Source organism: Molothrus aeneus, chromosome 3 (assembly GCF_037042795.1).
Source record: "Molothrus aeneus isolate 106 chromosome 3, BPBGC_Maene_1.0, whole genome shotgun sequence".
NCBI lineage: Eukaryota > Metazoa > Chordata > Aves > Passeriformes > Icteridae > Molothrus > Molothrus aeneus.
The window spans coordinates 26,497,167-26,569,255 of record NC_089648.1 but is presented as its reverse complement, the minus strand read 5'-3'; the positions used below and the strand labels follow the sequence as shown (position 1 = coordinate 26,569,255).

General features: G+C 40.2%; 1 protein-coding gene across 1 annotated transcript; it reads left to right on the top strand.

Annotated features, from left to right (window-relative positions):
• Positions 1-39,053: 39,053 nt before the first annotated feature.
• On the top strand, positions 39,054-67,929 carry PPP1CB (protein phosphatase 1 catalytic subunit beta). Its single transcript, XM_066546530.1, has 8 exons — positions 39,054-39,301; positions 51,801-51,932; positions 55,218-55,448; positions 55,756-55,860; positions 60,579-60,650; positions 63,730-63,881; positions 65,414-65,548; positions 66,179-67,929. Exons 1-8 carry the CDS (start codon positions 39,250-39,252, stop codon positions 66,281-66,283), a joined length of 984 nt encoding a protein of 327 aa, XP_066402627.1. The 5' UTR covers positions 39,054-39,249; the 3' UTR covers positions 66,284-67,929.
• Positions 67,930-72,089: the final 4,160 nt, after the last annotated feature.

The window sequence follows — 72,089 nt, the reverse complement described above, 5'->3', positions numbered from 1 at the left end:
TTGCTAAGATAAAAAGAGGTGGGCAGAGTACAACTTACATAGTCAGGTTTCAGGGGATGTAGTTGCACTCACCTCTTTGATCTGCTCTCAAAGGTAGGGCTGTTAATAGCAGGACTTTTATTTACCTGCATAAATAAAAGTGTCTGTGAGCTCTACATGCATCACAAAATGGGGATAAATTTAGAATGTGAACCAGGACAGTTGCATCTTGTTCCAGTGCAGCACAAGGCTGCTCTTCCTGTCCCTGTCTTAACGCATTGGCTCATTAAGTACCTACCTGGTATCTATTTAGCTTGGGAAATGGAAGCAAACACAACCTCCAACAAATAGACAAGACTTCAGTGTATTCCATAGCATCTACGCCTCAGACACATTGGGAAAACTTAAGCCTCATGTGTGAGGAAGCTGAGCAAATATCCAAAGGCTACTATCTCCTCTCATCCCTAAATGCTGTTCTTGTGAGTTGTCTTCCCTACTGGGAACTTTGATAGCCACTCATACAACTCTTGGCTTGGGAGGTGAAAAGATAATAGTTCTCTACAGAACCTTTCATCAGCATTAGGTATTTCAAAGGAAACTCAAGAACAGTAGTTCAGTACTGACTTACCTTTCCAGATAATGTGTGCATGCATGGGAGTCCTGGAGCATGAGTTAGAGTTACAAAATGCTGCAGTCTCTCACATCAGGCTTGTCCTGCCTTGAGATGGGTACAAGTGCTTCTTGGGTTTCATGCTTTGCCCCCTGCTAGAACTAAACATCCCCTTTTCTCTCTTAGAAAGCTAAATTTTGTTCTGAGCTTCTAAAACTTAAATTATAAGAAGGGTAGCCCATTGGGAAGTGAGAGGAAAGATGGCTCTTAGCTCATTCACTATCCTGAAGGATTCTAGAGTGGAAATAATTCTTGTGCAGGAGCCTGGGTGATTCTGCTTTTGAATGGTGGACTGCAGTTCCCTGCAGCATTTAGCCTTGCAAGGAATGCTGCCTTTAATGGTGCTTTTGGAAACCAGGAAACCATCAAACTTAAATTATATTAGCTTTGTTCTGCTAATGCAACAGGACACTTCCCCTACTTTCTGTAGCTTTGGTGTATCTTTAATGCACGAATACAGTAGGAGCTGGAACAGGAACTGGCAGGTTTTTATTTAGTCTATGGAAGTATCTTCTGGCATCTTTCTTCTGTAGACTCAAGTATGTGGTGAAATGCACTGGCATAAAAAAAAAAAATCAGGAACCATGCAGTTTGCAGCTGTTCCACAAGCAAAATCATTTCTGTGAAGATGTTACTGCTGAACGTTCCCTCCATGCTTATTAAAGTAACATAGATCTGGAATGAATGACAACCAATTTAGGTCTGGATACTTTGCATTCAGTGTCATGTTAAATCAGGAAGTAATCTTATCTGTCAGTTGTCCATTCCTCCTTTTTTTCTGTAAGGACATGCCCTTGGTTTCAAATGGCCTTATATGCCTCAGCGGATGCTGAATAGACAGATTGCCTACTGAAGCACAAAAGGAGAGACTTAGAAGAAACTTTAAATCTGTATGGAAAAATGGATCAATTGGATGCCATTTTAGCCAAGGATTTTGCTTTGGCCAATGGTGGTCTTGCCCACCACTGAAAAGCACCTCTTCTTTGTGATTTTGTAACACCCTGAGAAAACAGGCTTTATGAATGCTTCCTCTGGAGAAGAGCCACAGCTCAGCCCACATGAGTGGTCACTATCCAAAGGACCTTTGTGGGTACTGGCCAACAGCTCAGGTTGTTGAGAAGGACACTTGGAGTAAATATTACACTGTTCCCTGGTCCTGAGAAATAATCTGTTCTTCAAACAGGGAAGAGATGAAGCCTGACAAGTGTTGGCAAACATTTGCCTGGAGCTTCAGCAGTTCTGGAGTTTAAATTCTGGCCTTCTTTTTTACTGCTGATGGACCTTCCTCTCATCATGGTACAGTGCCTGCATTCTGCTTTGTAAGGTCAAGGGTCAGTTTGCCCCAAAATCCAGTTTAGGTGCTCAGTGAACTTAAGGAAGAGAGGGAAAGTTCAGAAAAAACATCTGCAGAGAATTCTGCACAGCTTTGCAGATTGCTAAATGTTTCCTCCCACCACCTTCTAGGTGGTGAGATGTGCTAATGACAAATTATGTCATTTTAACAGCTAGGCAGTATGTGATAGCCTGGGACAGCTGGGCAAGAGTTTTCTTACTTTCAGGGATATTTTGTTAAAACACTGAGGTGAAACAACTCCACCTAAAGAAAGAAAAAGCTCTGGATTTTTACAGCTCTTCATATTTGCGATTTATGCTTCCTGGAAAATTTAAAGAATTTGCTATTGGAGGATCATGGGTTTGCAATGCTTGCTCTTCTCCCCCCACAAGCACCCCCTTTTGTTTTTAGAAGGAAGGTATCTGGGATTTTGAGGCCAGCAGGACAAAAAAAAAATCTTTCCATAAAGTAGTTTATATATTACTTAAACAAATTTTCTGGGTGTCATAGATCTTTGAGCACAACAGGAAAGGACGCTCTGTGAATTATTGTGTTAAAACTAATTTGTTCAACCAGGAACCTGAGAGGCATCTCTAGCAGGAGTCCAGGAGACTGTATTGAAAAAGGGGGTGGTGGAAGAAGGAGGAAGAAAGACTGGCACATTTTAACTTAGCACATGCTGAGTATCTTCCATTTAAGTGTCCTTGCCACCACTTAACTTTGGTGGATATCAGATGTTTCACCATCTTTCTGAGAATGGTAGATTTCTCATACTTGTTTTGAAAATTGTTAACTTTAGATGCTTTTGATGACCATGCTAGCAGAAACAAAAAAATTTTCTGGTGGTGACCATTGGAGAGAACAGTACCCCAAAGGAAAAGACAGAAAAAACACAGGACTTGAGCAGTTTTAGAAAATAAATTCTATTAAACACGGGTGAGCTTATTTAAAGGGTGGTTGGAACTACTTACTGGCTATAGGAAGTTTCCTTATGTCTTTCCATTTCTATGATCTATGAAACTGTCACTCATGATGAAGTCATAACTGCATTAAGTTCACTAAGAAAACATTGCTTGCTGAACTGTATGGGTTTTCCCTAATTGCAGGGCTTCAGCAGGATCTGTAGAAGTTGGGTATGAAAGTGTGCAAATGTTCTCTGTTGGATGAAGCACGGGATCCATGAATGTTTTTCTGTGGTAGCGTGCTTTTAATTTCCAGGCCTTCTGCTTCCCTACAAGAAGGATTTAATAGTCCCTTTGGACTAGGGGTGCTGCAGGGACATGGTTTTGTGAGAGGCAGTCAGGAATTCTTGCCACTGATCCATGGGCTGACCCTGAAGTGAGTTATTTCAGCTGAAGAAGCCAGCTGCTTCCAGATGACTAAGAGTGCTTTCTCATTGGTATAAAATTATTATGGCTGTGAAGAAAATGAGCATGTTACCTTCAAAGTATCTCTATCTTAACCATAAAAGATTTTATAAAAATTCCTTTTGGTGTTGAAAACTAGCCATGGAGGAAAGCCCTCTAGGGCTTAGGTGTTGTTTAGGTGATGGAAAGCACCACCTGAGGGCTCCAGTGGGCTTAGGTAGTGATAGGAGAGAATCCCAAAGTGAAGCAGCAGCCAGGGTTGCTCAGCTGTGGTTCAGTTCAACAGCAGCAGGGAAGATGGGCCTTGTGTAAGGGCTTCACAGTGGGTGGATGAGGCAGAAGATACGTTCTGTGTTCTTGCGCTGGTTAAAGACACGGGAATTGCCTGGTTCAGCAGCTCTGCTCCACCCACAAGGGATTTACCTGCTCCTGCCAGGCTGCCCACAGGTATCCTCTGAATCAGTTTTCAGATCAAAGAAAAACACAGGAGTTAGGAGTAAGTGGGGAGGACACAACTGGGATAGATTAGACAACAAAGATCAAGGGTGCATCTTTTGAAAGTTTCCAGGATGTCTCTCTCCTTAGCTCTCTCAGCAACCATTGTATGTTACTTCAGCACAGACTTTGGAACCCTCAGAAACCTTGTCTGTCTGCAAGTACAGCCTCTAGGGCCTGGGTTGCAGCAGCTACTAAACATCCCACAGCCAAACTGAGTGACTGCATGAATCATGTCTGTCCCTGAGGATTCATCTCAGACCCTCTGGGGATCAGAGGTGCTGACATACCCAGGCTGTGCTTCCCAGACAGCCTCAGGTGGAGGACAGTCACTGAGATCCTCACTGTAGGCAAGAGAAATGGCACCTGTGGGAAGGTGCAAAAGCAGAACTCCAGGTATCTAAATGCTTCTAAAGTCCAAAACCAGAGTTCAGCATGTACTCTGAAGAAATGACATGGCACTGTGGGGAACATTGATAACAGGATTAGACATACCTATTGCATCACTGTGTCATCTACATAAGCTGCTTGTGCATCTGAGCTGAAAATGCCACAAATGCCACTTGGCCTTTGACATAACATTTATCTATCACGTACTTGTTTTTATGGCTTGAGCTGACCTTTTCCTGCTGCTGCTCCTACTGCAGGAGTCAAACAATCTCTTCACCCTTTCCCCTACCTGAGACATCCTTTTGTCACAGCTGCCAGAAATCTCTGGTACCAGGTAAGTAAATAAGCCAGCCTGACAATTAGGACATTCCCCTCGCTGTTGCTTATTCAACAACAAAAAACTCATTGCCTTTGTCGAAGCATCAGCTGGAGAATTTTACAAATATTCATGAGGGTAATTTGTGTGTCTTAACATTCCTGTGAGAGAGCCTTATTACCCCCCCAACTAAAGGTGATGAAATTTATGTGCAGAGAGGTGAAATGAAATGATGTTCTCCAGGCTACGTGATGAGTCAGTGACTGAGCAGGAGATTAAACCCAGCAGTCCTGGCTCCACAGACACAGCCCAGTTGTGTAACCACTGTTCAACTTATCACTCGATCACTAACACAGAGAGAGACTGTGGCTGTGCCAGCTTAACGCCTATCTTTCACCATAGATTGAATGCAAATATGGCAACATATTGGCAGTTTGTTCCAGCGGGGAGAGAGGGATGGGGAGCAGCCAACTCTGGGGATCGGGTCCGCCCCGATGCTCTCTTTACACACACAGACACTGGGCAGCACTGCAGTGGAACCCGGGGCACTGAGTACCGGGGTGGCGAAGGGAGACACAGGGAAAATTCACTGCCCTCCCTCCCATCGTGCTCCCACTTGCATTCCCACACCCAGTAATTAGCTGCAGGTTCCACCTCCAGCCTGCAAGGTGCACCAAGCTCTGAAGGGATCCTTGCACACTGAGTAGAGTAGGAAGAGTCGGGATTTTTAGGGGTGAGAGATCTGTTTACATGATTGATGGTGTGTCCTCCAGAACAGAAAAAAGTCGATCTTATTGAGAAGAAATTAGATTCATGAAACGACGATTTTTTTTCTTGTGCTGTTGGTCTGTCTTTCATTTTTTACTTGATGAAAGAAAAATGATGGCGAAAACTGGACCTGAAGTGCAAGTTTTCATTTCAGAATGTTATTTCAAAGGCTCTTTAGTTTCAGAATATTCAGCAATGCAGAATATGTCTGCCTTTTGACTTACTTTTCAGCTGAAAAATATGACTGATTTGGAACCTTTTGATTTTTTTATATTGCCATCCTGACTTTTGAATGGGAACCAACACTCATCAGCATGTCTGAGGAGAAAGAAAAGTTGTTTCTTTTGAATAGTTCCAGTAAATGCAAAGCTATTATTTAAAGTGTTTAAGAGGCAGCTTCACTGCTAAGCTACTCTTGTGTTTATCAACATGATCTGTCTGTACCAAGTAATTTTGCTAGCTATGGGAGTGACCACAGACCAAAACCACTGTCGTGCACAGTCATCATCCCTGCTGCCCGACAGTACCAGTGTGTGGCTCTAAAACCAAATTATCAGCAGCCATCTTCAGCAAGAAACCCTGCAGTGTAGTTGTTGGAGCAGTTGCAGCATGTGTGTGACCATAGTGATTGGGTAAGCTTTTCCCACTGACTCCAATAGCAGCTCAGAAATAAAAAAAAAAAGTTATGGAAAGAGGGAATTTGTGGCACTCCCTGTGCTGCTCTATCCTGGGGAAGGAAAATCTGCTTCAATAGGAAACCTAGTACTGGCTATGCTTATTCTGTCTCCCAACCATGGAGTTAAGGAACTGCTCCTGGATGTCTTCCCACTAGACCATATTTAGCAGAAACCTGTAGCTTACTTGTGTAGCTTAATTTTGAGTTTTGAAATTTCATAACTTTATATGAAAGCAGTAGTGAGTTGGGATGAATCTTCTTGATGGGAAACAGGGCTATCCCTGCAAGTTATTAAATCCTAAGAAGATGTTATTTACCTATGTGCTCTCCTTTGGTCTTCCTCTGAGCTGCCCCAGCTGACTGTTTGCTATGACAATCTAATTATGACTTCATTTGGCCCGAGCACCAGCTGCCTTCGATTTCTTTTATCTCACTGAACTGGGCAGGCAGAATCTAGATGTTTCAGAGCCTGCTCCCTGTGTGGAACCAAAGGAATTCAGCAGTGTATTAGAAAGGCATTAGCTTCTCCTTTTCTCTCTGTTTTTTTTTCCACTGGAGCCCATCCAGATGGAGCACAAACAAGGAAAGGATAAATGCGAAGTGCTCTGCCACCCTGAAAACATGCGCTGACGTCAGCTTTCATGAACTGGCACTTTAATCATTGCATGGGGAATGTTTCTCTCTCCCTCTGCAGCCTCCCTTTGGATTTCTCAGTGCACCAACATTAGCATTTATGGCAAGGAAGATTTATTTTCTTTGCTGGTTAAAAGGGTAGTAAATTCAGAACATTTTCACAAGCTGCTAGATGGAGAGCTCTGGAGACCCAAAGTGCTGTAGGCTCGGTCTAGGTGTATCAAGGGCAGCAAAAGGGCAAACTTCTTCCTGAATGTATTTCCACTTGCACTAACAGCTGAGCTGAAAAGCAGGGGGCTAGTCTATCAGCATACACAGAGAAGCTGTCAGCTTATCCAAGCTAAACTGCACAAAATACCTTCATGGAGGAAAAGAGTATGGGGTACCAGATGGAAGGAGCAGATCAGTCAGGGATTTTCAAAGGTCTTTTTGAGGCATATAAGCTAATTTTTTCAGAATTAAGCACTGAAAGTTAGCAGACTCATTTTCTGTACGTGTGTCAGGCCTCAAAGAAGCACCTTGCTCTCTCCTTCTGCCCCAGTCTTCATGAGAGGACAACAGGTCATTGGACTTTGACCCCCTCTCAGAAGAGCCAGGAATGATGAATTCACTGAGGCGTGTGAGGAGCATTTTAAGCTCACTGAGGAAAGGCTCTGTGGAAGTGCCTTGCATTTGTTATCATTCTGCTGGGATTGAGCATAGTCTATTCCTTTGCATCTATCACTGCCTAGTTGTATTTTCTGTATTTGCTCCATGTCCTTCACACACGAGGGAGCACGTGTGAAGCAGGAGTAGGATGCACCCATCCTTTCTTGGCTGTTTGCCATAGGTGAGCCCAGAGATGAAATCCTCCCCCCCACACCCGACATAGTGGCCATCACAACACAGAAATTCAGGGCAGTTCTTAGCAAAGCAATTCACTGAGGATTTTGGTCATTATGGTGTGGGGAGGTTACCTCACTCTATGCACTCACAGATGAGCTGGGGTGGGGGGGGAAACAATGACAGATATTAATGATGCTAGCAGGCTATTGTCAGTACAGATGCAGTCAGCTGGTCTCATCAGCTGCTTTCACTGGGCTGCCTGCTTCACAATAAAGTGGTTTCCTAATTACAGCCTTCACTTCACACTGTCCTGTAGAGTCCTGCACCATCAGGTGCTGCTGCTTCCTTTACATTTGCTGGAGCTCTCTGCAGCACGACGCTGTCTCAGCGTTAATGCCCCACTGGCCCGTGTAATTAAAAGAGGATTAAAGATGGATTTGTGGCAGCTACATTCTTATTTTGGTACCTCTTGCATGTTGTGGCTTTTGCTTCTTACAAGGCCCAAGGTGACTAAAGGGTTGCAGATATTTACAAAACACATATACAGATAAATATGAATATATACACACATGTATATGTGTATATATATCCCAGTTAGTGATCCATTTCCCAGGTGTCCAAAAGCTTCTGTAGTGCTACGTAAGAAATATATGAAAGAGATGGGGAGCAAGTAAAGATTGTCATGAAAACTAGGGTCCACTTTTAGTCTTTCTCCTACCTCCATCTCTAATACAGACAAAAAAAAGCCACACGAAAACGACAGCTATTCCTTCCTACCAACCACACTGCCACTGTATTTTAGCCTCTTATCTTTAAAAACAGATACTCCCTCGTAGTCACCTTCCCTTCAAGAAAATCAAATTTTCTCCAGTTGAGCAGCCAGCACTATCAGCTCGACTCAGACCATCACACAGCATGAGCTGTCTGCTGGAAAACCCTGAGAGTTTGGTGCACTTTAATAATTAGTTTGATGTGGTTTTTTATTTACTTTTTTTTTGGTTTAAAGTGCTTGGTTAATACTTTCTAAACTTTCAAGGCTGGAAACAGTTGCAGGAGCAAGAGCTGTAGGAAACTGCACCAAATATTGTGAAATTCATGACATAATTATCACTGTGTTCCTGACGTCAGTTCACAATTTGACTTGCTAATGCTGGAACCCAGGTTTTGTGTTCCTGGTCTCTCTCAACCTTCTGCTTGCTTGGCAATTTTAAATGCAAAGTTGCTCAAAATGACCACTCTGCCCCTAATCTAATATTTTCATATTGTCTACTATTCCTTAGGAGAGTTTTGATGATACAGCTCTTCCTTCAGTTCTTTTAGCATAGGCTCACCTGGGTCTCACCAGCCTTTTCCAGATCTCTCATACCACCGCCCCTGGAGTAAACTACATTTATCTACCTCATTCTTTTGCCATTACAAATACATTATAAGTACATTTTTGCCCATATGATGTGATATAATTTTTCTGCACGCCTTGTTGGATATTGCTATACTGATTAGAATTGGACAGAAAACCTATACCCAATTACAGCTATTGCAGGCCAGTAAAAAAACACAGTTCTAGAGAAATTAATGTTTTGCAAAGTTTTGATGGTAGTGAAGTGTCTTGTTTTCACTTTTGGAGACTTTTAAAAATAAATTTCTTTCTTCCATATAAAATGTTTGTTTTCATAAACAAAAACTCCACAGGCAGATTCTAAAAAACATTGTTTCTCCATTATGATCAATCCTAAATAATTATTTTCCAGGGGGTTGCAACATTCAGATTTACTACAATATGAAAACAAAATACATTTCCAACTCAGCATTCAAACAAGACAGCTCTTATCCTCCAATAAGCTCTGTTGGTGGCAGATATTCTTGATAAACGGGCAGCATTCTGCTCAGAGGTGGTAGCAGCAGAAGTAGAGGGTACCTTTCTGATGGGGGCAGAATGAATAGCTGATACAATTGAGATCACAGAATATTTGGGCTAGATGGGACCTTTAAAGGTCATCTAGTCCAAACACCCTTGCAATGACCAGAAACATCTTCATCCAGATCAGGCTGGTCAGAGCCCTGTCCAACCCAACCTTGGATGTGTCCAGGGGTGTGGCATCTACCATTTCTCTAGGCAGCCTGCTCCAGTGTTTCATCACCCTCATCATAAAAGAGGCTTTTGCAGTGTTAGGATTCTCCCCCAATATTCAAGCTGGTTAGATCAAAGACTGACAAAATTTGGGTTGCTAGCACCCAAAGCAACTTCTGCTGCAGTGCTGAGCCCTTGCCACTTTCATGGGTTTTGTGGCGCCCTTTGGGACAAAGACCATGTTTATGGAACTCAGGCAGATTCTTGTTCGATTTTTCTGCAGTACTAAGTAACCTCAGAAACACTTGATGACTTCATTGCAGCCAGCTGTTACTGTATAAACAGTTATTTAAAATACTGTGTCCTGAAATACCCAGGTCTCGATGCAGGGAAAAAGTCAAATACTATTGCTGTGCAACACTGTGTAATCAAGGGAACTGCTGGGCAGGTGACAAGCATGGTGCTTCCTGGAGTCATATGGATCTAAACAGTCATCACTAGAAAGCAGTGGAGAAGTGACTGTCAGCACTTCTACCCTTAGTGACTCCTGCTGGGTAGCTGGTCCTCCAGCATTCTCTCATGCAATCAGTTTTAGCTGACCATGTGGACTTTATTGGTGTCTATCTGCTGGAAACTTTTATTTCCAAGAGCAGTCGCAGCTATTCAGCCAGAGCTGCAGACTAGTTGATAGCTCACCCTGTTGAAGCTGGATTCAGATCTCTCCTAACCTGTTCCCAAAAAATGAATGGCTGAAAACATTTGTATTAGTCCTGCCATTTGCCTCATTTGTGTTCCATGCCTTAGGAGAGAAATCGTTGTTCCCTTCTCCTCACTTCGACAGATTTCTGGATGAAAGAACTCCAGGAAGAGTGGGATCAAGCAGAAGTCACTTGTGCTGTACATGCAGCTGTCTGCATACTCCCTGCACCTGTTTGCCCTCCCTATTTCTGGCCCTGAAAAAATCCCAGGAATTCTTCATTAAAGGTTTTTTTCTTTCATCAGCTATCTCCTGACAGCAGCCAAGATGACCATTTGTCTTTCCAGAGGGAGATGAGAGCTGGATATGGTGTTTTTCTTCGTTTTGCTGTTGCCTGATCCATGGGCAGAGCTCTTTGTGAAGGTGTCCCCAATTTCTTCTTTGATCTGGGCCACTGTGTGCAGGCTGCTGCTCAGGTTCTGCTCAGTGTCTTTCCATGTGACACAGTGACCTACATACCTGTCCTTGCGGTAATGGGTCATATTCTGCCTTATCTGACCCTCCCTTTTCAAGGGTGATAAAGAGAGATCTTTAATTATCTGGTGGTTTCCACCCACCAGTCCCCAAGTTAAATGTGGTGCTGCCCTCCATCCTTGTTAGTTTTTGAATAAGAAGTAGCTAACGTAAAGGGTTTCCATCCAGGCATCTCTGTAGAGTCTTAAATCTTAATCCATCCACAATCTTAGCTAATTGGATTTGTTTGTAGAAGAAAGCTAACCAAAAAAAAAAAAAAGGAGGAGCTGAGGAAGGGATAGAAACAAATTACATTAATGAAGAAAAAGCAAACTGCATCACAGCTTACTCTGTTGCATGATAGGTATAGGCATTGCTTAAACTTGCAGTAGAGGTTTTGCATGAATAGGAAAATCAGTGGCCTACATGGTACTTAATATTCCTCCACGCTTGTAGGTTAGTTATGCAGGGAATAAGCAGCATTACTGCAAGGAGACACACTGACTTATGCCTTATTTCTGCTTCTAGTACTAGTGCTGTAGTAAAACTCGGAATGTAAAATGCTTCTTCTCTTGAGAATAGCTTGTAAGTGCTATCTTATTTTTGCAAGCAGCACTGATGAATTGGTAAACATAAATAAAACCACAAGTAGCCAGGAAAATCCAAACTCAAGAGGGTAGCTCATTTTAGACCAAAGAGTCAAACTCAGGATAGCAATATAGATGTCCACTGATGACTGAGGAGCTGTGCCTATCACACTGCTCTGGTGTACTGGTACTGCCTGCTGCTATCCCTGTGTCCCTGGCTATGGCACATCTGCTACAGCTGCATAAATTAGGTTCAGATGGCCAAAAAGCAAGCTTTAGCCAAAGAAACTGCACCCCTGTGAGCACTCCAACACTGCCTAAAATGCCACCACATCAAGAATGAAAAATACTGCATACAGCTAATTTAGCAAGGTCTGTAGTTCACATATGTTTTCTGTTTGCTGCCTCAGCCTCCCCCCGGCTGGAGGCGAGCAGTGAGCACCCAGCTGTGCCCAGTTATGGTCAGGGACAGGGAGGGGCAGGTTGAGTTTAAAAACAGAGCAAGAGGTCAGCTGTTTGCCTTGGCTCAGAGATAGGGCTCTGGTTTTGTGCTCTCTTTTGATTTTTACCAATTCTGAAGGTTGTGAGACTGATTCTAGCTTATTCTACGCTAAATCTCTACTGATGTTACATGACTGACTCTTGTTTCATTAAGGTAAGGGAGCTGTGAGCCCTGTTCCCTGTAACAGAAAGGGTCAGTCTGAGTTTGCTTCCTGCTGTCTCTGTTCCCCTTTTTGGTGGATACTAGTGTCAGGCACTGAGCCTCAGTGTAAACCAAGCCCTGCTGAGCATCAGAGACCTACTTGAAACCATGAAATATAGGAGAGGGCTAGAATGATATCATCTTTTTGAGATGTTTTTAGGAGTCTTGAAGAACACTGGTTTTTAAACTAATTTTGATTTAATGTGTTTAGGGCCTCTGTGAATGATGGTGTTTATAAATACCATTTAAACACACAATAGAATTTTTAGCATGCCATTTTCAGGAGGTGGTGAACCAGGGGTTGCTGCCTCTCTCCTGCAGCAGCTTCCCTCGGCCCTGGTGTGACCCTCTGGGTGACACCAGGTGCCCCCCTTGGCACCATATGGTTGGGGGGCTCCTCAACATCCCCTCCCCTCTTGTTTTGGCAAAGTTGTTGTCCAAGGAGCATGTGGGGCAACTGAGGTACACAGGAATATTGGAGATGGCATCAGGAGATTTCTGTGCTCAGAGGACAATTCCAAGTCATGGAGAAAATAACCCAGAGGGCAGCACAGGCAAATGGGACAAGTGCCTCCAAGCAAATAGTCATGGGAGGCACAAAACAGGATAGGGACAGGGAGGAAGAGGTAAAATCTGCCCTCCATTGTCTGCACCCCTTTCTCAGAGATCTTGATGATGTTATATTAATAATATTAATGTTTTTCTTGGGGAAAGAGGAGAAAGCATTTGGTAAGAATCTGATTAAATGTTTCTATATTTAAGAAGGCAAGTTTTTTGGTGCTGAAGTAGGAAAAAATAGTGGTTTACTGTATTAAAATTGGCAAGTACTTAGCATAATCTAGTGATTAAAGCAGTCTTTTCCTAGTACGCTTGTAAATCATAAATTCCCACTGCAGAATGGCTCCTGTGGCATTTTGCCCATTAACCTTTATGTGCTTTGATCTCACTTTGACTCCAGAAGTTCAGGCTGTTCCCTGCCTTGTTTAGCTGTTGCTGTTAACAAAACACTTGCTGCTTGAAATACACAGTGCTTAGCATCCATGTATTTCTTAGCCTTCAGGTCTCTGAGCACATGCAATATTAATGCCTTGTGGATCATAGAAAAAACCTGACTCATTAGTGAGGAGATATTAAATAAACATCCCCAAAGAAAGTAAACAAGCTTGGGCATTAGGAAGACTATTTTTCAGCCTGAACTGCGCTAGCAGCGGCATAGGAAATGAGAGCTTAGTGAACTGGAGAGAGGAAAGAGGAATCATGCAATATTCACATGGAGCTGAGATGTGTGTCCCCTGCCTGCCTTGCAGACTGGCACGGCAGTCAGCACTGGGGCGCAGCTGGGAGGAGTGGGGACCCACTCTGCCTCCTGTCCTGCCTTTCCCAGAGGCCAGATGCTGAGGATGGGGCTTGCAGAGTATCTTCCTGCCTGATGTCTGGCAACAAGCAGGCATAAAGCACAGCCTTTCTGCAAAGCACTGCAACCATGATGGCTAATGTGTGCACAAGTCCATCCTCATTCCTCCTGGGTCTCATCCAAGTCCTGTCTTTGGCTTACCCCTTCTCTTTTCTTCACCTTTTAAGAGTATAATGTATGATATTTACCTTTCTCCTTCCTTCCTATAGGCAGTTCTGAGGCCAATGGCTGAAACCACTAGTTAAGATAAAAATACTTGTAGATAAAAAACTTACCACAAGCATTAAGTATTCTTAAATAGCCTGGATATGTATTTTGCAAGCCACGTGACATTTATTATTTATAACTAATGACTATCTGACAGTTTAGAAATATGGAAGACAATTTGCTACCCATGTTCAGGGACTCTGAGTTCACGTGAGTCAATCTCAGTCTGAAGTCTAAAAAAGGTCACTTTGCAAGCTGTAAGCAGCTTTAAAGCCTTCATGGGCCTTAAAGCATCAGGCTTAGCCAGTGGGGAAAAAGCTCCCCTGGAACAAGGTAGCTCAGACAGCAGAGAGCTAGAAAAGGGAAAGAGCTGATGAGAGCCAGCTCCCGCTCTTGATACAGAGAGAGGAAGAGGAGTAGTTTTTCTAGAGGCAAAGTATACATGTCTGATTTGTTACTGCTTCAGCCAGTAATTCTCACATTTATTTATTCTAGGCTCATCTTCACTTGGTCAAATGGAACGCGTGACATTGCCTTATGGATATGTGAAACAATCAAACCTGTGAGTAATCCTAGCTCCACAGAACCTTGTACTGTGTCCTGTCTCTGTGGCCTACATTTCCTACCATTCAGCCACTGGCACCTGTTTGCTGCTGCTTTTTACTCAGCCAAAACATGCTACAGAAGTTCTTGAAATTTGGATTTTCTTTCCATCCATACCTCCAGTACCCACCCATGCAGAAAGGTGAGAGCCCAGATGTCTCCTGTAACCCAGAAAATGCCAGAAACACATTGAGATGTCTCTCAACACACATTAACTCCCTTTCCCATACTGAAAAGTGCAAGCATTTCATTCTTGTACAGAAGGTGCCTGAAAACACAGTCCCTCCCCAGGACCAGTTGCCCTGTGGAGAATGTGGGCAGACACCTCTTTTGCAAACAATGCAAAAAGTTACTGTCTGCTGACTTCCCACAGCAGCAGCTCTCCACCTGCTCATGTGTGAATTTACAAAGTAAGCTTCCCCATTCTCCATTTGGGTTGAGGCAGCAGGAGTGTTTCCAAGAAAGATAGAAGATGAGCTCCCAGGCCAAGGGTGGGGTGAATGGCAAGTGGGGCATGGAGGCAGGTCAGTCTCCCTGGATCAGCACATGGATCCAGGATGGAAAAGCTCATCCCTGCTCATTTGACACAACCACTTTTGCTTATACATCTCCTACTAGTTCCCTTTGAGTGGAGTTGCCCCCCATGCTACCTTGCATATAAGATGATTTGGGACAAAATGCCACCTTGCCACCTCCCTCCTGGCTGCCCATCCTTTCTTTAAATGCCTTGCCTGGTATCAAAGCTGGTGCCAGCTCTCAGCATTGTACTGTTATTAGTGTTCATTTTCTTGCACAATGGAATGTTCGACTTCTTATTACCTAACTTTGGCCTTTCTGCCATCTTCTCATTTTCCCATTTATTTCATACATCCATTGCAAGTGATTAGCTCTTAGAAGTAGGAATTGCTGGCCTGGTTTCCTCAGGAAATAGGGTGATCATGTTCTGTACATCCTCAGATAACTGTTGAACACACCAGTTGATTTAATTTGGCTGCTGGAGAGTGGGCTTAAAGCTAATTGAATTCCTGCAAGTTTTGTACAAGCAGGCAGCCAGCTGGAGCAGAGAGGAACCCTGAAGTTACATGCCAGAAAGAAAAGTAGTAGATACATTTTATCTTGGAAGATACCAAAAAATTCATAAGGGAGATACAGTAGTTTGGCATCAAAAAAAGTGCCTCAGTTTGTACCTCAAAATAATCATGAGAAACAAACCCATAAGAAACCTGGACTCTTCTAGTGTTTATTAAGTTAATTTTAGGTTGTTTGCACTGTGATTGGGAGAATAGTTGTAGATCCCTGAAATGGATTTTTAATGTGTTGCTACAGACCATGAAAAAAATAACTGTAATAATACTGATAAAGGCAGACAAAGGAAATCTAATCACCAAAGGTTCATCTGGCAACTGCAGGGCACAAAATCTCACCCCACAATTTTGGGGTTCTTTTGCTAGCAGCAGATTCTCAGCCCTCACCCACTCCATTCTCCTTCCATGGACAACCTTAAAATTAGTCAGATGATGTGTAGATATGTGTAATCCCACAAGAAATGCCCTGGCTTGGAAATGGCAAGTGCAGCATCTGAGCCTGGCTCCAGGTTTCCAGCTCCTGACTGCTTACACAGCAAAGGTGATAAGGACAGGACTGAAATCAGTGTGATGTTTTGCATGGTGACATATGCCTGCCCAGAAAGGACAAAAGGGAGGATTTAACTACAGATTGTCTCTTTTTTTTTTTTTTCCCTGTAAATAGGCATTTTCCTATTGTAAGGCAATTCCATAAAAAATAAAAATGAACAAAAATGAAAAGGCTTCTGCGGCAGTTTGGCTGACAGGTTTCATGCAGTAGTGCCGTGTTACAGAGATAAACATCAGTGCTTAGCTTACAGATTGTCTCAACACCTGGAAGGCTGTTATAGAGACAGGTTTAATAATTAATTGCTATTTCTCTGAGACAATGTACCCTGGATCTCTTAAGGTGCATATTGCACACCAAGTAACAGGAGGAGTAGGCAAAAGAGACAAAAGCATTAGAAAAAATAAAAAGACTGAGATCAAATGACATTATTCTTCATGTCATGGTGGAAATGGGTCTATACTCAGCTGATCCTGCAATGGGGACAGGAAGTTGCCTGGAGGTGTCTTGATATACTTGAGGTCAAAATACTTGTATTTCAAAGTTGTTTTTAAGTAAATGATTCTCATACAGCTGGTGGCAGGAAGGAAGATAGAAACAGATAAATTCCTTGATATGACTGTTTTGGGTTTGTCATGTCACCATGCACAGCTGAAGATACTGAGGAGTTGTTTTATAACCAGAAAAATGTGATATCTGGAAATGATGTTGAAAGGTCCCTACAGGATGTTTTCTGTATGTAGTATATATTTTTCTCATCTGTGTTTAGCAGTTTCCTGTGCAAGCTATAAACCTAGTGAAATTGAATGCTACAGTGAAGGGAGAAATAAGGAAAAATATTAATCTGCTGGGCTCCTCAATGACCACAACCCAAACCACAAACCTGGGCTGTATATCCTGGCATCAGAGCAGCACTAACACCAATTTCTCTCTGTGCCTCAGGCACCTCCCATCTCAGTTGCCATCACTTACTGTGTACTGGGGGTCTGTGTGTTAACATGGGGGTGCTGAGAACAAAAGTCATGGCAGTGATGGCACAGAGCAGTGAAACTCCAGTGCAGAGTGCAATCTTATCATACAAGCCTATCTCACCACATGTGTATGTTTACTGATGTGAGCATTCTCATCTTAATGAAATTGATGAATTGAGGGAAATTATGAACACATCTAAGGTATCTACAAGGACAGGGCTAACTGCTGATGCCTGCTGTGCTGGGCTTAGGCTGCCAGTGATCAGTGTGTCTGTTGTCATTGAGCAAATCCTGTTGACATCCTGGGCAAGATGCAAGTCCTCTCTTTCCCCAGGTTTTTATTGCTGAGGAGGATCTTGATTTCAGTGAGTCAGATAGTGTTCTTTTGTGAACATGTCGGCTCAGATGGCTTTGAAAAATATGTTTCCTTATGAATTGAAGCTGGCTCTCAAGCTTCTTTGGTAAGCACAGTGCACAAATTAAAATACTAATCATGGATCTGTGTAGTTAAACTACTTGTACAGATGGGTCTGATGCTGTTGGTTGCATTTTCCCATTGCTACAGCAAAAGGAAGGAACTCCTGAGCTGGAACAGGGGTTTAATAGAGGAAATTATTTGGGATTGCAACAGCCTCTCTAAGAGACAGTTGCTGAGGAAAAGCTCTGTTGGCAAGCTTCCTCTTGGTTTGTGTCCAGATCCTCAAAGTATAAGTCATGCTAAGCCAACTGAAGAGTACTTTTATACTACCTGAGTTTCTTACCCTGTGCTTTATCATCATTTCTGGTAGCTTTCATCTGTTAATGTGCAAAGAAAAAACATCCTATGCTGAAACACAGCATTTATCAAATGAGTTTATAAATCTGTTTTCCGTAAGACTTTTGAACTAGTTCATTTTGCCTAGCATAGAGATTTTAAAATATGTAATGGAAAGTTGTATGTGAAGAAGCAGTAGAAGCAAGACTGAAGTGTGTTTGTGGAGATGAGGGAGTCACTCTCCTGGTTTTGAAAAGCAGCAAATAGGTTGTGTGATTTCATAAAGTCTGGGGTTTTAAGCAAGTTCTGAAACGTGCAGTTGTGAAAATTTGTAAAAATTGAACCCATTTCAATGTTGGTTCCATCTCAATAAACAGATTTTTTTTTCTATGTCTCCCTTAGCAAAAAGGGCTGGCACTCTTACTATCCACCACTATTCCTGCACTAGTGATAACATTCAGCATTTGCTGAGTACTTCACATATTTTCCCTTTTGGAAAAATATTAGCTAATTAAATCTTCCAGTACTTCTGCCATAAGAGCAGTCATTAGAATTGGCTTTACTTTATGGGCAAGAAAAAGGGAGAATGGAGAGTTTAAGTGACCTAACCATAGCAAATTAGTGGCAAAATTAGGATGGATCTCTTGATTTCTGTATAGCCTCTAAAGACTCATGAAAATTATATTTCTTACTGATTCAGCTGAATAATCTTGAGTTTTGTCTCTAAAAAATAAAAGAGGAGGACTGGTGTGGACTGGGATCTCATAGATAGGGGGATTTCAGTTTCTGGAACTGATTTTTTTTCTTCAGAACTCTTTGACACTAACTGTGAGGCACTGGAAGAATGGGAAGGCTGTTGTGTTTTCATGCATAACTTCACTGAATTCCTCTTGAAGGGAGTGGTAAATCCATAGCAAAAGGAGTTCTGGGTCTTTGTACATCAGTGTTTGTAAAGCACACCACTCCTGATGGAGCAATGGGGCAGCTGCTCCTTGGTGTGGCTGCTTTCCCTTCGAGTCACACAGTGTGTGCTGTGCTGAGTGGTGGCATCACTAACAGCCTGGGAAGGGGAGGATGGACCTCCTCAGTCCTGGCAAACCTGCCCCTCTGCACTGGAAGTCGTGGATGGGAGGGCTTAGGACGAACCAGCTTTGTGTTCATTCAGGGCCCTCACCATTCTACCAGATCGTGGCTTTGTGTCACACGTGTCCTTGGGAGGTGGCTTTTAATGGCTGCCAGGCTCAAAGCAAAGGCTGGGCTGGATTCTCTGTGTTGTCACTCATCTGACTCAGCCACTGGCATGAGACTGTGCATCTCCCTTATCTAAATCACATCAATTGCCCTGGGTGGGCTCCTCCTTGCATGCTGAAACTGGTAACTGCATTAAAACAAAAAATGCTTCAAAGTGTGGGGGCAAACTTTTCCAACAGCCCAGCTTAATGTTTTCTGTGAAACATAAACTTTTTAAGTTTGATTGCCACTCCAAGGCAATCGGTATTTCACATCAAGTCCTGTGCAATGATTCACTTTTTACTCAGTTGTTACTGATAAGAAAAGACCCTCTTTAATATGTGATTTCCTCTGTGGAGTTTTCTAGGAACTGGAGATTGGGTGAATAATTTTATTGGGACAGTAAATTCCAAAGGAAAGACTATGTCATTCTTCAACAATACTGCTTTCTGAGATGACAGCACAATAAATTACAGGTGTACAGCAAATTCCTAAATGCAGTCAGTTGACTCATTGTGCTGGATGGATGGAATAAGAGCAGTGGAGAAGGGTTGGGTCACTGAAGTCACGTGGAAGCTTTACCACTGCCTTTAGTCAGCACTGGGTGATCCACTTTTGAAGAACAGTTGAAGCTAAAAGCTCACACTGAAAAAAAATTTCTTTTGTCAAAGGCAGCTACTCTGTGTGCTTTTGACAAAGAACTCTTCCAATCTACCATATTTTAAAAAGTTTACTCGTGGGATGAAGCCATTAACCTGTAAAGATTGTCATCATTTTAGTGATAGGGCAAGGGGGAATGGTTTTAAACTGAGAGGACAGATTTAGATTAGATTTTAGGAAGAAATTATTTACTGTGAGGGTGGGGAGGCACTGGAACAGGTTGCCCAGAGAAGCTGTGGATGTCCAATCCCTGAAGTGCTTAAGGTAAGGTAGGATGAGGCTCTGAGCAATTTGGTTTAGTGGAAGGTGTCCCTGCCCATGGCAGGGGGTTCTGGAACTCAGTGATTTTTAAGGTCTCTCCCAAACCAAATCATTCTGTGATTCAGACTTAAATAATGGTCAGTGTCTGAGGCTTCAAAGAAAAGAAAGGAAAAGGGTTTTTTAAAAGCCAAAAAAAAGATAGCATGAGAGATCTCAAATGTTTGCTACTTATGTAATGATAAGGACCAGAAAATTCTGCTCTGACCCTTGATTTTCTACTTCCATCTTGAAGATTTGCTTATCCCTACATCTGTGACCAAAATGCACATATTCTTGCATAAGAAAACAATGTAACCTCTTCCATCCTTTTCAGGAGGACCAGCAGCAATGCATTGGTGGTATATTTCATCAGGGATGCAGTGGGATTGGGAGCTGCTTCATAGAAGAGGAAGCAGGAGCTGGAGTCAGTAATCACACTATGTCCCACTGCATTTATCCCCTGTCATACATTAATTCATGGATATTAAGTCCAGCAGGGACTGTTATGACCATCTATGCTGAACTTCTGCTTATGTTGTATAATTTAACCCTTTTTCCTGCATTGGACTGAACAACCTGTGACTACACAAGTATCTATTTTTAGATACACCATTCATCCTGATTTAATAGTTTCACATCATCAAGAATTCTGAAAAAAAGTCAGCTTTGGAAAGCTCTTCATGAGATTTTTCTAAATGTAACCAGGAGATAATTAGTGTGCCCAGGGTGATGCTAGAAGTTATTAGCTAAGGCCAGGGAACAGAACCAGATGAGCACTCTCCCAGCCTCTGCCGTCAGTATAAAAAAATCCTTCCACTCCAACGTCCATAGGATGTTCTCAAGCAAATTTAAATGCATGATTTGTTTTGCTTAAACCACTGGGTGTTAGTTTCATTAAGGGCTCCTGTATGTGAGGTATCATGGTGGGGTCTCTTACTGTTCTGGACTATGTTCTAAGGTGAAAAGATGCTCTTTTGAGAACTGACAGCCAATGTAAGACTAGAGTTCAGGAATGCTTAGCTGGTTTTGTTTTCATTTAAGTGGCTGAACAATTAAGTAGCTGTACTGCAGTCTTCTTTAACATGAGACATTTTGGATGTAAAGAGGCAGGGGATACAGCTCCTGGCTTCTAGGCTTGACCCCCTAGGTTGTATTATTTATACTTTTGACAGAATTAACCATCATAAGGCGAGTTAAATGCGGGGCAGGTATTGACCAGAAAACAGAAATCTATTGGAACTCTTAATCAAGCAAATTTCCACTGTTTCTTTGCAAATGTGTCATAATTTAGCTCATTGGCTGTGCTTTCTAATCAAATGTAAACAAACAGACACACTCCTCTCTGTCCTTTTAAGGGGATATAATGTGTGTTCTTAAGAATTTGGGCCACAGGTTTTGAAGAGAAAATCTGCTTAGTGGCCTAGATAGTAATAAATCTGCTAGCAAATATAAAGAGAGAGATAAATGACAGATGTGCAGATGCAGTTGGAGGAATTGTTACAGGCATGAGAGTTGTTTGTCCCTGAGTGTGCTCCCCTGCTCACTCAACCCAGGTGGAGTGTGCTCTCTGTAGGGTTTTGTGGGCACTGAATGCATTTGTTCTGAAGTCCAAGTAACAAGTGTTGCATGGTGAAAGTCTTTGATACCAGCTAGTAAGGAAAGGAAGAGGGAAGGAAAGCAAGAAAGAGGTATCAAAGTCTCCATGTATTTATTATAATCCTAGCTTGAGAACCACTGACCTGGAACCTTCCCTAACCCTTCCAGTGAGGTCTCCTTGACAAAGCTACAGAAGCAGCCAACATGTTATGGTTGTGGCACTTAATTTCTCAGACATGGAGGCAGTTTTGGTGTCTTAAGGCAGGTATAGGGTTTTAGCAATTGAACACAACCAAAAACCCCAACACAAAGCAACCAACCAAAAAAACCACCCCACAACCTAAAGCAAGCTAGTAAAACCCCAGCCAACCAAAAAAAAACAACCCAAAACCAAACCAAAAAAAACCCCAGAAAACCCAAAGAATGCCCCCAAAACACCAAACAACTTATTATTTTACTAATTTAATTATTGGTTAAAGGTCTTTGTCCAAAGCAGCAGCTGAGGCACTCATTTTAAGCCCCAAATGTTTTTCACATTTATGCGTTTGAGACTAGACTAGCCCACCATCTTTTATATATGGGCAAGATTCTTTAATAAATTTTTAAATCTCACTGTTCACAACATTGAAATAAGTATTATTCCTTTATGCCAGCTTTATCTTCTGGTAATGATGGCTTAGTCTTTTCACAATCTTTGAGTGTTTACTGCAGAGAAACCTGTTCTGAACCATTTTTTCTCCTTCTTGGCTTCTTTATGGTTACTTATTAGGTTAAATCAGAAGAGAAAAAACCTTTCCCATACTTAATGGGTTTTGATGAGCCATAAATTTAGACTCACAACCTACTTGGAATGTACTGGGAGTGAGGACTGATATGGGCAAGGGACTGTGAGCCACAAGTTTTCTTCGCCTGGATAAATAGTGATAGTAACATAGAGATCACTACTGGAAAAAATAAACATTCTTAAAAGTAAGCCATCATACAAAATGCATGTATCCCTATAAAGTAACACTAACTCAGTCACATCAGGCTGTATGAAATGGGGTTCTGTTCAGAGACTGCCTCCAGACAGTATAAAGAATTCACTGTATTTATCTGATTACAATTCTCTCCAGGAGCAAGTAATTTATTGTATTGTAAATCTGGCCACCTACCAGCAGTGAAAGCCTGTGTTTAGTGGAGCTCAGCTTTCCAAAGGACTAAAAAGCTGAGCTAGCATGCTAGTTCTGACTAGGGTAGAGTACTTGCCTTCCTTGGAATTAGACCATATGATCAAATTTTATCATTGTTTCATCTGATGAAGCAATATATAGCACAAAGATTGTGAGGCAAGCGTGTTTAGTAATTTAACAAGCTGCAAATGTACTGTGAGATTTGATCCAAACCCCACTGTAGTCTATGGAGAGGAATGGTTTCTCAAACACAGCTTGAATGAGAGAGGGAGAAATAAAAACAGTGGAAAATTTTAGGAAAAGAAGAGCAAAGCAAAAAAAGCAGAATATAGTCATGGGCTAATCAGCACTATGTCACAGCTCTCCCTCTTTAATCCCAATGTATGGTGGACACTATTTCTGTTATTTTTTCATGTATTCTGTATGGCAAGGCCACAGCTAGGAGCTTACCTCTTTCTGGAAGAGAAGCACTAAGAGCTTGACCAGCTGGGTGTAAGGTTCTCCTGTCTGCACCAAACCTTGACAGGAAGATTTGCCCTTGCCCTACCTCACACTTCCCTTGATAGGCAAATGGTGATGCCTCTGCCTCTCTTTGGGCCTGCCCCTATCAGTCCCCTCCCAGGATTGTGGGCTCTTCATTTGTCTGCTGTTGTGCCACAAAAGCTCTCTTTTGTCTTCTACTCATTGAGGATTCAGTCATGGCTCAGAAACAGAGACCAACCACTTTCTCTGGGAGTTCAGAACTAATCTTAACAAAATCTCTTTGCACGAAAAAAATCACTTCCTTGAATGAGACTGAATAAAAATTAATGTGAATGCTTATCTGATAAAGTACCTTTTTTGTTTATGGAACTATTCTTCAAGTCTTTGCTTGTTCTCAATTTGCCCTTCTTACAAGCTCAAATTCAACCCAGGTCAAATAACTTTAACCTCTGTTAGAATCACCAAACTTTTACTTCACTGAACTTTCTTCCTTGAAGCTGAAGTTGGTTTTGTGTTTGAGTCCATTCTATTTGCAGCTCTAGTCAAATGCATCAGATCTTCTTCAAGTACACAAAACATTTATTTGGTCCAATGTGAAGCCAGAGTCACTGATGGTCATGGAATTGCTCATTGACAAAAAGGGTGTTGGGAAAAGCCAATGCAATTGGGAAAAGCTGCATGTTACTTGAGTAAATCTCCCTTTAGGAGGTTAGGCTGCTAAGCCATGGAAAAGTGGGGTACTCAGCAAGAGAAAAGCTTTGGGGAGGCTATGTGTGATCTGCCAATTTGACATCAAAGTCAGTAGATCAATAGGTCTCTGTGCTTCTCCCCCAAAGTATTTCTTTGCTGAAAAAAGAACCAAGTAAATTATGAAAACCTGCGTATTGCTGTGGCTGGGATGAGATGCTCTGGAGTTTTATTTTATGTTTTGTGAGTTAAAGGCTCTTGGCAGATGAGAAGATGTGTGGCACATCACACATAAATAAGAAATGGCAGCTGCAGAGATGAAAAAGGAACCTGGGAACACCTCATTTAGGAATACCAAAGGGTAAACATGGTGCTGTTTTGCCAGGCTGACCTGTGCTGCTCAGTTGATAACAGTGCTGACCACAAGCCAGCCATGAGACACGGCCCCCACGTCGGGTCTGTCATCACCTGCTCATGGGCTTCTCCATGAGGAGATGCAAATCTTCCACTTGCCCAGGCTCTTTCCCCAGCTTATCTTCAGGTGCCCTACAGCACTGAAAGCACAGCCACACCTCTGTGGGTGTGTGTGCCTCAGAGGTGTGCCACAAACAGGGAGTTTGGCCAGTGGCCTCATTCACGTGGGTTTGTGTCCCCTCCTCTCGCCCACACCAGAGCAGAGCGGAGCCACTGGGGCGTTACAGCTCGCCTCCAAAACTCAGGGCAGGGAAACATGGGGTTATAGAGTCATGCTTGGAGGAGTTTGGGGTTTTTTAAATCTGTTGTTCAAACATTTAGTAAACATTCATACAGCTTATAGTCTCAAAATTATTTATTATTGCTTTTTTATTAATTATAGGAACTGCCGATGCTTTGTCACATGGGAAGTAAAGAACTGCTTTGACTAACTAAATACTCAAATCAGGTTGGAGAAGGTTGTGGTTCATTTAATTAATCACACCAGCTGTTTATGGCTGCTCATGTGATGTGAAGAAGCAGAAATGGCTGTTCTTAAGCATGAGACTGCACCCATGCTGCTTCCTTCGAGACAGTTAAAAAAGGTGTTCTGCCCATGTCTTGAAATATGTAATGACAGGTGTACTTCTTATAAGTTAGAGTTTAGAGTTCTTAGAGTTTAAGACCACTAATACCTGGTATATCATTTGTTGGGGACACATACCTTCCACTAGCAGCAGAAGGAGTTATGTGATTTATAGAAGCAAGTTAAAAGTTTGCAGGGAAATGGGAATTGTGAATGTACTATAGTGTGTCCTGTTCTTATCTATCAAAGGTTGAAAAGGACAGAAATATCAGAATTTGAGACTGGATTAATGAATACACAGGAAAAAAGAAAAGGAAAAAACCCTTACCCAACTTTGAAAGTAGTTTCCTAGCAAAAATACCATAAGGCACTCTCAAAAATATAAACCCATGTGTTTTACTCCAATTTGCTGTAAAATTAATGAAATCTGGTATAGTAAGAGGGTGGAAAAGAATCCAACGCATTGGATATTGATTGATTGCAAGTAATTTGAGAAACATATTTTATAACTTTAAAAGATGGAAGACTTATATATATGTAATTATATATATATATATATGTCTACAGTCGGCATATATAAGAAGTATATGTAATGCACATGAAAAATCTGGCTTCCATCAATGTGTATAAACCCTGTTGGGCCAGCTCCTCAGCAGCATAAGCAATGGTAATCACTCTGAAATCAATGATCCCAACTCTGACAATTTGGACTGGGTACAGGTCTGCCTGTATTCATTTTTCATATGATAAATACAGAAAGGGCAGTGGTAAGACTGCTTGCCATGCAGGGCAATTGCTTATCTACCCCGATCAAAAGGGATAATTCCCAGGTCAGAGTCAGATGATTAATCTGTGCACATTGTTCAGTCCAGGGTCTTTGTATTGTGGTCAGCAGCCCATGAAAAACCTGAGTGGGATGGAGCAGCACCTCTTCTCCCCTTGGCTGCCAGGCAGTAACAACTTTCTGTCACTACTCGTGTGGTCCAGATTCAGTCAGTGGCCTGGAGCTAAAAGATACATAACAACTAATGAATCTTTGGAATTGGAATTTGGAATTCTGCACTTGAATTATACATTTAAGACTATTTATCAAAATTACACAGTATTCTTTGAAGACGAAAGTTTCTGCTTTTCACAGGCATAATTTTTTATGTCCTCTCTTGGAAAATCGTGGGTGGATTATGTAACTGTTATGGGTGTTTATTATTATCTGTACTGGGAAATCAATTGGTGCTGCAGAGGATAACAGCAAACACTTAGAGCAAAGAGGAGATGATACTCTCCTGTGGTGATACAGATGACAATGATGGATGGTAAATAGATGGTCAGCGAAAACCCTACTGTTAGCCTGGCAGGATTGACCTTAAACAGCTATGTAGGCTTATATATATTTTGTTTTCAGCCTGGCACCAAAGCAAAAGTAATGGGTGCAATACACACGGAGGCTGTGTGCCAGCAATAAAAATTGCATTTGCATCACTTTTGTTTGTGTTTAGAAAAAATGCTCTTGGGTCTGATTGCTTGAGTAGTGAAGCAAGAATTTCATTATTTCAACATGAGGTTCTGGCCTGAAGTGGAATATCAGCCACTAGTCCTTCACTGTTTTTGCAGGCAAAAAACAATACAAAAATATATCCAAGTGTTTGGCTTTCTCATGGTCCCTGAACACCTCAGTCACTGTGTCTATTTGGTATCCCATGACTGGAAGCACATGCCAGTACTCACCTGTGCTCCTGGTTCCTGGTTCAGCCTTTCAGTTTGTCCTTTCTGTAGCTTTAAGTGCTGGTGGCAGGGATCTCTCCAAGGATTATCATCACATAAAGTCTTACAGAGGTCACAGTGACACAAAGACAGACTCTCTTTGCCAGACTCAGTACGAACACATCATGAGCCACAGTAACTGCCTGGAGTGAGGCACAAACCCCACATGTGGCAAGTAGGAAACCCCCAGTGCTTTCTGCAATAAAGGTGCAGGGCCTAGTTTAATTCCAGCTTGGCTCTTTAAGTGGTCCAGCCACATTTGCCAGTGGTATCACCAGGATATAGCATTGTGCATTCCCTGCTTTGACTGTGGCTTAACAAACTGTTCAGCTGTCAGAGTGTCAGCTGGTACTCACAGCATGGTCATGGGCATTCTCATGTCTGGCAAACAAGCAGAGCTGATTGAACTGCTCCACATCACACTGCAGAGTTAATTGCACCTCAGAGAAAAATTAGGTTTCTCTTTTACTTAGTATAGGCCTGCATCTACCTCCTCTGAATTCAGTAACAAACTGTGACTGATTCTGGGGCACACATGGCTCCAGTCCTTCATTAGCAGATGGACTTTGGATATCAGTGAGTGAAACTTGCACTTACACTTGTATGTGTAAGATAATATTGATTTTCTATGGGGCCTAATAAATAAATTTCTGTTACTTCTTCGGGTCCTAGCCTTGCCAATTATAAAAGCTTGTCATTGTTTGCTGAAGGGCAACATTAGCATTGTTGGGGAAAGCTAGCAACATTCATGTGATAGAAATATAATTAAAATGTGGTAGACTATTAGAAATGAAAGACCAAATTACTGTCTACTGAGGAAAGTGAATCTGAGTGTGTCTAATGACATCCTTTAAAAAGTGATACTCAGCTAAGAAGATATATTATCATTTGTATTCATAATCTGCTATATTAATGCTTTAAAATAGTTTAACTGAGGCAATTAAAGAAATTTTAGGGGGCCTGCATTTAAAGATCCAGTGGAGTATCAAAGTGACAGACATTTCTTTCCCATTGAGATCTCAGATATGCTTAGAGTTCATGGTATCAAAAAAATGGCAAATGAATATGAAAGCCTAAAAGAAAGAATGCTTGACACACTTAATTGAGATGGCAACCACAGTAACAGGTGTCAGAATAAATATGTTATAATGCTAGTGAAAAATAAACTGAAATAAAGCAGATTTCATTCTGGCCCTATTAAAATTTTATATAGTTTAAGGCAAGTTGAACAGTCCCTGTCCAACCACAGCTATGAAAAAGTCAAATTAGATTATACCACTCTGGATATAGGGTTAGCTCATATAGTGATGAATGGGATTTAACTTCATCTCTGATGACTGTTCAGTTGTGATCCGCACATTCCAACAAATTTACCTTGAATTTCCATAACTGTATTTAAAGCACAGTAACATCTGGCTGGGTAGACAAGGTTTTAGTTTGTACTTGAAGGCTTTGTGTTTTTTAGGGCGATTTTTATGACATAACTACTTCAACAAAAGCTCTTGCATAGACAGAATAACAAAGGGAGAAAAAAAAAAGAAAAAAAAAAGGAAAAGAAATCAAAAAGAAGTGGTGGTTTTGATGTTATGGCTTATGTTGCTTGCCAGACTGGAATGCATCTTATAGGCAAAAAGCCTCTAATTACTTGGGAGGAGTTTACTGGCAGAACTCTACCAGCACGACAAACTTTCAAGTGTAAATAGGAGCTAAGTGCTTCTTTAAGTCAGCGTGTCTTCTAACCACTTAACAAAGCATAATTTGTTTTCCAAAACCTCCCCTTCCCCAGCCTCACAGTGGGTCTGACTCTTACCCCATTCAGAAGTTAACAGAAGGACACCAGCCCACCTGAGAGGGAGGATCAGGCCTGATCCTTTGGAGAAAGGCTGCATTAATGGGATTCTCCCACTAGCAGAGGGTGGTATAATGAGAAAAGCAACACCCTGGGAAGTACAAAAACATGCAAAAAATTAGTCCTGCTTGTCCTACTCCTACTTACTGACACATTTATGTGACTTTTCACCCTCCTGTGTAACTCATGCCAGCTCTAACTTCCTTACTGATCAGTGCATGGGTGCAGCTGGGACAAAAGGGATTTAAGAGATGCTATGGGACACCAAGCAGGCTGTGCCCTGCATGGAACAGCTCTCCCTCACCCCATCCAGCTGCTGGTTCTGGCTGCCATAACCAGCTGCAGGAGACTCTCTTCTTGTCTGTGGTGTGGCTAGACTGCATTTGTGTGATGCTGTGTGAGGAAGCCTCACCAGCTCAGGTTGTCAATAGCTTGCATCATTCTTCCAACTCACAGAGCAGATGTACCCAGAAAGGCTGGGCAGGAGGTCACATTTACAGGATTACAGCAACTGAGCAGTACTGTACCTGCCCATTGTATTTCTGACTGTTGGCATCACTAATTTAGTAAGCTCTGCCTGTACCCTTTCCACTCTTCCCCCATCCAAAAAACCTCAACATCTAAGTCAGACATGGAAACACCTATTTTGTACTTTTTCTTGCATTTGGGTTGAAAAGGGCAGAGGAAAAAAAATAAGAGAGAGAGAGAAAACTGTAAGATCGCATTCCAGAAATATTTTGAAAATCCACAGCTTAATGAGAGAAAAGAACTAAATGCATGAATGTTGTCACTGGCAAGCCATCTGGAGCACACAAGTGAAAAATGCTTTCAAAATCTTAAAAGTAAATGATCATGCAAAAGCATGAATAGTCTGCACTTGAGGCAAAAGGTGTTTAATTAGAATGGGAAAAGTCTTTGTTCTAAGTAATTAAAGATAAAATTCTAGAGTAGATGAGAGAAATCCAAACTCCTTAAACATTTGACAGTTTTAAAGAGAAATCTGCAAGGGTTCAGGCATAAACCCACACAAGGAGAGGCAGAGGAGGAGGCCAGACTGCTTAGGCAGCTCTACTGAGACACTGCAAGGGCTGAGAAGTCAGTCCCTGTCCATGTAGGGTGATTCAAAGCACTCCAGTCAGGCATACAGGCATTCCCTGCAACCACAGAGTAGAATAAGCAGCCTCCAAAGGGTGATGAAAAATCCCGTGTGCTCATCAGAGAGCTGCCTTGAATTAGTCAGGCACCTCAGCTTTGGTCCTTACTCTCAGGGCTGTTATTGGATCTTATACTAGATGGCATCTACTTTACATGGGACACAAATAATGCTGGCATCAGGGACAAGCAGTAGAGCCAAAGGGATGAAAAGTTCAAGGAGCCTCATGAAACAGAGGTGTTGGATACCAGTACTGCCTGTGCTAGGACCGCACGGGGCTGCTCAGAAACAGGACTGCGAGTGCATGGAGGATGTCACAAATCTGAGATTCAGCAAGCAAAGCCCTCATTTGGGGGCTGGTAGGACAACTATGGGCATTATGTTTTTGGAATTTGGCATGGCCAGAAGGAACTGTCTAAGGAGTGAGGCACCCCCATAATTTTGGAGGTCTAACTAAGAAGATGCACATACTACAGTGACTGCTTAGCATGACAAAAGGTTTTATATGACACAGTCCAATTTCCTAAGTGAAAAAAAAAAAGCCCTGAGGAAAAATTCTCAGTGTTCTATGAGCTGAAAATGTTCTTTTTTCTTTTTCATTTGTTCTGGATACACCATAGTTAGGTATTAGTAGTATAATCTTTTGATTCCAATTGTTTCCAATAAAATCCACACTTTGCAACAAGTTTTGCTGAATGAATGTCATTACTAATCTTTGAATAATTTGAGTCCTACTACATTTTTAATAGCATTTTCCAGTTTAGTGCTTTTTCCCTTCTCTGTAATGGTTGCCATTATAAGTTTATAAGCAGATTTCCCAGCAAGAGGATTTGTTATCACCCAGAGCTTTCCTATGGAGACACTCATCGATATTAGCAACCATTTTTTGAATTATACTTATGACACAATTATACAGCTACCAAGTGCACTGCATTTCTCCTCATTAACAAGATCACTCATGTTTACTGGAATTTATTTTATTGAATTTATGGATGTAAGAGATGACACTGTGAAAAACTGTATTTTTTTCTCAGTGTTGGCCAAGACAAAAGCTTTAAGATTCTATTCCATCTTCTGACCAGCACATGTGAACAGACTCATCATCTGCTTTGAAGCCTAAACCATTTTCTAGCTACATATTTTAAAAGGGCTTTCCAGAAGTGGAAGTGTGATTACCTAGGATTATGTACTGCAAGCAAATCATCTCAAGCAGGTAGGAAAAATCATCTCAAATGGTAGGAAAAATACACAGATGCTTATCAGGAATCTTTCCTTCCTGGTGGAACAGAAGAATTAATTTATACACTAGCAAACAGAAAGTCATCTCATTGCTCTCAGAAGAAAAAGGACAAATGTTGAATGTTATCAAAGATACTGCAGCTGAGTTTCTTACCCTCAAGAAGGAGTTAAAACTACCCAGTGGTAGCTGAAATCCTGTTATTAAGATCCCTAACCAGACAATTACAGTTTAGTCAGATCAGAAAGCACCCTTATTTTAATGGGTGAGTACATGAGATTTTAACTCTGTCACACTAACTTTTCTGGTCACTTAATTGGAAAGAAGATGCAGAAAATTCCTGGGGACAATCCCAAAAAAGGAGCTCAGCTTTGAATGAAGGATTTACACTGCTTAACTCTGACACTCAGCTTGTGCAGAGTTTTGCTTTTAGAGCACCGAACTCTGCGAGAACCACACATTGCACAGGTGCCACAACTGCCTGCACTGCAGTACATACCTGACATGTCCAGTGCACAAACAAAAGTGTCCTGCCCAGCCCTGCTGTGTTCAACACAGGCAAGGTTCTTGGGGAAAAGTAACAACTTTTTGCTGGTTTGTTGTTTACTGTGTTGGTGTGGTTTGGTTTGGTTTGGGGTTTTTTTTGCTAACAATGTCAGTGCTCTCCCTTTTTTTCTATGTATCTCAATGCTTTCTTGTTGCTTCAGACTAAGTGTTTTGGTTTCTGAAGGTGCTCATTCAATGACCCAACTGCCTGTGTCCCAGGTACAAACATTTTGGCAATCTCTACAGGGGCAGAGGACTGCAATGCTTGTCACACTTTTGGCTTTGGATCTACACAAAATGCAGCTCTGTCCTTTTTTCTTTTACCCCTGTGAAAGTCACGGAAGTGTTTGTAAGAAAATGTTTTCTCTTCCACTTGTGACAGAGACTTAGTAGATCAGCTGAAATTGCTTGGATGTTCTAAACTTATAAGCATCATCCCACCAGAGATGTGTTCTTGAATGTTAAATTTAGGCTAATTGGAGGCATATCCTTTAATTTAGCTAGCCGAGGTTACTAATACAGATCAAGAGCTAAAAATTAACAGTGGAGCTGATGTATGCTAAATGCCTAAGTGATATCTTAACCTATAATTATACAAGTTCTGTTAATAGTGAATAATTCAAATCTTCAGGGATTTCAATAGTCTAATGGGCTGTAGTTATTTCCAATTTACATTATGGTTGCTAGGTTTCATTAAAATGAGCAAAAGGCTGCATAGCGTAGCAGAAGAAAATTGGTGTTTGAAGTTATCACCCAGAAATCAAAACATGAAATTTAAATTAGAAGGTGTCCAAGCAGCACAATGACACCAAAGCCTAGGACTGATAATGAGAGTAGGAAGACAGGGAGTTTGCAGGGATTATTAAAGGAAGACAGCACTACTAGCAACACGCTCCGTAACAGCGATACCTTAAATTCCACACTAGTGTATGCAAGGAGTTCAAAACATATTACAAACCTCCATTAAGCCTTTCTACGTTCTTCTGAATTATTTAAATTTTGTTATCTCTGATTTGCAGGTGGCAGGCTGAGGCACGATAAGGCACAAGGCTTATCTGGAGCCATGGGATGAGTCAGGAGGATGCGAGAGCCGCAGCTGGGGACTGAAGCCTCCCTGCCAGCCTGCTGAAGGTACAGCTACCCCACTGCTCTGGGGGCTGCTCAGCCAGTCCCCTCCTCCACCAGCCACTGCCAGTGTCAGCTCATACCACAGAGTTCAGTCCTCAGCTGGGCTGAGACACGTGTCTTTGGGAGGTTGCTGTACACCAGATCACCCAGAGCAACATGGGATAAAGCTGCTGCTTTCCAGAGAGCCAGAGGGAGAGAGGGAGTTGTTATTCATCTGGATCACTGCAGACAGCTGACTTGCAGTGCAGTCCCAGAAACACATCAGCACGGTGGCAAGGATGGCAAATCACAGTGGGGAGGGAGAGCAGGAGCTTGGAATGACCACCTCCAGCCAGAGCTGGCACCAGGGAAAGTGCAGCGTGGCCAGCCATGGCCATGTGTGTTTTGCAGACCTGGGATCCGCTTTTGGGAGAGCGTGTGTACAATCCCATACCCAAATGGCAGCTATGGCCTCCTCTCAATCAAGCCCACCCAGGTTTGAGAGTAAGGCCAGGTTTTGCTGACTCAAGGCTTGAACCTGTCAGTGTGACTCATTGCTGTGGTCTCACCCACCTCCTGTTCTTCTGAGCCACACTGTATGTGAGTGAACTATTTTTGGAACAACAGGGTTAAATTAGATTACTTAATAGGCAATAAAAATGCCACATAATTTAATAGGAATGAAAAGTGTTTGTTACAATTTTGTAGAAGTTAAGCTGTCTGATGCATTTTGATATGCAAATTTGACTTTCAATTTCTTTGTAAGTTCTTCTGGAGCATACTTTAAATATGGAGTGTCTCTGCTTCTTATGAGCAGATTAACAACTAAAATAAATGTTCTTTTCTACCTAAAGATTAGCTATTTCCTTAATGTTTAGTTAGTTGTTCAGGCTGCTTTTTCAAAATTCAGGCTCAAATTCCCCATTTGTATATAATTTCAGTTTATGAACCTACATTTAAATATCTGAATTTCTCTAAAGAGACAGAAGTACAGAGAGGTTTTGTTTGGTCTTCTTTTAAAATTTAAACACTTTGAAGCTCTACAGTTTCTACCTTAGTGAATAAGCCATGGGATAAAGAGTTATAATTAAATAGTTATTTCTCTATAAAATAGGTCTTTCCAACAGCTTCTTTTTATTTTATTCTGAATCAAAGTAACGTCTTACATCTCAGCCTGAAATAGACATATCCATTTTGCAACATATTGCTAAATTTCTCTAATTTACATAAGAAGCAACAGCAAAACTCCACATACATTATGTTAGCTAAATTATTATTATTATGTAATTACATAATGGAGAAATAGCAAATTCAAACTCTTAAAATGCTGATCACAAAGTATATTAAATTATAGCATTGCCTCAACTGCAGGGCAGGTGTGCTCAGTGGCACACCCTCCATCATGCAGACGATGGGATAAATTGGAGCACAACACAGCTCCCCTCCAGGAGACTGAAGCAGATATTGTAGGCCTTTGCTGTGTCCTGAACCAGGACTAGAACCCCTTTAGGGCTCATGGTTGTAGGTCTATGGAAAAGCAATACCTAGTGATTCACTGTAAATACATATTTCACTAAGTCGTGAATTAATGTACTTTTTTTGGGAAGGTTCCCCCTGTAACTGCAGGTAAAAAGAAATCCTTCCCAAGCCTGCTTTTAGGTGCAGCAGACAGCAGAGAGTCAGCAGGGGCAGATTTGGCTCAGGAACATGTGGTGCATCCATCAGAGACTGCTATGCCCAAAGCCCCCCTTTAGCCTTGCCCTGCAAGCTATGAGTATTCTTGAGCAAACCACTTCAGCCTGCCAGCAGTCCAACAGAACAGTGAGAACCTATAAGAATCACATACTTTAATAATTCACTGGCTGGAAAACATTCTCAGATTGACAGATGTCTTGTTACTACAGAGTCATGTTAAGCAATAACAACACAAATCAATAAAAATCATCAAATAATTAAGAACTTTCAGTCACTTAACACCCACTGTGACCGCCATTAGCAAGAGGTTTGAGGGCTGTTCATAAATCTCTTTAGCATATTATAAATTCCCCATAGAGCACTCAGATGCCCCAGCTATGGTGATTTATGCTGCAAACACTGCAATCCTGTCCCTGTGCTATTACTGTAATGGTTTCACATTTAAAAATTGTGTCCTGGGAATATGGCTGAGGACACAGCACACTGGAGAGGCATTAGTGAGAAGAGACATAGAGCATGCAGGAGACCAGACCATGACTCACCACATAACCTGGAGGAACTTATTTACCTTCTCATTTTAAGTGTAACCCTCAGTGTAAGAAATGTGTATCAAAATTTAATCACTTCATGGACTGTTATGTAGTCTGATTAATGATATTTAGAGAGCACTTAAGAGATCCCTGGATAAAGGTTGGGTTTTTAGTCAATCTGTTATTTCTGCCTTCAGAGCTTTTATCTCTTGTGTCAGGTCCCGGGGTTTAAAGGAGTTCTTTCCCACTCTCTGCATGCACTTTGTGAAAGTGGCTGCTGGTGTCAAATGCCAGCATATTCACAGGGCGTAAACCATCTGGTTTTGCTGAAACTAAATATTCCCATGTTTACTGAGGAAAATAGATGCAGACACTTTCAGTTCTTGCAGCTGCTCCTTCCTGGGAAACAGTAGAAGATTTTTTCTCTCCAAAGCAGAGGAATAGTAAGCTTGATTGACATCCTGCAAACTGCAGATCTTGCAGGCCCAAATTATTTTCCTTGTTTTGCTCCAGAAGTCCTTCCCCCTTCCTCACTTGGGGAGTAACGCCTCAGCAAGTGCTGTGTATTTCTCATGGTTTGTGGGCAGTAGGACAGGCTGCCAGGGGAACTGAGATTGTATCACATGCTAATAAACATAATTTAAAGAAAAAAAAAACCAAAACAATGCTTCTCACACTTTTAAATAGTTCTGACACAGAGAGATGAAGTAACCTGTAATACATAACCCTGGTTATGCTTCACCTTGTCCCCATTTTGCATGCAGCTCCTGGGAGACTCTCTCCTGCCTTCCAGACTCTCTAACCCACCTGGGAGCTGTAGGGTAGGGCAGGGGGAGCTGCTCTTTTTTAAAAAATAAGATTTTCAATATAGGTCTTACTTACTATATCTATTCCTTTTTTTTTTTTTTTTTTTACTGTTTCAGCATTGGTTTTTGACATAAACAATCTGTTTTCTGGGAATATCTAGACCTGCCCTGCCTTTTAAATATGCATAAAAGGCAATGATGGCATAACTACATTCACAGGAATCAAGGGTCAGTATTAATCTACAAAACAATCTTGTTCTTCAAAAAATACTATTGCCTTGAGGAGTATAGCATTTGTGTCTCAATCAAAGATCTCATGTTTCCAACAAAAACTAGATTAAGAGAGACAGAACAGCACTAGCACTGAATGATTGGGGCACTAATTGGACACAGACCCAGACTGGAGTGCCTGGGCCAGTGGGTGTTTCATTGTTTATATAAAGTGTTCCAGTTCCAAGCAGGGATATCAAGAGAACCAGTATGGATGCAGGAGTTCAGAGGAGAGTTTTCCACATCCTTGCTACGTGCCTCCAAATGCAAACTGCTGGCTAGTTTGTGACTCTCATCCTTAATTTGTGAGGAAGGTTGAGAAAATCTTGGGTTTAGCTCAGTGTAGAAGAATAATTATTTTATTTTTTACATCTTAAAATATTATAACCAAACCCAACTATTTACCCAGTTTTAGGGCAAATACTGAGAAACAGAAAAGGGTCATAAAGTACTACAGAGTGGGATTTGTTGGCTTTTCTTCTTCTATCTCTTAATCTAAGCTTTTTGGACAAAACAGGGATGAGTTATCTGCAGATTTTGTTTATTTTGAGATTACTTTAATACAGTTCCCTATAATTTCTGACAAAAGAGATAGGATCTTTAAATATTTTTGTAAACAAACTCTCCTAAGGAAATACACTGTCAATTGGATCACTAATTTCTGCTGGAAAAGGGCACTGAGGAGGCAGCAGTGGTTTAGCTATTGCCACTCAGGGAAGATATGCTCCTAATTACACACTGGAAAATTAACCACATGGCTCCTACTGGCCTCTCCCTCCCATCCACATAAGAGTTGCAGTCAGCCCTGAGTTACAGTGTGCCAGGTGATAAAGTACATTAGAAATGAGCTCTAGTGATGGGATAGTGCTGTAAAATACTGCCATGTACTGTCTGCCAGGTACCTGATGACAGACCTAGGAGGGAGACGGTTTTTGAAAGTCACAACTCCATAGTAAATAACATAAAAGTGTATGTAGTGCACTAACTTTAATGAACCAACACAAGGTCACCAGGAAAGAGTAGGTAACAGCAGAGATGCTGAGTCAGTGCTCTGTACCTGGGGAAGCAACTCTCTCAAATTCCCAGCAACAGCAGCCTCAGTGAGAACTCATGTCTACACAGTCACAGTTCAGGAAAAGACATTTACTAACACATAGTTGTTTTGCCAATTTCTTAGGAAATTTCCGTCTTTCAGATCACAGCAGTGCAAATTAAAGGACATCTTGAGACAGCATTGGATAAGGAAAGTTGACATATGAGGTATTTAGGGTAAATAGCTCTGAGACCAAGTAGGGGAAAGTTAGAAGCAAAGCCATCTTGGTGGGCATTTGTTTATATAAAGTGTTGGACATGAGAGGAATTTCAAAATAACTGAAAGACAGTTTAGAAAGGTGAGCATTGTTAATGAGATTTTGACAAGGCATCAGTGCAGTTCCCCCTTGTACTTGAATCACCAGTTAGCTGTCTTTGGCCTGTATGTGTGCATGGTATAATGCCAAAAACTACTGAACATCCACCCTTGATCACAGAAAATGCTTTCACTGACTAATGCTTTCTGTATTGCAGAAGACAATGAGCCTCATTCTCTGATCTTTTAATTCTGTTTACTGTACTTGGATTATGTCAATAGGACATGCTAAGTTTTAACCCACTGAGGAAGAAACCCACACATTTGTGTCTCCTCAAGCTACAAAGAAAGAGGGGTGCAAACTTGACAGGGTTATGCAGCACAGTAAGGGGATCTTCCATCCAGCTGAGAGCCCAGGTACAGCTGGGCACTGGCTGTCACCCAGCCATGCTCCCAATAAAACTGGCACAGAATCTACAAGGAAAGAAATGAGCTATGTTTTGCAGCTTGTTCTTTTTCATAGCATCTCTGCTTATATTAAATTATTTTGTTGTGATGATATGCTGCTAAATTGTTTCTGGAAGATGCTGGCATGCCTAGTAAAAACAGTTGTTAGGGGATTGTTTTGCTCAGTGTACCTGAAAGTTTATTGTCCTATGGAGTTTGGGAAGATGCCTTAATTATATTTTTATGCCACGGTGAAAGATAATTTCATATCCCCATTTAATTATCAATGCAGAATGTTCTGCAGTAATATATTATTATGTATGAACTGTCTGAACCTGATGTTGTGATGGCTTAAAATAGCCTTCAGGGCAGTTCAGTTGTGTGAAACAAAACTGGGACAATTCCTAAATGCTCAAGAGGGACTGCAGATCTATTAGTCTTGGCAGCAATAAAGTAGTTGGGATAAGGATGAACTTTCAATAAGGGGAATAATTCTTTTTCCCAGTTTAATGAAAAACGAAAGAAAAAACATTCTAGGATTGTTTTTTTAAATTTAGATTTCCAATACTAGCAGAATTTGAAAAACAACAAAGGATAGATGTACATCCTATCATGGGCAGATGAGCTGAAATTTTATTTCTGTGTATCCTGCCCACCTGTGTAGGCATTTCAAAAGAGCGTTCTTCCACCTGACTGTCTGGACGCTTAGCATCATCTGATACCTGATGATACCTGCCCCACCTTGTCCTAATTGCTTTTGTTTTGCTCATACTCATTTTCTTCTAATCAAGAGATAAAAATTGGGTTTCAACATTATATAAGGTGGAAGCATTTTGCTGGCTTGTAGGGACTGATGGAAAAATTCAAGTTCAAGTTTCTACATCAACATCTATATTTAGGCATATAAAGGAGAGGTCTGTTTTTCCTAGAACATCTGCACTTTGTTACTTTGTCAACATACATGTATTTATCTGCTCTCCCGGTTCACAGAGGGTTTTCACCACCTACATTTTAAAGCACTTCTCTGTCCATCCAAGGCAAGCATCTGCTGACAGAAGTATGTAAACATGTCTTAAGAGAGCTCATCTTAAAAAAAAAAGAAGTTCCAGAAATCACCAAAAAAGTACTCTTAGCAGCTCCAGCCGCAGAGAAACACGAACCACAGAGTTTTCTCTGCGAACTGCGTTCGAAGAGCGGTGTAAAGGGCACAACTCGTCGTTCCAGTTATGACACGTTTTTTAAAAATTATTTTTAATAAACTGCGAGGTGGCACCGGTGCGGTGCCAGCAGGCGGAGGGCTGACCCTGGGCTGGCACGGAGGCTCCCGGGGCTCCTTTTCCTGCCTCTCCTCCGTGTCCGAGCCCGGCGCTGCCGCCGCGGCCCGAGGCCTCCGGGCTAGCAGGGCACGGCCGGGCCCGCTCCGCTCCGCGCCTGCGCCGCCGAGCCCGCCGCGCCTGCGCGCTGCCGGGGCGCGGAGCGGCCGCGGCGGGCGAGGCGGCACATGCGCCCTGGCGGCTGCTGAGGAGGGGAGGAGGCGCGGGGAGGAGCGGTGGCCGCGTTCTCCCATTTAGCTGCGAGGGAGCGGGAGAAGCCGGGTGGCCGCCGGGGACCGCCGGAGGGGGGGTGGGGGGAGTCACTGTCGCTGCGGCCGCCGCTCCCTGCTCCTCCTCCTCCGTGGAGCGCCCTCCACCCCGCCCTCTCCCCGCCCGGGACCGAGTCTGGTGGCCACAAAATGGCGGACGGGGAGCTGAACGTGGACAGCCTCATCACCCGGCTGCTGGAAGGTGAGCGGGGCGCCGCGGGGAGCCAGAGGGCACGGCCGCCGCTCCCCGCGGGACGAGCCGGGGCTGCCGGCGCGGTGCGGCGCGGGACGAGCGGGGGCAGCGCCTTCCCCGGGGTGGCGGCCGGGAGCGGGCTCGGCGCGTCCCGCCGGTGCCCCGAGCCCCGGCCCTGCAGCCCCGCGGAGGGAGGAGGGACTGCTGTGCAGGGGGATGCCCGCCCTGTCTGGCTGCCTTCCTATTTAATAGGCAAAAAAAAAAAAAAAAAAAAAAAAAAAGCCTAATTTTCCATCTTCCCTTCTTCACCCCGCTGCAGCTGCCTGGCTGAGGGGCGAGCTGGGGGCGCCGCTCTAGCCGAGCTGTTCTCCTCGCTAGCCGAGCGGCCTTTTCTCCCCGTGCCTCCGGTCTGGTTGTAGTCGCAGCCCTCCGTGTGTAAAATTACGTGTGCGAGCTGCCTTAGTTGTGGAGTTGTGTGTACGTGAGTGTCGGTGGGAGCAGAGGGATTTAGTGCGCTGACATTCCTCAGCCTGCCCACGGGGCAGTCTGCAGAAGTGGCTCTTACGGGTGGCTGATAAAGGCTGTGGAGGGTTTTCTGTGTATTAAACAGTGATTCTGCCCTTGAAAGTAAGCTCGCTTATTGCCTGTTTTGGACAAGCTGAGGAATTATTGCTAGCGTTTTCTTTTTATTTAAGTTATGTCGTGAATGTTTAGTCTTCTTGGGCCTCTTCTTCCATTAATCTTTCATTCCACGTTCAACAAATACCTGGTATGCCGGAGATGAGATGAGAGTACTTGCATGGGTATGCGCCGTTCATTTATTGGTAGCTGTACTCCTTAGATAGTTGGATCACATTGCAGAAGGCTTATAGGAAGGAATTTATGGAGCATGTATAGTTTGGGATGTGAAACAAGTTTTGTAAGGCTGAGTTTTTTTAGTCGAGTTACAAAAAAGCAGGGGGTTTAGGGCTTTAAGGACTTCTTAGCAGCTGCTATCTCATCTTTTTCGATGTGAAAACGAAGAACAGCAAAAGCAGTACTTAAAAATACGTAAAGTCTTTGAACAGTTGTGCTTATGTTTGTGATTTAAGATATGCAGTGTAGTATAGTATGAAGAAACAAGTATCAGTTGAAGTTTCTCTTAGATCGTTAATGCAGATAAAACTCCCTTTTCTGGATGTTGAAACACAGATTAATAGGTAGGGTTTTAAGACAAACGAAATAATAACCTAGTAAATGTTGACATTTTAGGGCAGAATTTTTTGGGGGGGAGACGTCAAGATACATGGATATTTATGCTTCTGGGGTTTTTGAGACACTTTAAATAATATATTTGAAAGACACTTGTTCCACGATAGTGTAGTAATTTAAAGTGCTTTAGGAGGAGGGGATTCTGCAGTGTTTTGGTGTGCAACTTGTTGGATTGTTATGTTCCCTCTTAAGTATTACTCTGCTTATTTTTTATTTTCTGAAAACTTTTAAAATATGTCTTCCATACAGTTTACACACACCATAAATACTTGTGTTACAACTTCATTACTTTTGGGTTATGGTTCTTACCTTGTGTTTCAGCAGCCTACTCTGTGCTTCTTGTCTTCCATAGTACTTTAACCTTTAGGGATATATGTATGTACAACTTCTGAACCAAGCCTTGCTTGTAATTTTTCTTTTCTGTTTCTGAGTCCATTTTTAACTCTGAGCAGAGACTATGAAGATTTTTTTAGGGGAATGGGGTGCTTTCTTTCTGCTTGTCATCTGCTAACATTCGAGGAGTGCCTTGTTTAACATCTTGTATCTGAAATGTAATAGGTAATTCTTACAGGTTTTATTTGGGAAAAAATGGCAGCAATTAAAGGAATGCATTATTTTTGCTTTCTTTTTAACATCTTTTATTTGTTGCACTGCTAGCATATAGCATTTTAACCTGTTGTTCAAACAGCAGTGTTCCACAATGAAGGTTGGTTTTTTTTGTTTGGTTGGTTTTTTGTTCAATTGGCAGCTCACATTCTGGAGCTCATGCTGTTGCTTAGCTGACCTGTTCTGGTAAAGTGAGTTTGAATCCCTCCCCACGCTGGTTGCGCAGAAAAATTTCTGTTGACTCTTATCTCCAGTTAAATTGTTCAAAGCAAGTTGTTTGGCTCCATTACTCACACTTCAACTTTGACTTAAAAGGATAATTTAACATGGCTTTTGTGCTGTAAGTGTAAGCACAGTGAAATAATAAAAAGACATTTTAGTTAAATGTTGTCATGCAGTACATATTTAGTTCTTTTTGTTGCTTTAAGTGAAATGTATGGCTTTAAGTTTGAATAACAGTCCACAATTGTCTCTCAGTGGCTGCTACACGTAATTTTTCAAGGGTAGCAAAACCCTTCAAAGGGGTGTCAAAAGCCACAGCAGCAGGAAACTTCACTGCTGTCGCTGTGTTGCTGGGTGGTGACACCTGTTTCTAGGCTGTGATATTAACTGTCAGGAGTTCTTGCTCCTACTTTAATTAGGTTACTCTAACTGTTTTTATCCTTCTGGGTTATATGACACATTAACTTGCCTTTTGATTGGAATTACCTACTTAGATTGTCTTACTTTCTTTGTGTTTAATTGTGTTTTTCATTTCTTTTTGAGATATCAATATGAAGTGGCCTACAGCTGGGCTGCTTGGGAGAATTCAAGAACATCTTCCCAAGAACTCCTCAAGGAGTGTGCCCACCTGCTTATCTAGAATGTGTACTTAGTTACTTTGTAGATCTTCTGAGTGCTGAATGCCAAATCGATTAACTCTTGAGTTGAATTTAGGGAGAGTTTTCATAGATTCACCTGAACCAGGGTGTAATGAATGTTAATAGTCTTCTGTGACATCAGCTTTTAATTTCCATGTCCTTTTGCACATACCAAGTTCTTCTCTATTCACTGGTTAAGTGGTGAGTTTAGGAATGGTAAGATCTCATTTTGAATTGACTTTCTCTTACAATGTGTCTAGTTCTTGGCCATTAGTTAGGGTTACCTTATAAATAACTACTGTTTGGAAATGGTAGGAAGGTAAAAACTCAAGTGTGTACATAAAGTCTGAACATAACAGTGCTTTCTTTTCTTTTATCTCTGTCTACCAAGTACCATCTGGCAGATTTAAATTGTCATTCCTGTTGCTTTACTAGAAGAATGAAGGAGATGCTGGCGCTCTGACATGTGTGCCTCACTATCTTGGAGACACTTTGAGTTTTACTGTCTGTCATGAGTGAATCTGCAAAGATTTGCAGGTCATTCAAATACAGAATTCCATATCTTTGTTAAAAGACTCTTAGAGTGATATGTGACCTTGAAAGTGAATTATCCAAGTTCATTGAAAGAGTGTTTCCTTCTTGTGCTGGTATGCAGAATCACAGATCAGGCTTAGCTATGTTACGGTACATGAAGATGGTGGTCTTATTTTTGCTTCAGTGTGTGTGCTTATTACATGTTATTATTTTTTTCCTTCCTACTATCCCAGCTATGCCATCTGGTGGATAGATTTTTTCCTAGTCCCTTCTAGCTGTGGATAACAAACAGGAATATGCACACACGATACTGCCGTGAGCACATCAGATGCGGAATATGGAATAATACCATGGTTTGGGTTGGAAGGAGCTTGTAAAGGTCACTTGGTACAGCCCCTCTCCAGTGGAGGGACAGCTTCACCTAGATCAGGTTGCTCAGAGCCCTGTCCAGTGTGATCCTGAATATTTCCAGGAATGAAGCATCCACCACCTCTCTGGGCATCCTGTTCTGTGTTTCATCACTGTCACTGTAAAAGAATTTCATCCATATATCTAGACTTAACCTACTTTTATTTTTTTAAAATTTATTTAGTATAAATCAGTTTTCCTTGTCTCATTGCAGCAAGCCCTATTAAAAAGTCTGTCCTCATCTTTCTTATAAGCCCTCTTTAAGTATTGGAAGGCTGTGATTCAATGGTCTGCTTGAATCCTGCTCTCCAATGTGAATAGAGAAGTTTTTTTTCGCTTGGGCTTTGTAGCTGAAATTGCTACTTGTGTTTTGCCTCATCTAGGAATACCATGTATCCCTGTCTGGGAAATGCCCTGAAAATTGTAACAATGCTGAGCTAAATTCAGTGCACCAGGTCTACATTTAAGCCACGTTCTAAGCTAATTTTAATTTAGCTTAGATGTGTGATGTGTGGAAAAGGTTGCCCCTATATCAAAGCAAAGATCCTGGAATAGGTGTAACCTTGACTTGTACAGCGTGCTGTGAATGGTGTTAAGTAAGATTTCCATATTTCTGTCAGGGTGTTGGGCTTCCTGTTTCTGTGCTGTATCCTTAATTTATGGGTATAAGGCATCCCAGCTGGAATGAATTTCTGCTCTTTTAAATTTATAGGTGTCTTAGTAAACACTAGGGAGTTTACCATATGGAAGAGAGGATGTACTCAGGGAAACCCAGACACGGTAACCTTAGGTACAAGACGGCTTTCTGTAAAAGGGCTTCATTTCTATTGCTGTACAAACAAATTTGCCTTGTCTAGGCAAGACATCTAGCTTTCCTAATCAAAATTAACAAGTTGAATTAATCTGACTAAACTTAATGTGGATCTTTTCTAAACAAATTTTTTTGGTGAGGCTGAGGGCTACTAGTTCTGGCAGTTCCAATGCACCAAAGAAGCTGTGAAATATTGATCCAAGAAGAGACATGTTGGACTACCAGTAGGTGTAGGGAATGGTTATTGCTTCAATGGTCAGCTAAAAAGGTGATTTTTATGATTGCCTTAATAAAGCTGGTTGCATGGTGTTCTTACCATGTCATGTGTTATCTTCTAAGAAAGCTGCAAGCTTCATTTTCTTGTGATTTTGGAGGTCTTATAGGTTGTGATAAATATAAAAATGTGACTGGTACTCGACTTTTTAAATGAAAGTTGTATTTTATATTCTTATGAAATAATTGAGATTTTTCCTTATTAGTTTTAAATAGTATAGAGCATACTGGTCAAATGTGCTGTGGTCAATAACATTTCTTATTTTGTTACTGTCTTAACTAATTAATATATCCAGCCAGCCTGATGGTGTGGTATTATGATATGGTAGTAGTGCTTGCAGTTCTAGGCTCTGTAACTGATGCTGAGAAAGAGAGAAATAAAATAGACCTTAATGATCTCTTGCAAAACAATACAAACAAACCATGGAGCTGAATCCTGCATTAACAGGAGTTATTACCTGGCTTGGTGTGAAATGACTGGATAATTTGCTACTAGAAAAATAAACAAGAATAACTGTAAAAGGACTTGCTTGCAAAGGACTTTTCAAAAAATAGTTTTTAAAAAGAAGAGGAAAATAGGCATTTTTGGTATGTGTCTAGGAGGGTAGGTATTGTATTAACCAGAGAGGAGGGATAAGGAATGAAGTTTGTTTCTGGCTTTGTTCAGCAGTGCAGATATCAGCCACTTCATCTTTAGCTTTATAAGTGCATGAAGAATGGAATGGTTGGCTTGAAACACTGCTCTGAAGGCCAAGAGCCAGCACCAGGCACTGTGATGGGGTTCTTTATTCTGCCTGCCTGTTTGGCCACTTGAAGGCTCCATGATTCACTAACTGTTTCATTTAGATACTCTGCAGCACAGGTTTTACTTGAGTCATTCCGTGCTTTCTCCCTGCTCAGCTAAATCATAGTATAAAAAGAGAGAAACTGTTCATATTTAAGATAACTGCAACTATAAACTGTTAAAATTCCTTTTAAATGCTCATTGGTTACCACCAGAGGTAGGAGTGTAACTTTTTCAGAAAGGAAGGAACTGCACTGCTGAACCCTAGACTGTGGTGAGAGCAGCCTGCTATATTTGGCTGTTGCTCACTAAGGTCAGGTGCAGTGCTCAGTGAAGGGGCTGTAGAGGGGAATCCACTCTTAACTATAGCCTGAGGTGCCTCTGAAGGTGTTGGGTATCTGCTTTATAATTTGAGACATTGAAATGAACCTTCTATTGTGTGATCGGCTTAGTACATTGACTAGGACATTTTAGTTTTGCAGTACCATCTTTTCTGGGTTTTGAGGTGGTGTTTTGTGTTTGTTTTTTGGTATTTTTATATCAAGCTTGATATAAAGCTTTTTGTGTTTATGTCCCATGTAATTGTATTGGTTAAGCAGCAGTGACACTGATGTGCAGAAAATACACCCAGCTTCTTGTATCATAACTTCAGTAGCTTCTCTCCTTGGTTCTTCTCAGAAGTTAACTAGATCACTTTTGTAATTTACCTCCACCTTCCTTGAGTTTTAGGAATTTTATTGGCACTGTGATAGGGGAAAAGAAAGTCATCCTTTGTGAAATAAGCTGAAATTCTTTGTTTCATGAAATTTTTATGCTAAGTTAGCTTTCCAAGTAGTAGTAGATAGTAATTCCAGGAATTACTATGACTGTGTAATACAGCATTGTAAGAGGCTTCTACCTTCTGTTTGCTGGTTGCTGGGGTTTTAGGTTCAAGTGTACTTAAGCAAACAGTAAATGCAGAACATGGGGTCTTGTCCTTCAGCATTGAATTCAGCAATTCTTGCAACCATGTATGATACAGGATGACTGAGACAGCAGTTAATTTATGGAACTTCAGTATAAGGCAGCACAGGTGGTCCATGAAAAGCTAAAGGAATGGGTAAAAGTTGCATGGGTTTTCATGGGCTTACTGGAGCATCCCCTGAAGCAATTTTACATAATTGTTTCTAAGTCATTTCAAAGCCTCTTCTCCATGAGTATTAATTTTGCTGGATAGTGTGTATTTGAAGAATGTAAATTCAAGTTTGGGTAGAACAACACCACTTAATTGTTAGGGGTTTTTTCCCATTAAAGGCTTAGGCAGTCTCTTACTCTGCAGTGAACTTGTGCTTGATATTAAATAAGCCTGCTAGAATGAGTTTGTAAGCAATCACTGTTCTTCACCAAAATACTTAATATCAAGGTCATCTAGTGAAGGCAATTTTAGCAAGACTTCAAGGTTACTTGGATGTAAAAGCACAGTTTTTCAGGAAGAAAAGCTCCCAGGAAGACTGATTATTCTGTTTTTAGTGAGAAATTTGGGTGATGTACCCTAGGAAAGGTGCAGGGTTGCTCGGTATGCTGCAGAAGAGCTGTACGTTCAGCGCTCTGTTCTTGCTGAATTGAGCAAACTTCTAACAGGTTCATTTATATTATTGTTGTCCACCAGTGTAACTCGTGAATGAGAGCTATTCTAAGCTTAGTCCTGTCACAGCAGTTCTGAAAATTTAAAACTTGTGTTGCTGGCTTTACTCTCTGTTTTGCTGCAAGATAGGGAGTGGCTGCTTCTGGATGGCAGCTGAACAAGTTAAATAACAGAAGATACTCTGAGGGAATAGAAGTTTTGCTTTTAAGATTGAGAGTTGCTTTTAAAATCAAGTATGAGATTCTTGACTTAAACTCATGAAAGTATCTAATTTGGATTTAAAAAATACTAAGAGCAGATAACTTCAAAACATATTTCCAAATATCAGTGTGAGGACTGCTTGTTGTTTTTTCCCCCCAAGTCATAGGTAATGCCGCCTTAAGCTTTAAAATCTCTTCTGCTCCTACTATTGACAGGCTGTTCAACATTTGCCAAATACTCAAAAGTACTTTTAAGTACAAAAAAAAATTAGTTAAATGTGTGAGTTGTTAACCACCAATGATTAAACATCCCACAGAATGCGGGGGGATTGTAAGCGCAAGGGAATTGCTTGTGTGCAATTTGTGAAATTGCATGCTTGCAATCTTGGGTTGTAGTTTGGGGGTCTTTTTTAGATCTGCTCTGGCAAAATTGACTTCTAAAGCCATAATTTCTGACATAAGCTTGGCTGGAGCTAGTATGGAAAGAAGGAGAACCAGCTCCTTACTCTTTCTTTAGCCCTGTCTCAAGTTCACAGAGGATATATTCTTCACCTTGGGGAGCTATTTAGATTACATTTTTGATTTGTTGTATCTTTGATCTAGGAAGAAAATATCAGTTCACTGCAGTTTACTGTGTGGCTACTGTGTGGCCACGTAAGTGCATGTCTGCAAAAAGAGCAGAGTGAATGGAAAAGAGAGTGCTTATTAGCAATGATGCTGACCCAATTTTTTATAATACCAGGGAGAAGTCTCTGGGTTCTGATGTTATGATAAAACTGTGAGTGTTACATCCAGTAAACTGGACACTGTGATTTTGGAAAGCAGCACCAGGTAAATGCTTAGGGTAGCTGTGCATACCATAGCTGACTTAGTCATTGAAGAAACTATTAGTGGTGGCACAAAATGAGCAGCTTAGCTGCTTAGAGAGAGGCACACCAGAAGCAGTGTGACAGAACAGGTTAAATTCATTTTTTCCATTTCATGAAAGGCTATGGAAAAAAGGGATGCAAGTGGAATTTGGAACTGCCAATTCTTGACCCACTTTCCTTTTCCTTGCTAGTATTGCCTTACATAATCTGCTACACTCTGGCATAAGTTTAGAGGGATTAAAAAAAATATTTTTTGCTGAAGTTTTTCTTACTGCCACTGTGCAACTCATGTCTTGGATTGCTAATTACTGTTACTGAACTTCTTAAGGTTGCTTACCAATGGTTGTGTAGATGCAGAGATTATTCTAGTATTAATTAGAGCTTATTCTAGTATTAATTAGAGCTTTTAGATAACTGTAGGATCTATTGTGCTAAAATAAGTCTCAGAATTCACTGCATATATTTGCTTTTATTCTTTTTTATCCTGTGCCACGTCACTCTGCTTGAAGCTCACTGGAGGAAGGGCTTGTTCTCTCAGAGCACTGTGCACATGAGTTTGTGAATTACAACAGAAGTGCTGTCCCTACTGTCCCTATCAAAGGGCTAATTTATGTAAATCAAAGCTTGTTTACAGCATTTTAGATTACAGATAATTAATTACCTTCAATGTTGATATATTTCTGCCCTGGGTAACTGACAGCTGTTAAAAATGATGATTTTCCCAATGCTGTTTAAGGCTGTTTGAGCTACAGATTTTGCAGTGTGAGAGGCCATGACTGGAGTGGTTAGCTCTAGTAATTTGTAAATGAGTCTGAAAAACATCTCTTATGCTCTTGATCTGGTTCTTAGAACCTCCTCTTCAATCTGTTCTTGGGGATTTGGCTTTTGAAAAACTAAATGCAGTGTTGTTTACAATCCATACAAAGCTCAGCTGAGTCAAGGGAACTTGAACAAAATTCTAGTTGTAATGTAAGCTGCTGAAATAAGTGCTTAGTCTTACTTGTGTACTTGTACTGCAGCTGTGGCACATCTGTTCTGGATGAAGGCTTGGCAAACCTTCCAGTGTCTTTGTGAATCCAGTGGAGTGCTGAGCCTTTCAGGGCTCACAGGAGCCTCTCATTTCTCAGTACGTAGTACCCTTGTTGCTGATCCAGGAACTGTGGGAGAAAACTGCTTTTACCTTAACTAGTATTGATGATTATTCCTCATGAAACTCCAGGTTTTGTATTACTTCAAATGTAACTGAACCTGTGTGTTGGCTCTGGAGCTGCAGACTGTTTGGGTGGAAGGGGCCTTTGTAAAGGTACAATGGCTGAGATCTGCACCTTTCCCAAGGGTGGAAGGGACTGATCATCTTGTGCATGCTGTCTCCTCTTCTGAGAGTGCTAGACCTGTCAGAGTTGTAGAAGTGTCTTCTAACCTGGAAAATCTGAAGTGAGGTAATGAGTAGTTTAGTTGATTTGTCTGTTAAGGACTTGCAGCATTTAGGGCTCTACTGTTAGAGGTAAAGAAGCACCATCAAGGCACTGACTGGCAGTTAATTATGAAGTCAGGGACTGCATGTTCTCTGTGTCTTGTTTCTCATGAAAAAATCCAGCACCACTCAAAGTATCAATTCTATAAAGCAGATGTTCCAAGTTTAAACCCCTGTGTGACTTTCAAAGGGAGCTAGAGGCTGGTGTTGTAAGAAAAACTGATTGGGTCAAAGTTATTTAAAGTATTATGGGCACCCTACTTGAACTGTTACCTCAGTTTTGGTCTCAGTGCTTGGTCTGGTGCTGCTTCTGGTAATGTTCATATTGTATATAGTGGACTTTCCTGGGTTTGAATTCCAAAACTAGAGTGGATATAAGTGTGTGGTTCGACTTCTTGTTTTGATCTGCTATGAAATGGCATCATTCTGGTACTGCAAGACATTATGAGAGTTAAATACAGAAGAGAATGTCATTGCTTATGGTTAAAAGAATGCACTGTCTGTGGGAAGACATGACTGGGAAGCTGGTTGTGCTGCTTGGTGCTTTGGTGTCACTTTGTTGCAAGCTATGGGTCTAAAATAGAGCAATTGTTTAAATAAAATTATAGCCATTGTAATATGAAGACTCTGCTTGTGTATAATGGCAGTTTATTGTGCCTATCAGAAGGAGTCCCAGGTCTCTGAAGGGGATCCTTATAAACTATTGGAACACGAGCTTTTGAAATTAAGATTATTGGAACATTTTGGTACCTCACAAAGTGGGTAGTCAAGTCCTGTGCAAAGCTGTCGAGCCTGAGTTTGGTTGGTTGTAGTTTTTTTGCTAATAATGGGGCTGAAGATGTATCTGTAAGAACATCATTCATTTGTTTGAAATGTGATGAAATGGAAGCCTGTAGGCACATATTGTTTGCAAGTCACATTGATTGTTTCTGATGTCTGCCTTTGTTTTCTTCTAATGTGTAAGTGAACATCTTAATACATGAGGAAAAATGACACAGAAGTGTTGCTAAAATGCTGTTTACTTTCCCAAGAGTAGTTGAAATCTTAATCAGCAAGAGGAATGTGACTTACCATGTCATAAATATCACCTGGTAGTGATTCACTGAGTGTCACTGAAAGAAGTCCTGTATGACACAGCCTTTTTCTTGTGAGGTTCTAATGAGCTAAGTATTTACAATATATCCTCAGCTTTAGATATACTATTCCTCCTGCTCTTTTGGCACTCAAACTAGCTGTCCCAGGATCTAATTTTGCATCTCTTCCCTGCTTTTGAAAACCACTCTTCAGTTCTGCCTCTTCATGTGTCCCTGTGACTGCTTCCTAACCTCTGTTCACCAAGTGTTTGGTGTTTATTAAAAATAAATATTTATAGCACAGTGTTGGTGTGGTCAGATGTGCAGTTACACTGGGACAAGTATGCAGTGATAACCAGAGCAGTAGTACTGGGTGACCTAGGACAAACTGTTTTCCCTCATATCCTTTCTTCCCCATTGCACAATGTAGATAATGCTAGATGTAATTATACTGACCTCCTCTATATAATAAGTTTTCTAGGTATTAAGCAGAAATAAAAGGAAAAGGGAGGTTATGTTAATTAAAAAAAAAATTTACAAGCTTACTTACTCTTCTGTTTTGAAGAGGGAAAGCAGGTGACCTAGGAATTTGCTATGTGTGAAGAAATAGTTCTTGCTCTTCTGTTCACAAATTTACTAGACTAACTGAAGTTGTAGCTAAATTTTTTATGAAGTAAAGTCTTACTATACATGAATTTGAAAGCATTTGGATTTGAGCTGCAAAAGTTGCATATTACCTTCCCTTGAAGGTACTACCATGGTTTGATGCTGAATGTTACTTTCATCTAAAACAGATGGCAGGAGAGGATGTTCACCTATTGTAGACACTGATAGATTCTGGCTTATTTGTTTGAACTCTGAAGTTTAGTTTGTGCTGAGATGGAAGACTGAAGTGGATCAGCCAAAGTGACAACACAATTGTTCTATTTTGCTGCCTCATTAGACACACTGCAGCCTCTGACAGGAATCATACAGATACTTGTAAAAAGAAGCAGCTGCAGATAAACTTGCCAGAGGATATGGCTTGGAGTGCAATGACATGCAAATGCTTTTGATTTTATGCTAAATATAGGTCTGAGTGCCTGACTTACAGGTTTTGAGAATTCAGTTTCGTTTCTAATTAGAATGTTCTTGGCTGTAAAGGTTTCAGTAATTTAAGAGCCATTATACATGAAAGTTCCATCAGACTTTCATAGTTTTTAGTGTGATGTTTCTAATATGGCAGTTTCAGTTTATTTAAACATAATAATGTCTATCATTTTTTTCTTGTATTTAACTAGTGCTGTTAAACTTAACAGTCCTAAACAAGTTTACCTTGTGCTAATGTGGAAGTGTTTTCAGGTTTTCTGGTATCAAGATTTTTCTTGTCTTTTATGAATGCTCTAGCATAAAAGAACTGTTAAATTAAACGCTTCTTAAAATTGCTATTTATTCAGATATGGACAAAAGCACAGCCTAAATTGTTCTCTTCTGAGACCTGATTCAACAGGAATGCAAATAGATCTTTAATCACAGATTAAATGCATATAGATGCATATAGATCTTTAATCACAGATTACCACAATATCAGAGATTAATTTTACAATTCATTGGACAGCATAATTCAAGGTATTTGGTACACATGTAGAATATGATGTTGGCTTTTTATCAAATACAGGTTTTAAATACAGATCATCTGCATTTAGCTCTTGCTGTATGTTTGTGTGGCAGTTACCTTCAACTGTTAAATATCTCATTTCAGTACGAGGATGTCGTCCTGGGAAGATTGTTCAGATGACCGAAGCAGAAGTTCGGGGCTTGTGCATAAAATCACGGGAAATATTTCTTAGCCAACCTATTCTTCTGGAACTAGAGGCACCTCTGAAAATTTGTGGTATGTAAGCTTGATATATACATGTTATATGTAGGTGTTTTAATCTAGTTCTATGCCAGGGGGATTGGAAGAATACTGAGTCAGGCAAATGAGGTTGAGTTGGGATTAGAGGGAGGTCTTCAAAATCTTGAATGTAGTTTTCAGGCAGTTAGCACTTAGTACATTGCCAGTGCTGCTCACGCTGTTTTGGAGCAAGTTTCCTTAGCAGTAAGGACTGCTTGTGCCCTCATCTAGTGCAAATTTTGCAACCTGTACAGAGCTGGTGCTCTTCTGATCACTATTTCAAAAAGCAGTTAGCTGCTTTTAAAAGGCCCACATGCTGGGGTTGCTCACTTCAAAGCATAACAAAACAAAGACCTCGTGAAATGAAACACTTGAAAAATTGAAGGCATTGTTAGTCTTTCAATTGAGAAAGTGAAACTGAATGCAGACTTAAATTAGGCTTAGTTACCATGTAACAAATTCCTTGAGCTTTACAGCATGTTTTGAAAAACATCAGTATTACTGTGAAACACAAATACAACATGTGCATTTTTACTTCACTAAGCATTTATAAGATGCTAGACTTCTTCCAAAGTACACTGTAACTACAAGCTTGTAAAAATTGTCTAAAAAGGTCTGTAAATACCAGATTGTAACCATCCCTCAACTTGCTTATTAACAATGGCCAATGCCTTTGAAAGCATAAAATTCCTTGAATTGGATTAGTTGAAGTGTCGTAATATTAAAAGAGAAGCAGTCTTTGTATTCATTACTACTTATATCCTCAAACATAGATTAGCTTCTTCCTGGCAGATGCAATGTCTGCAATGTTTCTTACATTGAGAGGATATTACCAATTAAAAAAACCCCAAACCCCAAAATAAAACAGCCAAACCCGCAAACCAACCACTAATGGCAAAGTCATTTTTAAATGACTAATTGCTTGGTAGGGTGGGGAGGAAAAACCAGCCCAGCTTGCCTAATGATGTAAAGTTGAAGGTAAAATGCAACTTTATCACATTGTGGTTTCTTTAGACTTTTCATTGTAGTGTAGTCTTATTGTATTCCTAGATGAAGAAAACATAGAAACTCAGGTAGATTATCCATAAGTCAAGGTCTGCAAAGAATAATTTTCCTACTTCAAAGTCAAGTCCTCCTCATCTGTTTAGATGGAAGCAGTTGAATGGACTGTTAGGTGTGCAGTAATAGATGTAGCTAATGCACAGCTAAATAAGGCATTTGTTATCTTAAATCGGATTCCAAACATGGAAAAGTGAAAGTACCAGGAAGTGTCAGGTGCATGTAAATTTAATATTGGAGCAATTGTCAGAGCTGCATTTAGATAAAAGCAAAAGAATGATGATTGCTTTCACCAAAAGCAAAATATGCAGCTGGTAATGCTTTGAACTATTACTTTTGTGTGTTCAGGCAATGCCTGAGGAACCATAATAGGATTGTCTTGTCTTACAATCAAGTCAGTTCAAAATAAGCTCTACATCTCAAATGGCTGTGTTTTAATGCAAGATGAAAGATGCTCTTATGTAAATGTCCATTTTAAAATAGATGTGGTTTTCAATGTAAGTCTTATATCTGGTAGATTTCAAGTTGTGCTCACATGAATCTGTATTTTAAAGTGCTAAGTGCCCTGAATGGAATGGTAAATGCCTTGGTACCTTTATAAAACTGTTTCTGCAAAATGTTTTTACCCATTAAGTGCATTTGTCCCTCTGTTGCATGTGTGTAACTGAAAGTAGTTATAGACAACATAATAATAATATTTTTTGTAGTGTGTTTACTTGGTAGTTCATTCTGTTAGTGATGAAGTCTGGGGATTTGATAACATGGTTCTGGAGTACTAGACTCAGCATAGAAACAATTTGTTGAGGAGTCCTCTGCTTCTTCAGGTTGTGACCTGCAGACTTCTAAATATCAGTTAGAATACAAATCATTCTTGTTGCAACGTGTGTGAAAGAGATTTTAGCGAGTGGAGCTTCAGATTCACTGAAATTGGATAGTAGATACTGATCACGTCTATTAGAAGAAAATTGGAAAAGTGATTCTTCTTCCCGAGTGAGAAATAGTTATGGGAGAATGCTGCCTAAAGGAGGAAGTACTGCATTTTTCATGGAAAGTTTAAAGGAATATAATATAACATGTACTCTTTGTACCACTGTATGCTTTAAGAGTTGAACCAGAGAGCATACAGGTTTGGGAATCTTTTACCTTTTTTAAGGTGAAAAAAGTTGTGTGAGTTGTTCTTTTTCTCTTTTGAGGCTGTAGTAGCTTGTGCTCTACTGGAGAATAACTCTGCTAAGCAAAGTCAGGATTTTGTCACTGAACAAGCAGCAATAGTGAAGATACATCTATGTAACGCTTAATGTACAGGACCAGGAGGTACTGAACCTAAATAACATACAGCTTGTACTGAAGGCTTTTGGCATATTTTTTCCATCCAGTCACTCTGATAATAAGTTTTCCACTCAGCTGGAATATATTGCATGTATGCTGGAAGTTACTGTAGAGCAGCTTTGGCCTCTTCACCCGTATGGACAGCTCAGAGATAGTTCAGCTTTGACTGCTCTGATGCGATGCACTGTGGTGGTGTAAAGGCCACACAGAGCTGTTCTGTAGAAAGCCTAGTTTTAAAGCTGGCAGTGGGAAGAGTAACATGACAGGTATTTTTCTGAACAACAAGCTGCAGGGTTGAGTATCTTGTAAGAGATGGAGTCTTTTGAGTCTGTCTTGCTTGTTACACGCATCAAAGGAGGAGTTAGTCTAAATGCTGCAGGATGGGATTCTTAGTACAGCAATGTTATGGAAATTGACCTTTGAAGTGAGTGTACTTTGCCAGCACAGTGTTCAGTTTCTCTCCAGTCTGAATTCTTCACTGATCTGTTTTTGCAGTAGATAATGTCATTTTTTTTTGAGGTACGTTTGCTTCCTGGTCATATACCTGTTCAATTAGAGGTTTTCTTTCTGACCTTGCTTTAATTTAAGTGAATTAAAGCTTGGTTAGAAAGCTTCTGCTTTATTGTGAAGATTTTGTAGCTTTTGCATTTCAGGCTGGCTTCATACCTGACATAGCAGTTGTGCAGATATGGTGAGTTATTTATATCCTGTGAGTACTTCAGCTTTAATATTAGCATGGTTCTTAGCTTTGTAATGCATATTGCCAGTTTTTAAAGGTAATATTAATGACTTTTTTAATATCACTGAATAAAAATTAATTAGCCTGCTTAAGTTCTTGACTTATGTAAGTCTTTAGGTTGTTGCACTAATCCCTGGTAAACTCTTTTTTTTCAGGTGATATCCATGGTCAGTATACAGACTTGCTTCGATTATTTGAATATGGAGGATTCCCACCAGAAGCTAATTATCTTTTCCTTGGAGATTATGTAGACAGAGGCAAACAGTCTCTGGAAACAATTTGCCTACTACTGGCATATAAAATCAAGTACCCAGAAAACTTCTTTCTCCTAAGAGGAAATCATGAGTGTGCTAGCATCAATCGAATCTATGGATTTTATGATGAATGTAAGCAAAATCTATTACTTTTGCAAGACTATAGCAGATTAATACTTTGTTTTGGAAACACTTGTAGTTGTGACTCTTGTAATGAAAGGATTTCAATATTCTGTGAACCTGCTTTGAAACTTTCTAAGTTCCAAGACAAGGTTAAAGTCACTCTGGAGCGATATTTTTTTCTTCTGCTGTTGTAAGAGATTGAGATGTTAGTGTGCTCACAGAATTTGCTAGCGTTTTTGCTTAGGCTCTGATATGTATTGCAGGTTGTCTTTAAAAACCAGCTTCCTCTTCCTAATGTCACACACTGTTTTTGCAGGCAAGCGGAGATTTAACATTAAGCTGTGGAAGACCTTCACAGACTGTTTTAACTGTCTGCCTATTGCAGCCATTGTGGATGAGAAGATCTTCTGTTGTCATGGAGGTAAGCTGATGGCTGCTTTTTAGAAGCTGTATCTAAACTTATTTTGGGTTAATGCTCTACCAAATGGAGTGTGGCTGTGTGTACCTGATATTTAACTGGTGATATTTAACCTTGTGTTGTCTAAACATCATGCTTTTCTGTGCACTTGTCAGTAGACTGTCATTCTTTGCCTGATACACATGGCCTCTTGTGCCTGAGGGGGAAGTGCATCTGTAAGTATTCCCATCAGTGTATCCCTCTCTGAAGGTTACTTAATGCTAGAATTATTGCCTACTTTGCCACATTACCTGTTGCTGTTACTATATATCAGTGCAGCCTTGCTGACATTGGCATCCCTAGCAGTGAAGAGTGGCTGTCACAAGTAACCTTGGCTCTCTACTTTATCTCTTTAACCGTTTCACAATACTTTGGTGGGTGGGACTGCTGAGGTCACACAGTCGATCCCGCAGTTTGAAGCGAAGCATTTGTTGACCCTGGAACAGATTAGGCATGGCTTGCATGGACTCCATAAAGCCTTTAGTGCAAGACACTCTACATTCTGTGGGTACCTGTCCCAGTGCTGCCCTGTTGGTGTACTGAAAAAAATGTTGGGTGTTGATCTGACTGAGGGCTGTGACTTGTCTAAATATTGGAGCGTACTTGGGTTCTCTTCTTTGTAGAGCAGGCCTTGCCATGATTTTACAGGCAATGATGTTTAACAGGTTTTCAGAAGCTTGCAGTGCCAAACAGTTGACAAGAATTTCAATTAATTGTAGAAAGAGCCATCCTGCCTTCTGCAGCTGTGTTTGCAACTGCCTCCATTAATAAGCAACTTGATGCCTTTCTCTGAGTGATCTAGAAATGGTTTGGTAGATGTCACACCTGTGTTGCCAGTGAGATGGAAATTAGTGGAACAGAAAGCAATGCAGAAACATCTAGTTTGAACACCTCCGTTTCCAGACTTCAGGAGGTTCTATTGATGGCTGCCATCCTGCCTTTATTAATTACAGGTATCAATTCAAGAGCTATGCCTGTATGGAATGTGCTTTAAAAATGGTCTGGAGTATTCTTGTGTCTTGTATTGAAAGCTTCTGCCTTCAGTGCCTCCTGGAATAAGCTAACAGGGTCTTACACAGAACATGCTCTGAGATACTGCTAAGTCCCTGTAAAAACATAGTTAATGCAGTAATACACTTGGGTCTGCCAGTCTCTGGGTAGCACTGACATGTCAGAATAACTGTTTGTTTGCAGCTCATCTTTTAATCTTATTCTCAAGCCATGTGATGGTGTTTTCTTCTTTTTAAGCACTGGTATCTATCTTACAGGCTAGGTCTCATAGTTTTAAGAATGTGAGATAGAGTCACTTCTGCACCTAGGTAGCCAAATATCAGTGGCTAAAAACCCATGTAATAAATTTGTCTCCGAAGCAGCTTATGAAAGGATTACTGTTTTACTATCAACATATGTTTTAGAATTTTGGTTTTTTGGAAAACAGAGCATGAATAGTAACAAAATACTGGAGTGTTTCAGGCAAACAATTAAGTTTAGGCAGAAGATAATCAAAGCAGCTTAGCAGGTAGAGCAGAATTCTGTGACAAAACCAGTAGCTTTTTGTGTGTATGCATTTGAGACCTGAACCACGAGAAAGAAGCCTCGAGAGCTATTTTTCAAGAAAAAAGATTTAAAGTTTCATTGTAAATGGGGGGGGGGAGGGGAGCATGTGTGAATTAAAAGTTTTCCTATTTGACTAAACAAGAGGCTATTTTGTGCATAGTATGCTTTAAGGATCTTTTTATGAAAAACAGTATTTACTTTGTTATTCATTGCTAATTGGCCCGTAAATTGTACAGGCTTAGTCTGTAACTGAAATTATTGCCACTCTGAACTGATCTGTAGCTGTGAAACAAAGTGAAAAGACTACTAAAGTGCTGTGTGCTCCTAATAAATGGAAGTGGACGTTCAGCACAGAAATAAGCTTTGCCCTTTTTCCACTTTTCTCCAGTCCTATCCAAACTGCATTCCAGATCCAATGAAGTAATGGACTGTCAACGCCTTTTCATGATGTTACTACTCTAATAGACACTGAGGCAGCAACACAAACCATTCAACTCTGCTGGAGGTTGAAGCTAGCATATAGATATAAGGTAGGTGCCTTTTTTACTATATTGCGCATTTTTGCATAGTTTATTTTAAAATTATTGCCCTCTGGGATATAATAAAACTTTGCAAAACCGCATAACATAGTAAAACAAAAGGCACCTAACTTCAACCCCAGTAGGCCATCTACAATAGCTTAATATATTGAGTCATCTCTTTTACCCAAACTTTTCTGGATATCTGTTTTGAGTTACCCATCTTGCAATCTAACTCAAACCTCTCTTGCTATCCCTGTCTTTAAACGTTCAAGCTAGTGAGAGGATCTTTCATTGTATCTTTTCCATCAGCTCCCTCTCTTCCCACATTCCTCACACATGTAATAATTTGTCCTTTTTATAAAGGCTGTCCTCTCAACTAACTTCTGACTTTGCTCTTTATCTCACTTCATTAAACCTTATTCCTTAACTATTTCTGACTTCTCCCTTTCTCTCTGCATTGTATTCTGTACAGCATTGGTCCTCTTATCTATGACAGCACTCTCTAGCTCTAATCTTTAGAGAACTTACATGGTTAGTTTCAAGTTTCTATAAATGAAGTCCATATTGTAGTGTCATATTGATGGAATACATTGGTCTTACCACACTCAGTTGAAGCTCTGAGATGGGAGTTGTGTTTGTACAGTAAAATACTGCATTTATGTAGTATTTTTAGGCTCTGGAATTCTGTTTTTCTTGTGACATTAATGACAACAAGCTGGATGTTGATGTTTATCTCAACTTACATAGTATTCAAAGATTACACTATAGAAATTAGTACCTATCACACTTTACCAATTCTACACAGTCAAAGAGTGGTTCAAATCAAATTTGATGAGTCTGCCAGGAGTAATGAGAATTCTTTGTTTTCCCTTAGGGAGGAGGTGGTCTTATGCTTCAAAAATATAGTATACTGAGTATACTTAAAGGTGTTTTTCCTGTGCTTAGCTGTTGTGACAAGACAACTTAATTCTGTACTTTTAGTATGCTGTAGGTTTCAGCAATCACTTTACTGGCAGCAGCTTTACAATGAGCTTTGGCATTCTTATATCCTCCATTCAACACTGATCATGTAGGACTTTTCTCTGTAGGTATGAATTTGAGATGTTAGCAAGGGGAGTTAGGGAAATACTCTGGGAAAGAAATGGTTACAAAAAAGTCTGCAAACCTGTAGGCAATTCCGTAGGGTTTTGCTGTTTTCCAGTAATGCAAAATAGCACAAAAATGGACAGCTGCATGGTTGAGATGTGGTTTGTAGTAACATTTTCTTTTAAAGAATCATAGAGTGCTTTGAGTTGGAAGGAGCATTAAGGGGCACCTAGTTCCCAGTGACCCTGCTGTGGGCAAGGAACCTTCCACTAGACCAGGATGCTCCATCCCATCCAGCCTGGTCTTGAACACTTCCAGGGATTAAAGATTTATTTTGGGTGCAATCTGAAATGCTGAAAGCTGTACCTTCATAGAAAGTTACAGACTGGTCATGTTTATTTCACTGAGACTGCCCATTGCAATCTCTGGGTGCAGTGCCATGTGCTAATGAAGTGTGTGTGCAAATAGATCAGATCTGGGAAAGTGGTAGATTTGTCAAAGTTTGAAAGGTGATTTTCTACTAGAATTTATTTTATTATTCCTGTATTGTTGTGTTTATAGACTTGATTAATACTCCCTTTAAGTAGTTTACTGTTAGATTTCTGCCATTCTTTACATCCTCAAGGCAAGAGCATGAAAACAGCTTTCGCAAGGTGATGATGATAGAAGGCTTTTACTATAAGATTGCTTCAAGAAAAATAATCCAAAGTCTTCATACTTGAAGAAAAGTTCTTCAAGTCTGTATCAAATTCTTTGGTTTCTGTCAAATATCATTGTTCTTGTAACATATACATTGTCACTGTGCAAACTGATGTTAGCTGAAATTATTTTACATGGTGAAGTGACCTTTCCAATGACAGCTTTCTTCTGTCCTGTTCAGAGTTCTGGACTGAGTCAAATTGATATGGTTTGTTAACACAAAATGTGTTTCATCACAAATTAGGTGTTCATGTTGTATTTTAAAATTTGCAGCTTTCTTAATTAGATACCTTGGCCTAAGTCATTTAAAACACTTAGTACTGTTATTTAAGGACACATTAGGGTGCTGTAGCATCTAGCAGGTTCTCTTTCATGCCTGTACACCCCCGCCCAAGCAGAGGAGCTTTAGGGTGTGTAAACTCCTCAAAGGGTGGCTTTGGAATTCCATGCTTTAATTGCAGTTGCATGTTAATGGCTAAACTATTGAAAGATAGCTGTGTCTTCACTAAGTGTTTTGGGGGTTTTTTTGAGTAATCAAAGTACTGTCATTTTGTAATTGACTTAAGCAGCTGAGCTACAGTAGATGACAACCTCCATGGCTAAAAGGATGGTGATGAGAAGCCCTTGCTAATTTCACTTGCATTATTCTCTGTCCTCTATTCAGCAACTTAATTGTCTTATAGCAAACTGCCTTCTGTTTATGTTGCAGTGGAAACAATGGATGCTGTGTGCCTTTGAACCTCAAATCTTGTGTTCTCTGGAACCCTTTCCACAGGTAAAATGCGTATATGAGTCACTTGTTTTCTTGTACTTTTACAGGACTGTCTCCAGATCTCCAGTCAATGGAGCAGATCCGGAGAATTATGAGACCTACAGATGTTCCTGACACAGGTGAGTGATATGAAATTTACTGTAAATAAGTCTTAATGATGAAACAGGTTTAATCAATTTCTGTGCAAGCAATGTAGTGACTTAACTCTGTTCACAGTACAATATTCCTTGGTGCCTGTATAGGATGTGAGCCTATTCCTCATGATGGCTATGCTATCTGATGTGTTAAAGGTTGTTGTCTGTGGTGTTGTTGTTTGTCATAGCAGAGTAGGGTATGTTTTTTGATACATGTTTTTGGATACAATATTCACAAGTTTCCTTAAAACATCTTAGAAGTGTAATGAAAGATAAAGGAAACGGAAGAGGTCATTCCACTTGCCTTGGTTTGGCACACACAAACCTTTTAGTCTGTCAAAGAACATAACTGTTCAAAGTTAAACAGTACAACAAAGTTAAATTTCCTGGGTGTTTAAGTATTTGAGCTTCTCTCTGTTTGTCTCCTTCCTCATTAAATTTGAAAAATACAGCTCTTACTTCATTGCAGTTGGCATTTCAATTGCATCTATCAATGTACTAGTTGGGAAATTTTCTTCTTCTAGGTTATTGTTCTGTTTATAAATGTTGGATGCAAATTGCTAGTGCTTCCTGTACTATGTTCTTTTGGCTTAAATCAGTCTTGCTCAGTGTCTCATTTATTACATTTATTTTTTTACTAGTGGATTGAAAAGACTGTTGAGCAATACAGTGGGATAACTTTTAAAGTGTTGATTTCAACAGTGGTCTGAAATTAACTTTCAGAGGAGATATAAGATCTGAACCTTTTTTTGAACATAAGTTACAAATAAGTTAGAAGAATTCTGTTTCCTGTGATGTTCCTTGGCATGGAGTAATTCAGGGACTAATATTAATATATCTACTGTCCCTTAAACAACACCACTTCTGTGCAAGCCAGTATATACACTCCTGACACTAAGATGCATTATAGACTGATGAGTGATTGTTTCTGTAGTATAAATTACTATACTGTTTGTCCTTTTATGCTACTTATTCACTCAATGCATAACCAAATAAATGTCAGCACAAACGAGTCAATCTTTGCATATATCAGTGTTCCCAGAAAAGAGGGTTTTATTCAGCAGGCATAATAGTGCTTGAGGCACCCCCACTTCAGGAATGCCCTTACAGAACGTAGTTCTTGTTTCCATGGACACTCCACTGAAATGATTTCTCTTCTTGGTACCTCCTAAAAATAAGTATGCAGATTTTTTGTAAAAGGTTCTTGTTTTGCGTAGTGTTAATTTTGCTTTCAGAAGCAATAGCTGTGTGTGTGTACTGTCAGAGCTAAAAAAAAATGTCCCATCAGAGGCATGTGTGCTGTGGTGCAATGACCAAGGTCTTCATCTTTTGGACCTATTTAAGGAAACCAGTTTTACATAATGGAAGTAAATCTTGCAGAAAATTGAAAATAAACTGACATAGTCTCACTTCCATTAAAGTTTTAAGCCCTTCAAAGCTGTCTCTTTGTGGAGGGGTGTCACTTGGGGAATATTTGTGTTGATACGAAAGTTTTGGTAGATGATCATGTGGCTGTGCTAGGATTAGATCATTATGATGGCTTCTTTGAGCCTGATGAAAAAAGGCTTTACAACTTCAACTGCAATTTAAAGACCTCTTAGGACAGATTTGTCTGTTGTTCTGTATGACCCTAGAGATTATTTGATTTTGGGGAAAGAATAGAAGAGGAAGCACTCACTAAACAGCTGAGACAAGCTGCTTCTATCACTTGTTGGGAACTCATTGTAAGAAGCCATTAGAGATTGCAGGGCAAGTATTGTTTTGAAAAACAAAGTTACTCAATATAGAACTAAATTTCAGTAAAATCAAGTTCTTGTCATGCACTGATTGTATTCAGTAGTTTATCTCTAGATGGAAATATTATCTAAAATCCAGTTGTACTTGTTCTGTTCTTTTTCTTCTAAAAACAAATCAAATTTTAGCCTGTTGTTAGAGAGCAGCTGTGTCTGGTGCCAAAGACCATTTGATAAATATATGTAAATATAAAATGGTGTAGTTGCAGAATAGGTTCCAAACATTGGTTTGCTTGATTACAGCTTGAAGTATCTGTTGTTTAAGAAATAATACCTTCAATATTTTGTTTAGCAAGTAACCAAATGTAAATGTCAGTCAAACTTCTGAATGGTAGATGAAGGAGCCTTCTGGCTTATCTTTCAAATTGTGAGACAATGCTGTTAAGTATTTATATGTCCATGGGTCATCACAGGTAAAGAAAGTACAATGCCTTTCAAACATTTGGGGGTTTGTTTGTGTTCCAGATGGATTGGCCTGGTTCTTTCTCATGCTAATATTAATGGAAAGGTCTATATGTGTAAAGGCATTGCAGTTGATCTAGAGAAATCTTTTTTAATACCCGGTGTTAACTCCAGAGTTGGCTGACCTTTTGTTGGCAGCAAAAAAAAAAAAAAAGATCTTGACCAGTGCTGAAATGCCAGAGAGGTTTATTGTTCTAGCTTAGCTTCCAGACTGGCTGTCACGAGGCTTTTTGAAACAGTCAACAGGGGTCCTTGCAAATTGACAGTGCTACGTGAGACAATGTAGTTTTTTGCTGCGTTACGTTTTGATTCAGTCATCTAAGGTTCTTCATGAATGGCAGGAAAAGTAAGAATCAAAGTTGTTTGTGTTCAGAAACTTAGAGTACAAAATTACTTACTGCCTTTATGACTGGCTTTGCATAGGACTTTTAAATTTACTGCACCTTTCAAACTAAGCTTTCTCGGTGAGCTGTGAAATTGATGGTTGCCTGTTAATACACATGCACTTTAATATTTTTAAACTCCTTTAATGCTCACTGTAAACACACTGAATATTGCAATAAAAGATTATTTCAGAGAACTATTTGAATCTGACTTTTTTAATCTCAAGGCATTTTCAGCGGTGAGGGTGTAAACAATCTCGAGATTCAGACTGTACTCTTTGTCTGAGTTGCAGTGTAAGTATTGTTGCATTTGTCGTTAAGGCTTATTTTCTTTAGGAGAGTTGCTCTGGTAATTACAATAGAACTGGTTTGCGTTATCAAATACCTCCCAAGACTGGCCTTTTTCATTTTTATTATCTTTCAAAGGTTTGCTCTGTGACCTGCTGTGGTCTGACCCAGACAAAGATGTGCAAGGTTGGGGTGAAAATGATCGTGGGGTCTCTTTCACTTTTGGTGCTGATGTGGTCAGTAAATTTCTGAATCGTCATGATCTGGATTTGATCTGTCGAGCTCATCAGGTATGAATTTTGCTGCTGTTGCTTCTTGAAACCTCTCCTGCTCCTTATCAGTAATGTATATTTGGAACTTAATTTGCACTGTGTTATTTCTAGAGACAAAAATCTTTCTAATAAAGGGCCTATAAAGGCTGTGTCCTTTTGTTGGCTCATGTTGAACTGTGTGTCTAATGTCAGTTGAGTAGAATGCTAACACTGGATTTCTCCATTGATGTCTTCCTTTTGTACTGTCTGTTAAATGTTAGACTTATGTATGTGAGCATCACAGGTAAAGTCTCCAGATTTAAAGGGGCAGAGTGACTTGAATTTGAGATTTACACTGAAGTTTGAGTTCTTCACTTTCAGCAGTAGACAATTCCCTGGTAGTTCTGACTTGAACTACCTCTACTTTGCTTCATGGAAATATTAAATGCATTTTGACTATCTCTACAAACAAGTCTGTACATAAAAACTTTCACTGTTTGCCAGTATTTTGATTCAGCAATCCAGGGTATTTTGGCATAGGTTTTTTTTATTTCCTCACATTTCAGTCAGGCAGTTTTTGCATTGCCAATCCTGAGCACACTTTTTTATTAGGTTACTTCAAGCAAGAGTGCTACTTAGGTGGACATCAGGTTTCAGTTTCCTGTATAGCATTTCAGTTTCATTATTTAGTCTATTTTAGAAGCTCCCTCTTGCTGTGGAACAAAAATAGGCTCTTCATTCTGTGTCACTGTTAGGCTTGGGTACACTATTAGAACACTTAAATTTTTTTCTTTGTAATTTTACTGCTAAAACATTAGAGAAGATTTAGTATTGATTCCACATGCTGACTGGATTTCTTAACTGCTGATCAAGATTACTGCCAATTTTCTAAGTCATATAGTTGATTCAGTTCTTTATAAAAGGAGGATGATATCTTATAGAAGATAATGATGATTGCACCAAAGCAATCAGTTGGGTGTATTTGTTGTACACATTGTATGCTACATTGTAACATAAAGCTTTTATTTCAGAAAAGAGGGAACATACTCAGCTGATGCATCATACTTCTTGCACAATTGTAAGGGTGTATCATGCTCTTAGGCAAGATCTGGCAGAATCACTCTTTTTTTATAATTTTGACGCTCTAAAATCACCTACACTTGAGGCGTGTGCAGTCAACACCAATTTAAGCAAAACTTAATTGTTTCAAGTTGCAGTGAAGGGGGTATCCAGACCTCGTGTGCTCCAAACTAATTAGGTCAAACATCCACATTCTGTGTATAAAGCATTAAATGCTGGGAATCCTTACGTTGGCAGTGTATAATTGGACTTCAACTATGAAATTATTTAACATTCAAGCTGATGTGTGCTTAACATTTGAAGTGTCAGACAAGGGGTATACTGTCAGGTAAGATAAAATGAGTGAACTTGTCCTGTCTGAAAGTCAAGACATAAAATAGCTGTTTGAGTTCCTTTATCTTTCTAATATAAAGTGTAGTTTGCCTCAAGATACTTTTTTTGTTCTTCAAAACTTTGTATGTGAGCCGTATTGATTTCTCTGGTGTTGCCAGGTGGTTGAAGATGGATACGAGTTCTTTGCTAAACGGCAGTTGGTCACCCTATTCTCAGCTCCAAATTACTGTGGAGAGTTTGACAATGCAGGAGGCATGATGAGTGTGGATGAAACTCTGATGTGTTCCTTCCAGGTATGGTATATTTGTGCAGTAAGATGACTGTAGGTGTTGGGCTGTATGGACCATGTTAGTGTGCTCGTGGCTGTATTGATGGTTAGCGTAAAGCAATATTCTTGGGCTACAGAGGGGACTGCACAGGAGGCTGGCATTTGTGAACAACTGGAACTGCAAACCAACTGTTCTCCAGAAAACTGGAATTTGATATTTTCCAAACTATTACATATTAAGTTGTTCATTCTATTCAAATGCTCATTTCAAAATTTAAAGTTTAGTTGGGTGATTTCTTTTTTGTCATACGTAATGATTGGAGTACACAATTATGCAAACTAATGGTTATAGGGACCCTTTTAATAAGGCTGCTGTGATCAGATTTTAGTCCCTATTCCTTCTTGGATGTGTTTTCAGCGCCTTTTCTTTCCTCTTTCCACCTCAACATAGTGGTAGAACTAGAAGGATTTAGAGTTGCTGCTACTGTTGTATGTAGAGCTAAGAAATTTGTAGGGCTGTGATGTGATTTCCACCCCCTCTCCCACCATCCTCATCCCTATTGTTCCTGCTCAACAAGGTTTAATGTGGGCTTAAAAGTATCTGAAATGTTTTTAGTTATTGCTGACTCAAAGGAACTTCTTTATTTTCTCTAAGATATTGAAACCATCTGAAAAGAAAGCCAAGTACCAGTATGGTGGACTGAATTCTGGGCGTCCCGTCACTCCACCTCGCACAGCTAATCCACCGAAGAAGAGGTGAAGAAAGGAAATAATGGTAGAAAACACCATCAGATCTGTCAAGGACAAAACTCCATATTACAATATATAATAAGTGTGCACTGTAAAACCATCCAGCCATTTGACACCCTTTATGATGTCACACGTTTAACTTAAAGAGACGGGTAAAGGATCTTTATTAATTTTTCTAGTAGAAAGATGTGCGACACTGTATTGTAACAAGTATAGCTCCAAGTTCTAATATCCAGCATAGAGAGGAAAAAAATTAGGAAAAACTATTTCAACTACATACTCACATTTACCACGGTTTTTAAAGTTGACCAACATCCCAGTTAAAACTTGGTGTAATAGTTAAACCAGATGAAAGCATGATGTTCCATTTGTGTAATGTGGTCTTATTGTTGCTTAATTGCTTTTACTTTGGTTATTTTGTAGCTAGAATGATGCGAATATGGTACCTAGTCTTATTTCCTGGCTCTTTGAAATTGATATGAGGAAGGGGCTTTCTAGAACAGCCATTGATCTCTTATCCCCCCCCCAATCCCCTGTTTTTTCATCATAATGCCGTGTGCCCCATTATAATGCAAAGTTTATAGTACAGTAGTCATTAAAAGGCAAACTGAGTCCCAAATGCCCGGACTGGACAGCTTGGCAGCCAACATACATTAAGACAGAAAAATCTGTCCTGACCTTTTTACTTCAACTGCCACACAATGAATTTGTGCACTACACTATTTTAAATTATTGACATTACACTGTGCAATGGCACTTCATTTAACTTAGATAGGACAAAAATGGTATTGCCTATTAGTTGGTAACTTGATTTAGTGGTACCTTGGCTTTAGTTTTATTAGCATGAAACACCTTTGGCATGCTTAGCTTCCAGGTAACTTCCTACCTGCATCAAAATTCATCTTACATAGTTCCACAGAACATGAAGATCCTTACTTGCTAAGCCTTTGAAAGCTGACATTCTTTTTTAGAAGAGGGTGTGTTTAAATGGATGTTCTTCAACATACAATAGGCTAGATGATGGGTGGTGAGCTGAAAATGCTACAGGAATGTCCAACTTTATAGTAAGGCTTACATCACTAAAGAATCTGTCATTTGGATTTTCATGATCAAATTTCATATACTATTGTATAGACTGCTGCTTTGTAGTGTACTATAGTAGCAATAATTTCTGTACGTGATCAAGAGTTAAGCAGTATTTTCAGTTCTCTCCTTTATTAAAAGAGCTAACATTGGCAAATGGCAAGATATAGAGAAGATACAAAATATATAGTAGGATAAATGAAAGGCACAGATTTGTGGTGCTTTAGGATGCAATACTTATTGGTCACAACTACAAAAGCTTTTACTGAATACTGTCAAATTTGTTAGATTCTTTGGGGGAAGGCTGCAGATTTATACCATTCTAAATGTGCATCAGTAGATGTAAAACTCTTGACTTCAGTATTGTCTTTGAAAATGTTAAATTGAGGATTCTAGTAACTTATGTTTTATGAACTGGCACATTATATAATGCAAGAGATATATTGATTTCTGACACAGTGAGCAAGTTCTTTAAAATGGATTTAAGTCTCTTTTCTAATTCCATTTTGTTTTAAATGCATATTTTAAATGTAGGTTTTTTTCATTTAGTAAAAGTTGTCTAATTCATTTGAATGAAGTCTGACTGGTTATTTTAACACCTGGCTTACTCAAAACGTGTGGAGTTGGTTGTTTTTAAAGAAAAGGAAGTCTTACAATATATCTATCTGTTACTGATTTATACTGGGTTGGTCTATGGTTTTGAACAATGGTTTATTCTATCCCACTTTAAAGCAAACATCAGTTTCAATGCTTAAAATAAAATGAAATAGATTTTTTTGATGTTGTTCAAAGACACTTGTTCTTGAAAGTCAGCAGTAAGAGCTGTGTGAGAGTAACTGCAGTTTGGGACAAGGTAATTTATGAAATCTAATCTGTAAGCATTGACATGGTAACTTCCTGCTCTAAGTCATTGCTTACTTGAGATTTATTTTTGCAAGTTTTGAAAATGCTGGGTTTTACCAAGTGCCAGCCTCTGTGTTACCAAACATCTGGATTAACCCTTTTCCATTTTTTTCTTTTGTTTCTGGAACAATGTCTTCTGTATCATAAAATGTCCAGGTGTAAAGCTGTATGTTATGTGAGTACCTAACATGCTCGCTTGTGTTACAGATGCTATGTCAAAAGAAAAATAAAGTCTTCGGGCCTTCTTCTGTGTCCTAAAGAAATAGGAAAGTTTTAGTTTGTTTAATGGCACTAGTAAGCCACATTGGGTGCTGGTATTCTGAAGAATTGCTATTTTTACATAGCAGCAGTCATTTGGAAATTGTTTGAATGTTGTTTTGATTTCTGGAGAGTTGGAATGTCTGCTAACATCCCTCATCATCTATATGGTGGAAAACACACATGATGTAGTAATCTTACCCCTACAGATATGACTGATATTCCATACTAAAAGCAAGTCTGATACATAACAGAACTCACCACTTCAACTTACATTTACAGGGTTAGTATGGATCTCTATTTTTAATATTGTGTGTTCTGGGAGAAGTAGAAAAAATAACCTCAGTCTAATTCTATGCAGATAAAATTAACTTTCTTCCATGGAAATTGCTAGTGATCCAATGGCTAATAATTTTTCACATAAACATCTTGTCTGTATAAGCCTTGAATACTGTTAAATAGCATGTGTAGTGTGCTGGGAATAAACAGAAGCATTCTCATATGGGCTGTTGAGAGGCATATAAAACATTTCACCATTTGAGATGTGCTTTTGCATGTTTATCCCCCCACCTTTATCTGACAGGAATATTCATTCCATGTTTATAGTAGAGTACACATGGCACACAATCTCTTATCTTTTTCCTTTCTGGTCAATGGACATTTTGAATTTCCCAAATACTAATTTAAAGTATGCTGCAAGGGATGCAGCTTTGGTCTCTTTTGTGTTGATTGATACAAATTTTTGTTTTGCATCACTTTTTTTGTATGCTTTATAGTGCTCAGTATTTTCTATGCATGGGTAATTGTTCGCTGCTTTAAAGGAGGAAAAAAGTTTCATATAGTTGTGGTTGTGCTGCTCTAGTACCTTGAATACTGTTTCTGTTTAGTACATTGTTTGTAATGATCTGATGTATTTCCAAAAACTGCTGTAGAAATAGACTCACTGAAAACAGTGTGAGGGTCTTAAACTAGTGGATTTGGTTTGCTGCATATAGACACACAGGAATACTTGTGGCCACTGAAGTCTGAGTTGGTAATTTTGTTTCCAAGTTTACTGTGATTAATTGCAAGTGTCCTGCTGCCACATGTCACCAAGTTTCAGGATCCTGTTATGAAGACAATCTCTGTTTGTCCTGTACTCTCTGTTGAGAGAAAGGCCAATAGGTAGGTGTGACATTAGCTTGTGACAGCTTGTAGCATCCCAGTGCATCCCAGTGCACTTACTTGCCTGAGGAACTGATGGAAATTGATCTGATCTGCAGAAGGAGGTTGCTTTTATGGTTAGTAATTTTACATCCCTATTGTGAGCTTGTTTGGTCATAGAAATCCACCTTACTGTGTTTCTGCCAAAGTCAGAATCAATGAACAGAAAGAAGTGTTCCTGTTAAATGAAGAAGTGTTCCTGTCTGTGGCTTATCTTTTGATAAGTCTAAGTGGAACCTGCCAGATTGAATTGCTGGAGCTCTGTATGATTAGTTTGGGGCTAGGAGACACATTTTTTTGCTCTCTAGTAATAGAAGTATAGAAGACACTATTACTCAACCTCGAATATGGTTGAACTGAAGATGATCTGAGAGTAACTGAATAGCTGGAATCTTCAGAATTTGTAGATGACAGATACAAATGTTCTGTGCTTGTCCTTTAATGTAAAGCTCAGAGGTTAACAGAAAAGGGATTCTGCTTTGTAGAGGTTTGTGTAGATAACAATTGTAAAAGCCTAGTCTTTAACTAGGTGTTGAACTTCTTGCTGGCAGGCTATTAATTTTTGTGTCCAAGGCTGGTGTTTCTGGGACTATTCTTGCTGCCATCTTTGTTAGAGATGAAGATGCATTATACGAACTTGCCAGGTAATATTGCAGCTTAGCAAAGAGCAGAGACAGTGGTATTTCAATGTATTGCTTTTGAACTCATTCAAATTGCAGCTTGGTTCATGATTGGTATCCATCTGCTTTGGAATGTACATGAGGATTAATGTGAATATTTGACTTCAAATGAACTTGTGAAAAAGCAAGGATGAGAGAATTCTCTGTATGCTGGGGCAGAGGTGTCAACAGCACAATCACATGTCTTGAGTCCCCATGGGTTAAAGGACAGGGAGGGTTTTTTGGTACAAGTCAGAGTTTGCAATAAAGTTCATGCATATAGCCATTCTTGTCAATAAAAAGGAACCCAATGAATCAATATCAAGGTTGGGACATTTAAGCAAAGCCATGGATGTTTTTGTTCTGCTGTCACTTTTCTTGCTTCTGCTAATTAGCAACAGAAGCTTCCAAGTTCACTTTCAGTGCAGCTGTATACTTTTTTTCACCTGGATCATAGGTGGATTTTTCTTGTCTTGTTCCAAAGGTTTATCAAGGTTTTGGGGACAGCATCTAACCAGGTGGCTGTGTGCTTATAACCAAGCATTCTCACTGCATGTACTGGATGATCAAAGCTGAAGGAACCTCAGGCCGTGTTGGGCTGAACACTGAAAACTGTGTGGCTGTAACTCGCTGTTGGGTCAGTAAAGAAGTTATGCAGATAAGATACAGGTTTAGGTACTTGTTTTGGGTTTGCCAAATTCTCATCTTCTATGGATTAATGGAACTGGTAGTCCCTGAGCATCTTCCCGGCACAGAACTCAAGGTGTTGGGAAAACAGCTAAGCTGTTGGGTTACTTGTTTTGTGTCTCATTGTGCTTTGTTAAAATAGATAATAATGTTAATGGGTAATAAGGACACTTCATTCTTTTTCCCATATCCTGTTTCAGCTCATTAATCTGTGCATCTGTGTGTCCCAAGAAATGAGACTTCAAGAACAATTCAAAATAAGTGTCTGCTACAAGCCCTTGCTAGTACATGACTACAATAATTTTTTCCAAGAAAAACTCATTGCTGCCTGAAACAGTTAGAACAGGTGGAGCTTTAAGCAGAGTATATGCATTGCCTGTGGCCTAGCACAACCCCTTTCCTGGATTCCACTGCCTTTCCTGACAGAATCTGCAGCCCAAGCTTCCTTTTAGTTTTAGAAGGAGCCATATCAGAGAGCAGGTGATAACTAGATCCAGCTGCTGACAAAGAACAGCAAAAACTTTTGTATCTTCAGGTAAAGATGTAAGCTTTATGTGAAAGATAAAAAGCTCATAGACTGAAATGTAGAAATGAGCACCACCTGAAGTTCTCCTTATATAGGTTAGACATTCCCAGATGTTAAGTTTTAGTGTTTTAACTTCATCCAAGTTACTATTAAAGGGAGGAATTAAAACATTAGGATAGGAAGGATTATAATTTGTCTATTCTTACAGATAGTTCATATTCAAAAATAGTAAATTATATTTGCAGAAAGCAAAATAAGTAAGCTACTGATTTTTTTTTTCTTGGTAGAGAGTTTTCCCTCCTCCTATTGCTTTAAAGGTTTGACTCTTCAGGTGCAAAAGAGAATGCTGTGGATGGATCAGATTAATTATTGAAAAGGCTTAACCAGAGAAAAATGGTATCTTGAGGATAAAACTGGTGCAGCTCATGACATAGAGCAGAGGAGCACACAGCATTGATGAATGCAGAGGACAACTGTGGAGAGTGAATATATTCCAT

Excerpts from the sequence above, each read along its gene's own strand:
- PPP1CB (XM_066546530.1), top strand. The coding sequence starts at position 39,250 with ATGGCGGACGGGGAGCTGAACGTGGACAGCCTCATCACCCGGCTGCTG. Across the intron at positions 39,302-51,800 it reads CATCACCCGGCTGCTGGAAG|TACGAGGATGTCGTCCTGGG; the intron begins GTGAGCGGGGCG and ends ATCTCATTTCAG. Across the intron at positions 55,861-60,578 it reads GATCTTCTGTTGTCATGGAG|GACTGTCTCCAGATCTCCAG; the intron begins GTAAGCTGATGG and ends GTACTTTTACAG.